The sequence below is a fragment of the Mesoplodon densirostris genome, chromosome 7 (assembly GCF_025265405.1).
Source record: "Mesoplodon densirostris isolate mMesDen1 chromosome 7, mMesDen1 primary haplotype, whole genome shotgun sequence".
Taxonomy (NCBI): domain Eukaryota; kingdom Metazoa; phylum Chordata; class Mammalia; order Artiodactyla; family Ziphiidae; genus Mesoplodon; species Mesoplodon densirostris.
Window position 1 is genome coordinate 7,444,237 of NC_082667.1, and position 66,157 is coordinate 7,510,393.

General features: G+C 52.3%; 5 protein-coding genes across 15 annotated transcripts in view; 3 read left to right on the plus strand and 2 right to left on the minus strand.

Moving 5' to 3' along the window:
- The first annotated feature begins 3,882 nt into the window (after positions 1–3,882).
- On the plus strand, positions 3,883–9,700 carry AP5B1 (adaptor related protein complex 5 subunit beta 1). Of its 4 annotated transcripts, XM_060105052.1 has the most exons (4): positions 3,946–4,146; positions 4,323–4,490; positions 4,595–7,096; positions 7,627–9,700. In XM_060105052.1, the coding sequence occupies exons 1-3, from the start codon at positions 4,006–4,008 to the stop codon at positions 7,076–7,078; spliced, it is 2,793 nt and encodes a 930-aa protein (XP_059961035.1). In that variant the 5' UTR covers positions 3,946–4,005; the 3' UTR covers positions 7,079–7,096; positions 7,627–9,700. The 4 variants fall into 4 exon arrangements, with proteins under 4 accessions (XP_059961036.1, XP_059961038.1, XP_059961035.1 ...); XM_060105053.1 differs by lacking the exon at positions 3,946–4,146 and adding an exon at positions 3,883–3,928 and having other exon boundaries at positions 4,595–9,700; XM_060105055.1 differs by having other exon boundaries at positions 3,934–3,980; positions 4,595–9,700.
- Positions 9,701–11,268: 1,568 nt separating this feature from the next.
- RNASEH2C (ribonuclease H2 subunit C) lies at positions 11,269–12,544 on the plus strand. Its single transcript, XM_060103279.1, has 4 exons — positions 11,269–11,504; positions 11,694–11,887; positions 11,968–12,087; positions 12,411–12,544. The coding sequence occupies exons 1-4, from the start codon at positions 11,333–11,335 to the stop codon at positions 12,435–12,437; spliced, it is 513 nt and encodes a 170-aa protein (XP_059959262.1). The 5' UTR covers positions 11,269–11,332; the 3' UTR covers positions 12,438–12,544.
- A 115-nt stretch (positions 12,545–12,659) lies between these two features.
- On the minus strand, positions 12,660–20,102 carry KAT5 (lysine acetyltransferase 5). 6 transcript variants are annotated; one of them, XM_060103277.1, is made up of 14 exons: positions 19,897–20,102; positions 19,731–19,797; positions 19,337–19,405; positions 19,114–19,250; positions 18,668–18,850; positions 18,504–18,578; positions 18,317–18,391; positions 17,722–17,805; positions 17,559–17,648; positions 15,707–15,847; positions 15,532–15,625; positions 13,476–13,635; positions 13,260–13,341; positions 12,660–13,168 (listed from the first exon to the last, which is right to left on the minus strand). In XM_060103277.1, the coding sequence occupies exons 1-14, from the start codon at positions 19,906–19,908 to the stop codon at positions 13,034–13,036; spliced, it is 1,404 nt and encodes a 467-aa protein (XP_059959260.1). In that variant the 5' UTR covers positions 19,909–20,102; the 3' UTR covers positions 12,660–13,033. The 6 variants fall into 6 exon arrangements, with proteins under 6 accessions (XP_059959260.1, XP_059959257.1, XP_059959256.1 ...); XM_060103274.1 differs by having other exon boundaries at positions 12,669–13,168; positions 17,722–17,970; positions 19,897–20,101; XM_060103275.1 differs by having other exon boundaries at positions 12,670–13,168; positions 17,722–17,970; positions 18,668–18,823; positions 19,897–20,100.
- Positions 20,103–43,853: 23,751 nt separating this feature from the next.
- RELA (RELA proto-oncogene, NF-kB subunit) lies at positions 43,854–53,815 on the plus strand. Of its 3 annotated transcripts, none has more exons than XM_060104487.1 (11): positions 43,854–43,960; positions 44,540–44,566; positions 44,669–44,820; positions 44,951–45,099; positions 45,982–46,073; positions 46,430–46,561; positions 47,423–47,527; positions 47,746–47,958; positions 50,821–50,901; positions 50,988–51,062; positions 53,335–53,815. In XM_060104487.1, exons 1-11 carry the CDS (start codon positions 43,954–43,956, stop codon positions 53,433–53,435), a joined length of 1,134 nt encoding a protein of 377 aa, XP_059960470.1. In that variant the 5' UTR covers positions 43,854–43,953; the 3' UTR covers positions 53,436–53,815. The 3 variants fall into 3 exon arrangements, with proteins under 3 accessions (XP_059960470.1, XP_059960467.1, XP_059960468.1); XM_060104484.1 differs by lacking the exon at positions 53,335–53,815 and adding an exon at positions 51,855–53,307 and having other exon boundaries at positions 43,855–43,960; XM_060104485.1 differs by lacking the exons at positions 43,854–43,960; positions 44,540–44,566; positions 44,669–44,820; positions 45,982–46,073; positions 53,335–53,815 and adding an exon at positions 51,855–53,307 and having other exon boundaries at positions 45,054–45,099.
- Positions 53,816–56,430: 2,615 nt separating this feature from the next.
- SIPA1 (signal-induced proliferation-associated 1) overlaps positions 56,431–66,157 on the minus strand; it is an 11,709-nt gene continuing 1,982 nt past the window's right edge. Inside the window, exons 2-16 of the mRNA XM_060104700.1 lie at positions 64,975–65,743; positions 64,206–64,333; positions 63,943–64,119; positions 61,640–61,814; positions 60,814–60,917; positions 60,422–60,579; positions 59,727–60,336; positions 59,157–59,431; positions 57,995–58,213; positions 57,765–57,876; positions 57,561–57,669; positions 57,368–57,469; positions 57,226–57,280; positions 56,937–57,015; positions 56,431–56,835 (exon numbers count right to left, since the gene is read on the minus strand). Of these exons, the coding sequence (XP_059960683.1) occupies positions 56,689–56,835; positions 56,937–57,015; positions 57,226–57,280; positions 57,368–57,469; positions 57,561–57,669; positions 57,765–57,876; positions 57,995–58,213; positions 59,157–59,431; positions 59,727–60,336; positions 60,422–60,579; positions 60,814–60,917; positions 61,640–61,814; positions 63,943–64,119; positions 64,206–64,333; positions 64,975–65,647 (3,123 nt within the window). The 5' untranslated portion in view covers positions 65,648–65,743 and the 3' untranslated portion in view covers positions 56,431–56,688. The remainder of the gene's footprint in view (positions 56,836–56,936; positions 57,016–57,225; positions 57,281–57,367; positions 57,470–57,560; positions 57,670–57,764; positions 57,877–57,994; positions 58,214–59,156; positions 59,432–59,726; positions 60,337–60,421; positions 60,580–60,813; positions 60,918–61,639; positions 61,815–63,942; positions 64,120–64,205; positions 64,334–64,974; positions 65,744–66,157) is intronic.

Here is a 66,157-nt window from a genome sequence, read left to right on the forward strand (position 1 = left end):
GTCCTGTTCCCAGCTCACGCCTCTCCTCTGTTGCTCCTTCTGCCCAGAAGGCTTTTCCCCACTTGATGACTGGCTCTCTCCTTACTCAGGTTGCAGCCAGATGTGCCCTCTTCCAAGAGTCCTCTCTGACTGCCCTAGCTAAATCGTTGTCCCCCCAGTCACTTCTGTCCCATTACCCTATTTTCTTATTCTTTTTTGCAGCATTTCTCTTTTTAAAAAATATTTATTTATTATTTATTTGGTTGCACTGGGTCTTAGTTGCAGCAGGCTGGCTCCTGAGTTGCTGCTCCAGGGCTCCTTAGTTGTGGCTCGCCTGCTCCTTAGTTGCGGCACACGGGCTCCTTAGTTGTGGCATGCAAACTCTTAGTTGTGGCATGCATGTGGGATCTAGTTCCCCAACCAGGGATCGAACCCGGGCCCCTTGCATTGGGAACGCAGAGTCTTATCCACTGCACCGCCAGGGAAGTCCCTGCAGAATCTCTTATTCCATGAAATTTTGATTTGTCTTGTTTGTTCCTTTCTCCCCCAGTGTTCTCCTCAGAGCTGTCAAGAGATTCTGTACATGTGGGACCTCTTTTAACATCATTAAAGTTCTGTACATGTGGGACCTCTTTTAACATCATTTTTAGTAGCTTTATTTAGATATAGTTCACATACCATAAAACTCACCCTTTTAAAGTGTACAGTTCAGGGCTTCCCTGGTGGCGCAGCGGTTGAGAGTCTGCCTGCCGATGCAGGGGACACGGGTTCGCGTCCCGGTCCGGGAAGATCCCACATGCCGTGGAGCGGCTGGGCCCGTGAGCCATGGCCACTGAGCCTGTGCGTCCGGAGCCTGTGCTCCGCAACGGGAGAGGCCACAACAGTGAGAGGCCCGCGTACCGCAAAAAAAAAAAAAAAAAAAAAAATTCTACCTTTGGGCTTCCCTGGTGGCGCAGTGGTTGGGAGTCCGCCTGCCGATGCAGGGGACGTGGGTTCGTGCCCCGGTCCGGGAAGATCCCACATGCCGCGGAGCGGCTGGGCCCGTGAGCCGTGGCCACTGAGCCTGCGTATCTAGAGCCTGTGCTCCGCAACGGGAGAGGCCACAACAGTGGGAGGCCTGCATACCGCAAAAAAAAAAAAAAAAAAAAGTGTACAGTTCAGTATTCTGTTTTGTTTTGGTTTTTGGGTTTTATGTTTTGGGCTGTGCTATGCAGCGTGCGGGACCTTAGTTCCCTGACCAGGGATTGAACCCGCGCCCTCAGCAGCGAAAACATGGAGACCTAACCACTGGACTGCCAGGGCATTCCCAATTCAGTGGTTTTTAGTATCTTCACAGAGCTGTGCAACCACCACCACTGTCTTCCATAACATTTTCATCACCCCAAAAGAAAGCCCGTACCCGTTAGCAGTCACTCTTCATTCCTCCCAACACCCGGCTCCTGGAACCCACTACTCTGCTCTCTATGGATTTGCATATTGATGTGTTCTTTTTAAAGCATCTCAGTATCCCCAGTGCGTAGTGCTGTGAGGATGGGTATCTCCCATTTTACAGATGAGAAAGCTGAGACTCAGGACTCCTCAGGAAACTGACTTTCCCTTTTTTCAGTGTGCCTAGTGTCTCCACAGAACTGGGCTGCCCTGGGGAGGATGGAAACTCAGCAGAAAGAGAAGAAATGAGTTGTGGGCATTGAGTGGGGAGTTCCCTGCTCAGCCACTTGCTGCAGCCCACACCTGGGCCCTCTCGGCTTGGAGGTCACTCTTGAGGGTGGGCTTGCTGACTGCAGATTCAGTGCTGGTGGTCTGAGTTCGATGTTATGCCTGGCCTGTGCCAGGGCCAGTACCAGCACCACTCTCCCACAAGGAAACAGACATCCGGGCAGGCAGGTGAGGGCTGACGGTAGTGTGAGTGGAGGGCCAAGTCAGGGACAGCAACGGGCTGTGGCCTGAAGTCCAGGCTCCACCTTTTAGGAGCTCTGTGACTGTGAGCAAGTGACTGCACCCCGCTGGGCCTCTCTTTCCTTCTCTGTGAATGGTACCCATCCTCAGGTACCTCAGGGTGCTGTAAGCCTCAGTGAATCCATGTGGATGCTCCCACCACGGCATCGAGAACTACACGTGGGTTCCCTCCCTCCAGACCCTGGGCCCCAAGGAGCAAAGGCTCAGAAAGGCTGGCGGCTGTCAGAGGCTGAACAGGGGCCGGAGCCAGCATTGTAGTTCCTGACCCTTTGGAGCCTGTCTCCTCAACTGTAAAAGGGGTTTAATAATCATTCCTCCCTCCCTGTAAGTGATAAGGGCTGGGGATGTGCAGTTATCAGCACCCTCTGGGCCTCAGACAGGGAAACCAGACAGGCTCCTGTTACCCCCAAGCTGCTTTCCCTCCCAGGGCTGCTGTCATCCTGGCCTCTTCATCCTAGATTTAATTAGCCAGGCAGCCCCACTCCACAGCCTCTCCGGCCGAAGTCATCACTCCCATTTTATAGGTGGGGAAACTGAGGCACCTAGAGGGAAGTAGTTTGGGATTGCCGCCTGTGAGTCAGCTGTTGAGCCAGGGCCCAGAGGAGCTGGGACTGGGTTTTCCAGCTGGACTTGTCCCTTGGGGTGGATCCCTGTCTCCATCCCCTTGGCACCCTGGGCACCCAGAGAGCCTCTTTTCCAGCTCTCTTTACCTCACCACTCCCTACCACCTCCCACCTGGAGGGCAGCAGGAGGGAGTGGGGAGGGGCCTGCCAAGCCCGGGGAAAGGTGAGAAACTAGTTGGCAGCGCTGGCATGGGGGCTCAGGCCTGTTTCATCTTCAGAGCCGGCTAATGAGAGCCAGAGGCGTTACTCAGATCGGCGGGCTGTGGGTGTGGGGTCTGGACGCCAGCGGTTCCGTGCCCTGGAAATCTGCAATCAGTGGCGCGTCTGTAGCCTGGACCCTAGACCCAGGAGGGGCTGCTAGCTGAGCCCCAGGCCCAGCCCTCTGAGTGCCCCCAAACAGCCCTGCTCCAGCCCTCTGGAAGTCAAGAGTGCTGGGCTCGGGTATTGCTTGACCCCAGATCTCCTGCGGCGGCAAGGCCTCAGTTTCCCAGTCCGTGCTAAGCGTGCTGTGAGCCCCGTGACCGGACAGGCCCTGCCAGTCCTCACGTCTGCATCCCGTTGTTTTCCGGCTTCATCGCAGGTTGGGACTTGGCCCCGCCAGCTTTACCCTGGTCTGGCTGCCGCGACCCTAGCCGACCGTCGGCGCGGCCTCCCCCAAAGGTCAGCAGCTTCCGCCTGCCCCGACCCCGGCGCCGGCTCAGCGCCCCCAAGCCGAGGAGGTGGGGAGCCGGGGCCGGCGTCGGGGAAGCGAAGCCAAGCCCTGCGGCGCCCGCCCGACCGGTTTAGCCGGGCCCACGGCGCGCAGTTCCTGCGGGCGCCCGGGGACCGCACCTTGTACACCCCACAGCGGCCACACGGGGAGCCCCAAGGACTCCAATCCGCGTCACCCCCAGAGGCCGCGGGCGGCTGGCGCAGGGTGCGCCTCGCCCGGGCGCCGGCGCGGGGCGCGCTGGTTGCCATCCTCAGCAGTCTGGCAGGCGCGGACGGGGCCCGGGCCGCTGTCCGCCGGAGCGCCCTGAGATTGCAGTCCGCGCGCAGAGGGGACCCTGGCATCCGGGAGCCCAGGCCCACCCAACTCCACCGCCTGTGCATGGGCCTGCGGCTGTTCCGGGGAAGGGGGGCCTGCGCACAGCGGGACAGTTAGCCCCAGCGAAACCAACGAGTCTTAACCTGCCAGCAGGAGGGCAGGGGGGCGGCGGCCCGGAAGGCGGGGGAGGCGGTGGCTCCGTTACGGCCTCGCCCCCGAGAGGGACCCGCCTCAGTTCGGCCGCCCACGCGCCGCGCGCCCCGCCCCGCCCCACCCCGCCCAGCGCAGCCAGCCCGGAAGTAGCCGGCCGGCCAGAGCGCCAGCGGCCGCTGGGTCAGGCAGGGTGAGAGCGGCCGACCCGTTACCGCGGGCGCCAGGGCGGTGCTGTGGCTTCGGTACCGGCTGCGGGCAGGCGGCCTAATGAGCTCTCGGCACGCACCTCTGCGCCAGCTGCCTGCCCGGCACCCCCACCCCTGCTCGCCAGCCCTCTTCCCCCCGGGGACCCAGGCGGCCCGCCCTAGCGTCACCCCCGAAACCTCTGGGTTTCATCTCGGGACCCGGGTGCGGGGTCCCCGCTGGCCTCTGCGCGTGGCCGAGGGCGGTTGGGATCTGCTAGGCGGCCCTGGGGTGACAGTGGCCCCTTCGGGGTTGGCGCAGGGGCTCGCGCGCCCTCTGGCGGCCCTGGGGCCCCGCGCGTCTCCAGGCCGCACGTCTGATCCTCCCTCGCTCTTCTGCAGGGACTTGCGTGCCTGACCATGGGGCCCACGAGCCGAGAAACCTGGGCCCAGCGCCTGGGCACCTTCCGGGCCAGCCCGTCCACCTTCATGGCAGGTCCTGAGGGTGAGGATCTGGGTCGTCACCTGCTGAGCGACCTGAGGAATGAGAAGCTGAGCGAGCCGACTAAGGTAGGCCCTGCGTGTGACCCGTGTCCTGGCCCAGGTGGTCCCTTCAGCCAGCCGTGCCCTTAACCTCAGCTTCGTGATTCCCACCCAGAACCCCCTATCCCCAGGTTTCCTTGCTGTCTCTGAGCTTGGAGTACCCAGCCCAGCTGTGGCCGGACGCTCCTGCGGCCGAAGCAGCCGCCACCTCCCTGTTGGATACCCTGGTCCTTCTACCCCCGCGGCCCTCGGCTCTGCGGCGGCCCCTTCTGCTGGCGGCCACCACAGCCTTGGCGGCAGGAGGTGCGCTGGGCCGCTCCTCGGGAGCCTCCCGCCGGCTCTTGCCCCTGCTGCTGGGCTTGGCCTCGGGCCGCGATTTGGGGAGAAGCTTTGGCCCTGCTTCGGAACAGCGCCCCCTGCAGGCCACAGCGTGGGAGTGCCTGCGGGAGCTGGAGAGCTGCAAGCCTGGGCTGCTGGGGGGCTGTCTGGGGCTGCTGCGGGGCCTGCTGGGGCAGGAGGGCGCTGTACAGCCACTCAGCCTGCTGCTGGCACTTGCCCTGCGAAACGCCTTGGTGATACAAGCCAGAGCCAGGGCTGGCCTGCAGGGCCTGCTCGTGGCTGGGGACTGTCCCACTGAGGGTTGTCCCTGGAACTGGATGCTAGCTGAGAAGGGTGATGCCCACCTTCAGCCCCAGGCACCCAGTTGGCCAGCAGCTGAGGAGGGGGAGTGTTGCCTTGCCACGCTGGAGCTCAGTCCTGAGGAGGCCCGGGAGCTGCGGGCTGCCGTGGCCCAGCTTCTGGACGCCTCCTACCTGCTCACTCCTGTGGCCCAGGCCCAGCTTCTGTGGCTGCTGGGCTGGGCCCTGCGGGGTCTTCGGGGACAGCCACCAGTGCTCTTCAAGCCACAGCTGGTACGGCTGCTGGGCACAGCACAGCTGACGCTGCTGCACGCTGTTCTGGCTCTGAAGGCGGCCTTTGGTGAGGCACTGTTCACAGCCCAGGATGAGGCCTTGCTGCTTCGCCGGCTCACCTTGGCTGCCCAGCACCCGGCCCTGCCCCTGCCCACCCATCTCTTCTACCTGCACTGCCTCTTGAACTTCCCTGAGAACTGGCCGCTGGGCCCCGCAGGCGAGGAGGCTGCCCCGCTATTGCTGGGGTCCCAGCTATGCCGTGGTCTCCTGCCCAGTCTCCTGCATGACCCGATGGACCTCCTGGCCCGCCTGCATCTGCTGTGCCTCCTCTGTGTGGAAGACGAAGAAAAGGAGGAAAAGGGCCAGGATCAGAGCCCCCGGCGGTACCTGGAGGAGCTACTGGCTGGCCTGCGGCAGAGGGCAGCCCTGGATGGTGGCCCCCGGGCCTTAGCCACTCTCTGCTTCCAGGCCTCCTACCTCGTTGCTCGCTGCCTGGCCGGGCAACCTCTGGTGCTGACACGGTTGACCCACGGACTGGCCCAGCTGTACCGAGCCCGGCCTGCACTGGCTCCCCATTTCGTGGATCTCTTGGATCGGGTGGGCCCTGAGCTGGGGCAACCCTTAAAGGTGGTCTTGCGGCAGGAGGTGGTGTCCGGGCCAGGCAGGGATGAGGCCCTTCGTTGGCACCTGCAGATGCTGGCAAGGGTGGCAGATGGGGATGCCCAGAGTGCCACCCTCGGCTTCCTGCAGGCTGCAGCTGCCCGCTGCATGGACTGGGGCCTCCAGCAGGCCCTCCTGCAGGTCTGCCGGGCCCTGCTGCGGGCAGGTGTTGGAGGAGGCCTGGCGGACTTGCTGCAGGCCCTGGCCAGGCAGCTGGAGGACCCTGATGGGCGGGACCACGCGCGCCTCTACTACATCCTCCTGGCCCATCTGGAAGAGCCCAAGCTGGGGGTGGCCCTGGGCCCCTCCCTTGCCGCACCTGCACTGGCCTCTTCACTGGTGGCCGAGAACCAGGGCTTTGCTGCAGCGCTGATGGTGCAGGAGGCCCCGGCCCCGATTCGGCTAAGCGTGGGTCCCCATAGAGCCAAGGGCCCGGTCCCAGTGCTGCAGCTCCAGGTGGAGGTGCTGGAACAGGTGTATTCTCTGGAACTGCGCTTCCATGTGGAAAGACAGCTCTATGCACCCTTGGGGGCTGTGCACGTGCCCTGCCTGTGCCCCGGCCGCCCTGCCCGCCCTCTGCTGCTGCCTCTGCAGCCCCGACGCCCAGCTCCCGCGAGACTGGCTGTGCGCGCCCTGTACACCACACCCAGCGGCCTCACCTGCCATGCACACCTGCCACCCCTGCTTGTGAACTTCGCTGACCTCTTTCTGCCTTTCCCCCAGCCCCCCGAGGGGGCCAAGCTGGGCTTCTTTGAGGAGCTCTGGGCCTCTTGCCTGCCAAAGGGCACCGAGAGTCGCTTGTGGTGCCCTCTCGGGTCACATGGGCTGGAGGCCTTGGTGTCCCGCCACCTAGAGCCCTTTGTGGTGGTGGCCCAACCCCCGACCAGCTACCTTATAGCCATCCGTCTGCCCCCAGACTCACGGTTGCTGCTGCGGCTGGAAGCAGCCCAGGCGGACGGAGTGCCCGTGGCCCTGCGGACTGATGACTGGGCTGTGCTGCCTCTGGTGGGGGATTACCTCCGGGGGCTGTCAGCGGCTGGCTGAGCCCCAGGGCCGGGCCAGGTAGGAGCAGGACTGCGGCCTTTGCGGGCTCTTGCCTGAGAAGGGCTGCTGAGAGCCAGGATACAGCCCCGTAGCTCCTTTCTGTAAAAACAAAACAAAACAACCCCCCCCTATTTTTGCTAACAATCCTCACTGGTTTGTTTTCTTTTGGGCCCTGGTTGGGGGAAGGCACACTGGGGTGGGGGTCAGAGGCTCCAGGAAAGCTTCCAAGCTAGGAAGCCCCAGACTGCAGGGCATGAAAGTTCCTTCCTGCCCGGATATACTAGGATTCTCTAGAATCCCTGCCCAAGAGGCAGGATAAAAAATATCCACATTTTTGCTTCCCAGAGAGGGAAAAGCCTTGCTCAAAGCCACCCAGCAATTTAGGAATGAGAGTGAAGCTGGACTTAGGCCTCCTGACCTGTGAGCCAGTGCTTTTCAACTCCAGAGGTTTGCAGGGTCTCTGCACAGGGAGCTCAGGCTAGACAGGACGAGGGACCAATGGGCAGAAACAGAGGAGGCTGCAGCGGCCTGGTGGCCCCTTCCTCTAGAGCCCGTGAGCCACAACTACTGAGCCCACGCGCAACAACTGCTGAAGCCCACACTCTGCAACGAGAAGCCACTGCGATGAGAAGCCCACGCACCGCAATGAAGAGTAGCCCCCACTCATCGCAACTAGAGAAAGCCCGCGCAGCAACAAAGACCTAACGCAGCCAATAAATAAATAAATAAAAGAACAACATTACTCATTAAAAAAAAAAGATGATAGAATATTGTATCCAACAATAGAAGAATACATGTTCTCAAGTGCACATGGAACATCCACTGTGACCACATTTTGGGCCATAAAACACACCTTAACAAATTTAAAAGAACAGAAATCTGCTTTTGGACCACAATGGAATTAAAGTAGAAATCAATGACAGAATGATAGCTGGAAAATTCCCAAATATTTGGAGATTAAGCAACATACTTCTGTATAACACATGGGTCAAAGAAGCCCCATGAGAAAATTTAAAATATCCTGAACTAAATGAAAATGAAAATACAACCTGTCAAAATCTGTGTGATTCAGTGAAAGCAATACTTGGGAGTGAGGTTTGTGGCATTAAATGAATATATTAGAAAAGAAGAAAGATACAAAAATCAATAATCTAACCTTTTACTTTAGGTTACTAGAGAAAGAAGAGTAATATGAGCCTACAGCAAGTAGAGGAAGATAAATAAAAATTAAAGCAGAAATCAGTGAAATTGAAAGGAGGAATTCAACAAAGAAAATCGATGAAACCAAAAGCTGGTTCTATGAAAAGATCAGTAAAATTGATAAGCCTCTAGCTAGGCTAACTAAGAAAAAAAGAGAACACAAATTATTAATACCAGAAATAAAAGAGGGGACATCACTACTGAGCCCATGGACATTAAAGGGATAATAAATATGAACAATTCTGTGCCCACAATCTGATGAATGAAATGGACCAATTCCTTGAACAACACAAAGTAACAAAACTTACACAAAGGAAAATAGATAATCTGAATAGAGCTATACCTCGAGAAAGTGAATCAATAATTAATAGTTACAATGGTTAATACTGTATATTGTTAACATATAATAAATATGTGAGGTGACACATCAAATCATCATGATGTACACTTTAAATATCTTACAATTTTGTCAGTTATACCTCAGTAAAGCTGAAAAAAAAATCTCTTAAAATGAACAACAAAAATTAGTGAAAATCTCCTAAAAAAAAAAAAAGCAACAGTCCAAGATGGTTCCCTGGTGAATTCCTCTTGTGAAAAAACATTTCAGAAACAATAACAATTCCTTACAATCTCTTCCAGAAAATAGAAGCAGAGGGAACACTTCCTAATTCATTCTGTGAGACCAGCATTATCCTAATACCAACACCAGATAAAGACATCACGAGAAAGGAAACTACAGATCAATATCACTCATGAACATAGGGGCAAAAATCCTCCACAAAAAAATATTAGGAAATTGAATTCAATATACATAAATGTATGCTAACACTAAAAGAATAAACAATGGAAAGATGAACTAAAATATTTAAAAGATCACATAGGGCAGGAGAGAACTGTTTGCAAGGAAGAGGAACAGATACTAGGTTTCTCTAAATCTTACTTTGTAGTTTGACTTTGGAAATGTAAATAATCACATAAAGTAAAAGTAAATCTTTTAGGGCTTCCCTGGTGGCGCAGTGGTTGAGAGTCTGCCTGCCAGTGCAGGGGACACGGGTTCGAGCCCTGGTCTGGGAAGATCCCACATGCCGTGGAGCAACTGGGCCCGTGAGCCACAATTACTGATCCTGCGCGTCTGGAGCCTGTGCTCCGCAACAAGAGAGGCCGCGATAGAGGCCCGCGCACCGCCATGAAGAATGGCCCCCTCTCGTCTCAACTAGAGAAAGCCCTCGCACAGAAACGAAGACCCAACACAGCCATAAATAAATACATACATACATACATACATACATACATACATACATAAAAAAAAAAAAAGAATCAACAGCTTTCCTGAAAACTATGGCCTACAGGCCAAATCCAGCCCACTGTGGTTTTTTTTGTTTGTTTGTTTTTTTCAGCCCACTGTGTTTTTGCAAATAAAGTTTTATTGGAACACATCCATGCTTATTTATTTACATATTGTCTGTGGCTGTTTTTATGCTACAATGACAAAGCTGAGTACTTGTGTCAGAAACCAAATGTGAGAGGTTCACCAACCTCTGCTATAGATAAATAATAATCAGAATGTAAAAAGAAAAAAAGAAAAAAAGGATCTTGTTTGTAATAGAAACAATATAAGCTATCTAGGAATAAACTTTAAAATATGTATAAAAGAAGAAAACCCCACAGCCGTACGGATAAGACATAAAAGGAGACAAAAATAAATTGTATTATGTATCTTATGCTTGGTAGAAAATGAAAGCAAAACTCTAATCTGTCAATACCCTCCAGCCAAAGACCACCAGGCACACATCTGTAGTTACTAGTTTTGCAGTGTGGGGTATCTCAGTAAGAAGGCATTACGAAGGATTTCTAGGATTTGGGCTTGTGTTGGGGATATGAGGGAGGGTTTAAAGAAGTAGGACTTTTCTCTGGATTGGATGTCAGCAAGTGGGAGTGTTTCTATGATGGGATATGTTAACAAATCTTAACTATACGGAGGCTAAAGCTGCAATTGGTAAAGTAGCAACAGAAACATATTATCCAAGATAGAGGGATTTTCATTATTTTTGTGTGTTGGACAATATTTGTGTCTTTGTCAGTGTTCACATAATTACAGAATGATCTTGTTTTTGTTTTGATCCTTCACATCACAGAGTGACCTTGTCTGATGTCTATGTTCTGTGAAATTGTTCATGTTCAACAGAACACCAAGGCCAGCTCCTGGATGTCCAAGGATGTTTTTCTCTTTCTCAAATCTATAAATTAAATGCAATCTTAATGTTAATTACCAGTTATGTATGGGTTCGTTTTATGAGAGTACTTGCCAAAATCTATTTAAGTTAGGTATCTGGACAAATAAACATTAAAGAAGAGTTAAGAAATCAAAAGGAAAGAGTACTGCAAAAACTAGACATAAAAAGAAAAGGCTGGGGCTTCCCTGGTGGCGCGGTGGTTGAGAGTCCGCCTGCCGATGCAGGGGACACAGGTTTGTGCCCCGGGCAGGGAAGATCCCACATGCCACGGAGCGGCTGGGCCTGTGAGCCATGGCCGCTGAGCCTGCGCGTCCGGAGCCTGTGCTCCGCAACGGGAGAGGCCACAACAGTGAGAGGCCCGCGTACCACAAAAAAAAAAAAAAAAAAAAAAGAAAAGAAAAGAAAAGGCGGATATATTTGACTACAAAAAATAAACGTCTTCTCTGTAATAAAAATGACCAATACAGAAGTTTTTAAGACAAACTCGGGTAAAATATTTTCAACACATTTGAGGAAGGGTTGTTATCCCTAGTTAAACACACACACACACCAAGACAAAACAAAACACTCTCTACCAGTCAATATATAAAAAGTGAACTCTTAGGGATCGTTTTAAAATAAAAATATACTATCGGAAAAAATTTTTCAAGAAAAAAATCTGGGGCTCGAACACAGAGAGGCGGTATTGCAGAGGAGCTTCAGAGAAGCCTACGCTTCCCAGGAGGCTCTGCGCTGACTGCCCCAGGCCTCCCGACAGGCTCCGCGCGCTTTACGCGCCAGCTTTGGCCTTAGCCCGCGAGCAACGGGGTCGCGACGGACAATGGAAAGCAGCGACGGGGAAGCCGTCGACAAGCGCCGCGTCCACCTGCGCCCTGTTACGCTGCGCGATCCCGCCCCCGCCTTGCTGCATCTTCTGCCCTGCGAGGTTCTGGTTAACCGGCCCGCCCCCGTGGGGCTCTTCTTCACCCCGGCCATCCGCCAGGGTCCCGACGGTAAGCACGCTCGGCTGGACTACGACTCCCGGCAGCCCCCGCGCCGGCGCCGCGCTCTCCTCCGCGAGGAGCTGCGCGAGGGCTTCCGGGGATCGTGGTCCACCGAAGGTGGAGGGAGGGCGGCTACCGGGCTTGCTCCGCTAGGCCTGGATCAGACCCTCACTGGGGCCCTTCTCCTGCCTCCTCCAGGACTGGAAGTGTCGTTCCGGGGCCGCAGTCTACGCGGCGAGGAGGTGGTGGTGCCGCCCGGCCTCGTGGGATATGTGATGACAGAAGAGAAGGGAGAGGTGTTGCTCGGGGAGCAGGACTTCTCGGAGGGTTTGGAGGATGACGAGCAAGAGCGGGAACTGGTGGAGCCCCCGGAGGCGCTGGAGCGCGACTTCGTGAGCACGGGGATATAGGGTTGCAAGGGAGCGCGGGTGGGAGCGGCGGCCCAGATGCTGAGCCGGGGCCCCTTCCCCAGGACCGCTTTATCGGAGCCACAGCCAGTTTCAGCAGCTTCACCCTGTGGGGCCTGGAGGCTATCCCCGGTCCCGATGCCAAAGTGCGTGGGGCCCTAACCTGGCCCAGCCTCGCTGCAGCGGTGAGTACATGGATGAGCCCCCTCCCTCCCAGACCCCATCCAACCCCCCCACCCCCCGCCCCTTCAAGGTGGTTTTCTAAGTTGTCCAGAATCTTGCCTCTGAGTGAATCTGGGGGCTTCGGGGCTGGGGAGAACAATGGGGCAGATGGAACCTGGGTCTGACTGGAGGATTAGACTGGGTAGGGGCAGCATGGCTTCCCCACCACTCTTCTCTGGCCTTCTAGAAGGGCTATGATTTTGAGCAGCTGGGTCTCTCCCGAGGATCTGGGCCACCCAGTCACTATACTGCAGAAATCCAATAGCAGAGGTGATTCCTGTTGCAGATTCACGCACAGGTACCCGAGGACTGAGAACCAGAGCTTGAAATTGAAAGCCACCGATCCCTTCACCCCAGTAAACCCTTCTTCAATTTGGAGCCTGATTCCGTCACCCCAATAAAGGAGCTCTTCACAGAACACCTGTAAGTTTGCCAGCACCTTGGAGTCAGCACTGCCCATTTTCCCACAAGGACCTTTCACAGCTCTGACCTATAGAAACAATTTATTGCCAGGGGGCAGTGGGGCAAGAGAGGGCAGAATTCTGCAGCCAGTTCCCACCCCACCCCACCCCCAGCTCCTACTTTACAAAAGAAATTTGTACAGCCACCAGTCCTCTATACAAGCCACCCGCACCCCCCATCTCACTGTACACAGCTGCCTGGCTCCCTCTGGTCCCTGGTTCACAGCAGGCCTGGGCCTGCAGCCAGCTGACCTTGGAGTTGACCTGAGCCCTGAGCTCGCCTTGGGGCTAAGCACCAGTAGGCCTTTACCAGGCCTGTCCTCTCCTTGTGGAGGTGTCCTCAGCCCTCTTTCCCTTGGCGTGCCTCTTGGAGACCCCAGCGGGGCAAGGATGGGCTGTCAGCGCCAGTTCTGCTGGCTTTGCTGGCATTGCCACGGGCACTGCCTGGTCACCATTTTCCCCTCTTGCTCCAGTCTTTGGGAGTGAAGTGCAGACACTTGGAGTCGATCCGAAGAAGCCGCTTGAGCATAGCCCGTTCGTGCCCATCCACGATGTCCTCCGACAGTGTGAGGATATACTGGCCCTGGACAGGAGATGGGGCCAGGCAGGTCAGCCCACGCGGGGCCTGCTCTCCGCACCCCTACACACACGTCTCCCCCTGCCTGCCTGCCTACCTTGTAGTAGTTGATGAGGTTGAGGTACTGTAGAGTGGAGATGACATCCTCCTTCTTGATGCTGGTAATTTCACTGATCTCACTGTGGGAGGGCAAAGATCAGGTCCCCTGGGGGCCTACATCTCCACCCCAGGCCCCCAGTAGCCCGAAGAGTGAGAAAGCCCAGGAACAGACAGGTCATGCCATGCACCCCCGGGCAGGCAGGGCCAGGCTCACTTGATGGTGATCTGCGGCCTCTCTCCGCTCTCTGACTTCAGCCCCATCAAGATCTCCAGAATGGTCTGGGACCAGTAGCTTCGGTAGGATAGGAGGCCAAGATCCGAGAGGGGCTTCTCAGGGGTCCCCGTTTTCCCTTCCACTTTGGAGAGTTCATAGCCTAAAGCAATGGAGCAGGAAGGGGTGGGTAAGCAATCACAGCGTTATGCAACCATCGTTTAGGAATGCAGGTTGCAGAGGTAGACTGCATGGCTCCCATCCTGGGCCTGCCATGTGGTAGTTCTGTGCCTCAGTTTCCTTGTAAGGGAATAGTGAGCGTACTGTTCACCTGTGTGCTGAGGGCACTGAGAGAAGTAGCTACAATCAACTAGAAGCCAGTGAGGGCTTACAGGTGGGATGTGGGGAGTGCAGAGAAAATGGTTTGTGTAAAGTGCATGCCTCCAACTTGCCTCAGTCATACCAGACTCTGCGCCTGGATACGTGAAAAGAGGGGAAGACCCCACCTCTGGTCCAGGCCTGAGGATGCTTGCATTCTCAGTCAAATCAGTCCGCCGGCTGTGACCTGAGAAGCATTAGCTGCTCTAAGACCAGGCTGGCCTGACTGGATGGCTGGGAGGAAGCAAGGAGAAGGGCGCCAAAGCACTTCCCAAGTCAGAGGGAGGCCATTCCTCAGCAGTAGCTACCTCTCCAGTGGCTCTCTCCCTCCCATTCTGACTGCTCTGCCCTCCTCTACCCTGCTGACCACTGGGCACTGGCAGGCAGTTCCTGGTGAGACCCTCAGGCCCTGTGAAACCCTGAGCGGTTTCACATCTCTTGGACAGTATTCATTTCCCCATCAGGGCCCTGAGATGTCTCCACTACTTCTAGAAGCCCTTTATCCCCAGTCATAACGAGCCTTGTGTTGGATCGTAGCCCTTTCTGCTTTCCCCCGATTCATCTTTATTAGCCAGTCTGACCCTCTTGCCCAACTTCCTGTGACTTCCACCAAGCAGCCCGGTGGGGAGGACAGAGAGGCTAGTGCTTTGGAGGAAGGAAGCATGGCAGAGGGAGGGGCTCACTTGAGTTCTTATTCACCTTTGCGGGGAGGCGCATGCAGAGTCCTGACGGATCAACTGGAGGCCACACCTGCCTCCTCAGCTGCAGGAACTCCCAGCCCCTCCCAGTGAACACCGACCCACCCCCTGGAGCTGCCCAGAACGGTGCTTCTAGTGTCCTGTCTGCTCCTGCCGGGCACAGCTGAGCACATTTCCTTGGTGGCCCCACACACATCCCATCTCCACTGAGGTCTGAGCTCCAAGGCCTAGACTGACTTTCAGCAACCTTCTGCTCTTCAGGCAGAAGGTTCCCTGAGGATGTGACCCCATCTTGGCATCTTTCTATACCAATAAAATTTCTCAGAACATGACGGTGATCAAGTTAAGCCTCCAAGTCTTCACCAGACAGCTAAGCTCCCTCCTTACCTCCCGGGTCAGAGCTTGGTTATCCCAAGGGTGCAGTGAGTGGTGAGTTGAATGGAATGAGGGTAAGAGGCTGGGAAGCAAGAGGGGGCCTTGGGGGCTAATGAAGACTTCATGTCTGATGAGGGGCAGAGGCCAGATCCCTGTGAGTCATGTTTGACGTGACATCTGCTGTCCCCAAGGCTCAGAGAACAAGCAGGGAAATGAACCACAGGCCCTTGCCCAGGAACGTGTATAGCCGCACAGGACCAGACAGCTGAGCAGGAGTGGCTCACTCGGCCTCTGCCCATGCCCTGGGCAGGAGCAGACAAGTCAGATTTGGGATAAGTTGAGTGGTACTTAGAACCTTGGCCAAGGAACTCTGAGGGGCTGAAAACCTAGCCCAGACGAACAGGGCAGTCACCCCAGAACAGAGAGAACCTTGGGAGAGTCTCATCTTTTATTTCTAGCCAGTTCCGCTGGTGACTGGACTGCACAGCCAGGGCTGAGAACACAGCAACCCGACATGTCTGTGTGCAGCATCTGTGCGTGAGACAGCGATGGGGCCTGGGCCTCCCAGGACCTGCCCCCAGCCCCCGGCCAGCAGCACAGGTACTCACTGAACTCGATCAGCAGCTTGCCGTAGCCCCGGCGCTGGTAGGGAGGCAGAGTCAGGATGCATGCCACGTTGTAGTCTTCTGTGGATTCCTTTTCCTGGAAAAGAGGGGCAGGTGAGTGTGAGGGAAGGGACCTAGCTCAGGGCAGGACTGAGGAACAGCCTGGATGAGCACTCACCTTGGAGAAGTAGCCCACGATGTGGAAGCCCTTGCAGTCATACTCCGTCATGACGTAGAAGAGGAAAGGGTCTGTGTCATAGTACAGTGTCTTGTGGTCGAGGAAACACTTAGCCAGAAGACACAGGTTCTGGGAGTAACTCTGCAAACGAAAAGGTCTGTCACCACCCTGGGTACCCAGCCTTGAGCATGGCCATTGGGCCAGGGTCAGCCTGAAGGTTCTTTGTCCCCCAGGCTGATAGGTGAGGAGCCTTCCTCCCTGGGGCCTGACCCAGTCCATCGGTCGCTGTGTCCGGTGCACGGGCCCTTCTTAGTGTCCAGGAGCCCACGTTTCAGCTGTGTGATGGTGTTCAAGCACCCGCCCCCCGGTAAGTTGGGCAGGTCTACTCCTGCTCTCCATACCCCATCTAACTCTGGCCTGGAAGCCTCCACTGCCCTCTGCCACAGTTACCAGTCAACAAACTGATGTGTCCCCACGAAGAAAGACTGACCAAGGATTATGAGAAAAGCTCTGCCTGTGTGACAGTCTTAGGAAACTGGTTGTCAAAAAAACAACACTCTGCAACCCACAGTCACACCTCTTGAGAACTGATCTGCTCTTCTACAAGGGGGTAAATAATTCTGGAATTTGACAAAATAACTGCCTCAAGGGCTGCTCCAGCAAAATTATTAATCTTGCTACTTTACTTCTATTCTCACAACTTTCCTGCATTTCAGATTTGGCTTTTCAAGCACCTGCTGGGCGGCCATTTGGATACCCAAGCCCACACTTGATACAGTTAACAGTGGTTAAAGCAGCGTCTTCCTCTCAAGTCCCCCCGGCACCCAAGCAAGAGCTGTCCCCTGCCAATCTAGGTGACTGCCTCTCCCTCCCCGCCCTCCAGGCCCCAAGAATGGAGGCATTTCCCTTTTAGAGGTCCCTCCAGGTTACGCCCTTCTTCCTCCCCACAGCCAGGCTAAGGCAGGTTTGCAGCCCCAAACCTGTAGTGTCCCCACTTCCCAGCTGACCTCAATCCCACCACCTGACCTCAATCCCACCACCTGAGCTCTGTCCCATGTAAGACAGCCTTGCCTCATCCTGTCTGCCCTCCAGCCAGAAAAAAGGATCTTCACCTTTTACACTGTCTCTGCACAGTTTTTTTTACAAATTGAAGGTTTGTGGCAACCCTGCATTGAGTCTATCAGTGCCATTTTTCCAAAAGCATGTGCTCACTTCATGTCTGTATCACATTTTCATAATTCTTGCAATAATATTACAAACTTTTTCGTTATTATATTTGTTACGGTAACCAGTGATTCTCAATGTTACTACTGTAATTGTTTTTTTAGACACAGTGCTACTGCACGCTTAACAGACTACGGCATAGCGTAAAGTAACTTTAATATGCTTAGGGAAACCAAAAAAATTGGTGTGACCGCTTTATTTCGATGTTCACCTGATTGCGGTTGTCTGAAACTGAACCCGCAGTATCTCTGGAGTCAGCACCCATTCCTGCCCTTCAGAACCCACTGCTTGTGTCACGGCTCAAAGGTTACCTCCTCTGTGAAGCTTTGCTGTCCACCTCTTCTGGATCCTGATAACCCACCCTTTGTGTTTCATGACACGTATCACACTGGGATCTATGCAGCCATTAGCACGTCTGTTTCCCCCTGTGAGCTCTCAGCAGAGATTTTGTCTAATTCACCTTGTACAATATCTCCCACCACCTGCCCTACAGCAGGAATGCAGTAAATGGGGTGAACACATCTGTTAGCCAGAATGGTCAGTGTTTTCCTGAGCTGGAAGAAGCTGCTCACTTGACTCCCTCAGACTCCCGGTGACAAGGACTCCCCGCTGCCCCTCAGCCACTGACCTTGTTCTTACGTCCATCGATCTCAAAGAAGGAGATGGTGCCCTTTCGGTAAATCTCGTTGCCTGGAGGATGTCGCAGGTCACACTTGGTCTGAGGAAGAGAGGAGAATTAGGGGCGGGGGTGGGGGATTGCTAGGAGGGTGGCCTCCTGAGACCCCTCATACCAAGTGACGCTGCAGACACTTGAGGCTTCGGCCGTACTTGAGGCAGAACTCGCAGAGGTAGAGGACGGGCAGCGTGGTGAGCTCCTGTGGGTATGGAGAGAAGTACCAGGGCTTGAGGCGGTGCCGGCCCAGCTCAATGCACTCGATGTTCTTCATCCGGGTGACGATGTCGTCGTGGCTCCGGTCAGACACCAGGCTCCCAGTCATGCGAGGAGCTGACGGTATTCCATCTGAGCTGTCCTGCGAGTCCTGCCCAAGGCCGGTGGAACACACCAGGTTACAGGAGACAATTCAAGCAGGGCACTTTACAGCTCACAGCCTTTCCACAGGTTTCCTTGTTCAAACCTAACAGCAAACCTATTGGGGGAGGTACTAAAATCCCCACTTTCCAGTTAAACCAAGACTTAGAAAGTTTTCATTTGGAATGTAGAAAAGATCACCCAATGCCTGATCTGAACCAGCTCCGCCTCGCTCCCAGTCCCACCAATGCCATCTCTGCTCAGCGCCCCTTGTTCATTTTTAAACTAGTCGCTAAAGTCTCCGCCCTGCCTATGTCCCCTCCTTTTCACCCAGCTTCCCTCTTCCTCAGACCTACCTCATCAGTGCCCAAGCAATTCGATTTTCGCTTCCGCCCTGGCTGAGCTGCCACTGCCCTACGGGCTGATCCATTCTGCAGGTGAGAAAGTAGGAATAGAAGACATAGCTGTGAAATGAGCCCGAAAGGGGCTACCAGAGGTTAGAAGAAGGGAAGGGAAGAAGAGATGGTTTGGGGGGGGACTCACCTGGGGAAAAACTGAGGCTGGGGCTGTCTCGCTGGGCACTGGGGTCGCTGGTGAAACCACCTCCACCTTCCGTTTCTGCAGAGAGAAACCAGGACAGGTGGGTCAGAAGGTAGAGAAGGTGGGACCTGAGAGGAAAGCAAGGTCCCTGGAATTGCTGAGGGTACCGTTGAGCGGTGGTTGGGCTGCAGGCAGGAGCTGGAGGAGAGCGGCTGGTCGGGCTCGCCGCCGGGAATGGCCTCCCGCTCCTTGGGCAGGTTGAAGCGGAGTGTGATCTGGACCGGGATTGGCAAGGTCTTCCCGCTGGCCTGGGCGGAGGCCGGCTGTAGAGATAGGTCCAGGGTCTTCCTCTGGGGCGGGGTTGGTGGTGGGATCAGGAAGGGGAGTAGGGCCCCCTCAGCATGGAGTGATCAAACCCCACCCTCTGCCCTTTCAAGGACACAGGAACAGCCACTGGACTCTGGAAACTACATCTGCAGTTTGGCCCCCATCCTTCACAAGCTGAAGCCAGGGTGGGAGGGCACAGCCTCCAGCCCATCCAGGAGCCACTGAGGCCAAGAGATTTGAAAAGTAGGAGGCAGGAGAGAGGAGGTGAAGCAGGGGACCTACTCACCACCTCTCTCTCTGGAGAGCCGGGGCGGGACCCAGGAAGTCCGTTCTTGGTGGGGGTCTTGGCCTCTTTCTTGGGGAACTGGATCTTCTTTAGGTCCAGCCGCTCGTGGGTCACCCATTCATCCAGGCGTTTGTTGACTGCAGCAGTGGGGATGGCTCAGGAAGGAGTGCCAGAGGCTGCCCCGCAACCCTGCGGCCCCACCTCATCCCGGCCCAGAACTCACAGTCAATGTAATGGACGTAGAAAAGCTTCCGGCCACTGATGTCCTTCACGCTCAGTATCTCAGCCAGGGCTGTGGGAACAGCAGAGGCAAGGGCCTTAGACAGACCAGGCCATGAGGCTCCACCCTCCTACGACCTGAACTCCACCACGAGGCCCGATTCCTAAGCCCCAGCACTTGAAACCGCTCGCTCAAGCCCCCGTTAGTCACCAAGTGCCATCCCCTCTCCAAGCCCTGCCCGGTCCCTCACAAACGGCTAAAAGCCACGCCCCTCCTGAGTATCTGCGCCCCGCCCGCTCCAGAATTCTAGAGGCCCCACCCCCTCCCCTGGGTTCGGTTGACTCTCCCCCGCCCCTCGCCCTCAGGTTCCTTAGCCCCGCCCCCCGACGTCACTCACGCCACTCATCTTCGTTGTCTTGGTTCCGCCGCAGCACGGGCAGGCGGCAGCCCTCGATTATCTCCCCCTGGGGAGACAGCGCGGCGCCAGGGTCGGCTACTGGGGGGCCTCGGGCTCTACCCACCTCCCCTGGCTCCCTCCGCCCCGCCCCGGGCACCGGACTCACCACCTCCGCCATCTTCCCTCCCTCCACTGCCACTTCCGGCCCCTCTGGGAGACGTCACTTCCGGGACTGAACACGTTGTAGGCCCAGGCCTCCCCGAAGCGGCTTTACGAGAGGACCCTTGAGAGACATCGCCGCCCAGCTTGCTGACGGAGCCGGCCCGTTTGGCTGCTGGGGGAATGGTGTGTTTTAAGCCTCAGGCCAGGTCCTGGGTGGAATCCCCACAACGTGCACAACGATTGGAGGAAAACTGAGTCCGTCACGTGACGCTCACTGGGTGCGACGCCGGTCACGTGGGACTGGTGTTAGTGCTTTGAGGGCGGCCGGGCTGGGGCGTCTCCTACTGGCGTAACGATGCGTCGCGGGGAGTGAACTGCGCGTGCTCGGCCGGGAGTTGGGGGGTGGGTCTGGAGAAGTGGCCAGGACTTGAAGGACTCAACGCGTCGCTAAGTTGTGGACTTCATTACTTAGGGCTGGGAGTCACGGAAGATTTATGGGTTTGTTGTTTTGTATAATAGGTTGCTAATTATAAGAGTAATTACAACATTTTTCATTTATACATTCAACAAGTGCTTAGTTATCGCCTACCATGTGCCAGGCACTATTCTAGGAGCCTGGAATACATCAGTGAATAAAATAATCTCCTCCTTCTGGAGCTTGCATTCTTGGAGGTTGGGAAGAAAAAAAGAGGGGTATAGATAACAAACAGTAAATATATTTTAAAAATAAATTATCTAGTCTATTAAAGAGTGATAAGTGTTTTGGTAAACCAAAAAAATAATAATAATAAACCTGCAAGGCGAAGGAAATGGGCAGGTAGGCAAACTGTGGCGTGCAGGCCAAATCCAACCCGCTGCTAGTTTTCCTACAGCCAGTGGGCTAAGAATGGTTTTTATATTTTTTAAAGCTTGGGGAAGTATCAAAAGAACATTTCATGACACATGAAAATTATGAAATTCAAATTTCAGGGTCTGTAAACAATGTTTTGTTGGAGCATAGCCACACTCATTCATTGACGTTTTGTCTATGACTCCATCCACATTAAAACTGAATAATTGGAACTTCCCTGGTGGCGCAGTGGTTAAGAAGCCTCCTGTCAACGCGGGGGACATGGGTTCCAGCCCTGGTCTGGGAGGGTCCCACGTGCCTCGGAACAACTAAGCCTGTGCGCCACAACTACTGAGCCTGCACTCTAGAGCCCACGCACCTAGAGCCCATGATCTGCAACAAGAGAAGCCACTGCAATGAGAAGCCTGTGCGTAGCCCCCACTTGCCGCAACTAGAGAAAGCCTGCGTGCAGCAACGAAGACCATAAATAACCATATGGTCCATAAATAACCATATGGAACCATAAACAAACAAACAAATAAATAAAATGGATAATTGGGACTCCTCTGGTGGTCCAGTGGTAAAGAATCTGCCTCACAATGCAGGGGATGCGGGTTCGATCCCTGGTCAGGGAACTAAGATCCCACATGCTGTGGGGAAACTAAGCCTTCATGCCACAACTACTGAGTTTGCGTGCCTCAACTAGAGCCTGCGAGCTGCAAACAACAGAGTCCATGTGCTCTGGAACCTGTGCACCACAACTAGAGAAAAGAAAAAAAGCCTGCACACCACAACTAGAGAGAAGACTGTGCACTGCAAGGAAAGATCCCGCATGCCGCAACTAAGACCCAATGCGGCCAAATAAATAAATATTAAAAAAAAAAGAAAAGAAGAAAGAAGGAACATGGACTTCTGTTTTCCAAATGTGTGTGCTATGGTTGTGCTTAAAATATCCAGATCCATCAAAATGATGGCTGAATTCAAGGTGGGGGTAAACAAGCATTTCGTCTAAACTGCACTAATGATGAGTCCGTGACCTTGAGGGCTGAAGATGTTTCTTCTGGATAAGAGCTCTCGGGCTGGTGTGTTTTTCAGCGCAGAGTTGTCATTGCAGGTGGGCTGTGACCAGGCCCATGGCCTTTGTGGAACATTCCCTGTCACAGTGTCATGGAAGCAATAACTAGTTCCCAGGAAAGACACCGAGCCAGGAAAGGGGCCGGAAGCTGAGTCCCACCAGGCTCAACAGCTCGCTCATTTGGGAAAACGGACTTGTGTTCTTTATATCTCAGGGGATCTAAAGGAAAACAAGTACCTAAGACAAAACTCAAATATTCAGAATGACACCTTTTCGGCCCAGTGAAGGCTTAAAAAAAAAAATTCAAGAACACAATTCATTTTCATCATGTCTGGTTTTCAGAGAGGGCTTTTTAAAAAGTGTATTTGCTGTATCCATTAAAATCATTTTCTACAAACGGTTACCATGAGCGGCACTTTCTGGGGTGGGACAGGTGAATGCTGTTGTGGGGATGGGGGAAACAAGGGAAGCAGGGGCCTGTCATAGAAGGGGGTCGTGGCTGTGGGAGAGAAGTTTCCATAGCGTAAACTTCATCCTACCAGCCGACGGGACTTTTATTCTAAGATAAGTGCATGAAGAATGGTTGCTGGTGTTGTTCTGGATTGACAAGGTGTTAATTTTTTGGTAGGTTGTAACTTTAAAAATAAAAAATTATTTGTGTTAAAAAAAAAAACCCCAAGGGCTTCCCTGGTGGCGCAGTGGTTGAGAGTCTCCTGCCAGTGCAGGGGACATGGGTTCGAGCCCTGGTCTGGGAGGAGCCCACATGCCACAGAGCAACTAGGCCCGTGAGCCACAACTACTGAGCCTGCACATCTGGAGCCTGTGCTCTGCAACAAGAAAGGCCGCAACAGTGAGAGGCCCGCGCACTGCGATGAAGAGTGGCCCCAGCTTGCCGCAACTACAGAAAGCCCTTGCACAGAAACGAAGACCCAACACAGCCAAAAATAAATAAATTAATTAAAAAAAAAAAAATCAAAGTGGGGGTAAAGACTGTTTGGCAGAGAGTCCAAGACTGCAGGCCCAGGTCTGGGAATCCTCAGCATGGATGGCAGCAAGGGCAGGAAAATGCCCGCTGGGCTAGGTGGTTGGCTGGTCCTCCCAGACTTCAGGGGGCACTCTCACAGAGGTGGGGGTGAGAGAAAGCCAGACTCTGTAGGGGTCGAGGAACTGGAAGCTGCACAAATACACAATTCTTTAGGGTAGTTTGAGTTTCCATGAAAAGTTAAAATGACTCTTAGAGGAAAACATAGGCAGAACACTATGACATAAATCACAGCAAGATCCTTTTTGACCCATCTCCTAGAGAAATGGAAATAAAAACAAAAATAAACAAATGGGACCTAATGAAACTTAAAAGCTTTTGCACAGCAAAGGAAACCATAAACGAGATGAAAAGACAACCCTCAGAATGGGAGAAAATATTTGCACATGAAGCAACTGACAAAGGATTAATCTCCAAAATATACAAGCAGCTCATGCAGCTCAATATCAAAAAAACAAACAACCCAATCCAAAAATGGGCAGAAGACCTAAATAGACATTTCTCCGAAGAAGATATACAGATTGCCAACAAACACATGAAAGAATGCTCAACATCATTAATCATTAGAGAAATGCAAATCGAAACTACAATGAGATATCATCTCACACCGGTCAGAATGGCCATCATCAAAAAATCTACAAGTAATAAATGCTGGAGAGGGTGTGGAGAAAAGGGAACCCTCTTGCACTGTTGGTGGGAATGTAAATTGATACAGCCACTATGGAGAACAGTATGGAGGTTCCTTAAAAAACTAAAAATAGAACTACCATACGACCCAGCAATCCCACTACTGGGCATATACCCTGAGAAAACCATAATTCAAAAAGAGTCACGTACCACAATGTTCCTTGCAGCTTTATTTACAATAGTCAGGACATGGAAGCAACCTAAGTGTCCATCGACAGATGAATGGATAAAAAAGGTGTGGCACATATATACAATGGAATATTACTCAGCCAAAAAAAGAAACAAAATTGAGTTATTTGTAGTGAGGTGGATGGACCTAGAGTCTGTCATGCAGAGTGAAGTAAGTCAGAAAGAGAAAAACAAATACCGTATCCTAACACATACATATGGAATCTAAAAAACAAAACAAAGAAATGGTCATGAAGAACCTAAGGGCAAGGCAGGAATAAAGATGCAGACCTACTAGAGAATGTACTTGAGGTTACGGGGAGGGAGAAGGGTAAGATGGGACAAAGTGAGAGAGTGGCATGGCCATGTATACGCTACCAAATGTAAAATAGATAGCTAGTGGGAATCAGCCGCATAGCACAGGGAGATCAGCTCGGTGCTTTGTGACCACCTAGAGGGGTGGGATAGGGAGGGTGGGAGGGAGACTCAAGAGGGAGGAGATATGGGGATATATGTATATGTATAACTGATTCACTTTGTTATAAAGCAGAAACTAACACAGCATTGTAAATCAGTTATACTCCAATAAAGATGTTAAAAAAAGAAAAAAAAAGTTAAAATGGAAAAAAATTTGGTTTTAGCTTTTTTTTTTTTTTTTTTTTTTTTTGGGCCACACCTCGCAGCTTCTGGGATCCTAGTTCTCAGACGAGGGATTGAACCCAGACTGCTGCAGTGGAAGCGCCATGTCCTAACCACTAGGCCGCCAGGGAATGCCACCTTTTTTTTTTTTTTTTTTAAAGGAGAGTGATTGGAGGGGAACCAGAGGGGGCTGCAAGGATGAGGAAGGACGTTTCTATAAGATGTGCATCAGTTGGACATTCTTGGTTGTAAATAACAGAAAACAAAGAATAAACTCCGAATAAACTGGAGTTCTTACCTCCCTGGAGCTGGAGCAGCTCCAAAGCTGGTCAACTCTGTGGCTCAAAGATGGCACCTTTATCCACCAGCTCAGTCGGTTGGCTTTGTTTTCAAGGGGATTCCCCTTAGGGTGGCCCAGTGCCCGCTGCAGCCACTGGGCCACACGCTTCTGCTTTCACACCTCCTGTTTCCAGGCATAAATGCCTTCTTGGCATTTCTCAGGAAATTTGTGTTTTGCTGAATCCTGAGCAGGGCTGATTTCATGGGTGTAAGACCAGTGCAGTTGCACAGGGCCCAGAGCTTAGAAGGATTCTGCACTTAGTTTAATGCTCCATTGTCGACATCTTAAAAATTCTTAATTTTTGAACACAGGGCCCCGCATATTCATTTTGCACCAGGTCCCACAAATTTCATGGCTGGACCTGATCTTGAAAAAAATCAAGAAAAAAAGGATATAATTCTCCCTCAACAGTTAAGGCTTAGCAATCCAAGTGGAGAGGTTACTGCTTCAAAAGAACTCACTGATGTCAGATTAAAAGCAAAAGCAGAAATAGAACTATGAAAGCCAGAAGTCATCGTAATGAAATTAGTCTTGCTTCTTGTAGCTGTTACCATTTTGTAAGTGTAGGTTTGTGACCCTGATAACAGTGAGTCAGTCTTTTTTTTTTAAGTTATGGTAAAATATACATAACATAAAATTTACCATTTTAACCATTTTTGAGTGTACAGTTTAGTGGCATTAAGTATATTCACTTTGTTCCGCAATCATCTCCACTATCCATCTCCAAATCTTTTCACCATCCCCAATATAAACTCTGTACCTATTAAAACACTAACTCCCCACCCTGGCCTCCCAGACCCTGGTAGCCACTATTCTACTTTCTCTCTTTAAGAATTTCACTGCTCTAGGTACCTCATACAAATGGGATCATACAAATCTGCTTTTTTGCATATGGCTTATTTCACTTAGAATAATGTTTTTAAGATTTGTCCATGTTGTAGAATGTATCAGAATTTCATTCCCTTTTAAGGTTGAATAATATTCCATTGCATGGATATACCACATCAATGAGTCATTCTGGCAACTAAAATATAAATTAATAAATTTATATACAAGTATTCTTTATACAAAGTTTGTGAATGGTGTTCAAGAAATAACACCTTTTGGAAGTAAAATAAGTTCTTAAATTGGTCATTTCACCAAGGGATTCTGTGTAGTACTGCTAATCTTGCTGGAAGATCCAAATGTTACATTATTCAAATACTACCCGATAATGTTCACAGGAGTATTCCAGTATTTTAAATATTCACTATAAGCTACAGTTCTTTGTGAATACTTTAAGACAGGGGTCCTCAACCCCTGGGCCATGGACCAGTACCCGTCCGTGGCCTGCTAGGAACCAGGTCACACAGCAGGAGATGAGCGACGGGCAAGTCAACAAAGCTTCACTGTATTTACAGCCGCTCCCCATCACTGGCATTACCGCCTGAGTTCCGCCTCCTGTCAGATCAGCTGCGGCATTAGATTCTCACAGGAGCGCGAACCCTACGGTGAACTGCGCATGCGAGGGATCTAGGATGCGCGCTCCTTATGAGACTCTAATGCCTGGTGATCTGAAGTGGAGCTGAGGCATTGATGCTAGCACTGGGGAGTGGCTGCAAATACAGATCATCATTAGCAGAGTGGTTTGACTGTACAGAGACCGTAATAAATCAATTGCTTGCAGACTCATATCAAAACCCTATCAGTGAGTGGCAAGTGACAAGCTGCATCTTACAGAGTAGCTTGGACATAAGCAACGCACTTCGGGTGTCATTGTCTCCCATCACCCCCAGATGGAACCATTTAGTTGCAGGAAAAAAAGCTCAGGGCTCCCACTGATTCTGCATTATGGTGAGTCGTATAATTATTTCATTATACATTACCATGTAATAATAATAGAAATAAAGTGCACAATAGATGTAATGCGCTTGAATCATCCTGAAACCACCCTCCCCCCGCACCTGCGGAAAAACTGTCTTCCACAAAACCCGTCCCTGGTGCCAAAAAGGTTGGGGACCCCTGCTTTAAGAGGAGAAAAAAAAAAGTTGTGAAAGTTATGTAATACTCCAACAGGAAACCAGAAACTGATCTGAAATCTGAATTAACAGTATTCATTTCAACAGCAAGACCAAAATCAGGACTAGCAGATAAAATATTTTCCTCATTAAGAAAGGAGGTGAGGGACTTCCCTGGCAGTCCAGTGGTTAGGGCTCCAAGCTTCCACTGCAGGGGGCAGGGGTTAGATCCCTGGTTGTCAGGGAACTAAGATCCGGCAAACTGCATGGCCAAAAAAAAAAAAAAAAAAAAGAAGATGAGGAGATGAGCTTTTACAAAGGAACATATACACCCAAGTTGTTGAAGATACTTGTGGACACCCTTTTGACCAAGGTAAATGCAAAATGAAACGAAGGTTTTTACATCTGGTCTGGTTGTTATGAAACAGTTATCAAGAGTATCAGGGCAGGGCCTCCCTGGTGGCGCAGTGGTTGAGAGTCCGCCTGCCGATGCAGGGGATACGGGTTCGTGCCCCGGTCTGGGAGGATCCCATGTGCCGCGGAGCGGCTGGGCCCGTGAGCCATGGCCGCTGGGCCTGCGCGTCCGGAGCCTGTGCTCCGCAACGGGAGAGGCCACAGCAGTGAGAGGCCCGCATATCGCAAAAAAAAAAAAAAAAAAAGAGTATCAGGGCAATGAATGCTTTGTATGTTTTACATTGTCATTTTAAGAATGATAACTTCTAAATATTAAATATTTCTTTCTTTTTTTTTTTTTTTGCGGTATGCGGGCCTCTCACTGTTGTGGCCTCTCCCGTTGCGGAGCACAGGCTCCAGACACGCAGGCTCAGTGGCCATGGCTCACAGGCCTAGCTTCTCCACGGCACGTGGGATCTTCCCGGACTGGGGCACGAACCCACATTCCCTGCATCGGCAGGCAGGACTCTCAACCACTGCGCCTCCAGGGAAGTCCTGGCTGGCGGTTTCTTAACAACTGCGCCAACAGGGAAGCCCTAAATGTGTGACTCTGTTTCTGTTTTGTAATTTAGTTAATGTGTAGCCATTTTTAGATTCCACCTATACACTTATCTTATGAAAAGTCTCTTTTTCTGACTTATGTCACTTAGAATGATCGTACCAAAGTCCACACGAGTTGCTGCAACTGGCCTTATTTCATTGATTTCATGGCTGAGTAATATTCCATTGTACATAAGTACCACAACTTCTTTATCCATTTTTTCCTTCCAAGGACATTTAGGTCGTATCCAAGTCGAGGCTCTTGTAAACAGAGCAGCACTAAACATTGGGAGGCCTGTGTCCTGTCCATTTTTGGTTTCCCCCAAGATATACGCCCATGAGTGGAAGTCCCGTATGCTCTGTAGCTCTGTTTTTTAGATTTTTTAGGAAACACGATACACTTCTCCAGAGTGTCCATTGGCAATTTACATTCCCACCATCAGCGTAACAGGGATGCCTTTTCTCCACGCCCTGTCCTGCATTTCTGGTTTTTACACTTTTTGCGGATGGCCCTTCAGACTGATGTGAAGTGATACCTCTTTGTAGTGTTGATTTGCATTGCCTGCCTGTTTGGTTGGCCAAATATATTTTCCTGAATATATTCAGTAAAAACGCATACGCCATTTTTGGCCAACTGCATCCTTGGGGAAGCTCAGCCGCTTATCATGTGCTTTAAGGGCGAATCCAACCTACTCTTGAAATCCCTTTCCTGCAATTCTGCCTTGCTTACAAGTCCTTTTCGATGATTTACCTCAAGACATTTTTCGACACAGGTATCATTTACAACCCTGTAGGTTTGTGAATTGCAGTGCCCCTGAGCTACATTTTTCAACTTGTTTTTTTGGGAACTGGCCACAAAACAGCAGGATTGCTTCAAGCCCTATTCTGGTTCCGGGGGCAAGCTGAGCCTTTGATCAATTCCTCTTCCTGATTGGAAATTAGAGTGGCATGTGCCTGTCCAAACACCTAGGGCTAGTCTCTCATTGGTTCCCCCCATTCCGCTTCATCATCCGGACAAATTCCAAACTGTGAGAAACAGGATGTTGAAGGTGCTAACTTCCCCAAGTGGGTAGATTGTCAGGAAAGAGGCTGGAAAGGGGAACCCAATGACCAGGAGACGAGGAGATGAGGTGCCTTTTCCAAACTCTTCCCGATCAGATGGTGTACCATCCTCTGGGTGTCCCATACATGTTTTAGCTCTAGGAAGGGTCCCCTGCACCTGGAGATTTGGGACCCATGGAATGGGGACCAGGCAGTATTCCTCTAAAGGGGCTGCATTTGCTGACCCATCCTCACCAAGCCTCTCAGCCCCACGAGTGTCCAGCCTTAGGCCCCATCCAGCTCTGCGTCTAGATGTGGTCAGTCCAGGTTGCATCACAGCCCCTGAAGGAATTCTGTAAGAATTTCTCTCTCTCTCACTGTCTTTTTTGTTGTTGTTGTAATTTATTTTTATAATGGTGTATAGCTGATTTTCAATGCTGTGTTACTTGCTGCTGTACATCCACTTGATTCACTTACAGAGATCCAGCAATAAATTCTTTTTCAGGTACTTACTAGTCTTTCTTTTTTAAAATTTTATTTATTTATTTTTGGTTTGGGTCTTTGTTGCTGCGTGAGGGCTTTCTCTAGTAGCGGCAAGCAGGGGCTAGTCTTCGTTGTGGTGCGCAGACTTCTCACTGCGGGGGCTTCTCTTGTTGCGGAGCACAGGCTCTAGGCCTGCAGGCTTCAGTAGTTGTGGTACGTGGGCTCAGTAGTTGTGGCTCACGAGCTCTAGAGCGCAGGCTCAGTATTTGTGGTGCACGGGCTTAGTTGCTACGCGGAATGTGGGATCTTCCCGGACCAGGGCTCGAACCCGTGTCCCTTGCATTGGCAGGCGGATTCTTAACCACTGCACCACCAGGGAAGTCCCAGGGCACCTAGATATTTGATGAAACATTATTTCTGGGTGTGTCTGTGAAGGTGTTTTTGGATGAGATTAGCATTTGAATCAATAGACCTAGTAAAGAAGTTGGCTCTCCCCACTGTGGGTGGGCATCATTCAATCTGTTGGGCCAGAATAGAACAAAAAGGCAGAGGAGGAGAATTTGCTCTCTGACTGACTGTGTGAGCTGGAACATCAGTCTTCGGCCTCAGACTGAAACTTTCACCATTTGCTCTTCTGGTTCTCAAACCTTCATATTTGGACTGGAACTATACCACCAGCTTTCCTGGGCCTCCAGCTTGCAGATGGCAGATGATGGGACATCCCAGCCACCCTAATCGTGTGAGCTAATTCCTTATAATAGAGAGAGAGAAAGGGAGGAAGAGACATACATATAATAAAATATATGTAAATATAAAAATGTAAATATATATCTATATCTCCTATTGGTTCTGGAGAACCTGATGAATACATGGTCATAACACATGTTTTTTATGCTGTCTAATTTTCCTTTGTCCTTTTTGCTTGACCTCTCCCTCCCTTCACCCATGTTTACCACCAATACCCCCCATAACCCAGATTAACACCCTGCTATGTAATCTCCCATATTTTACCAATACTCTTATAATCAAGAATAAACCTACATATAATTGTAAATATGTGCAAATGTACATACACAGGATGTGGGTTTTGTTTGGTTTTCTAGTTACTAGAAGTGCTGTACCAGATGCACTTTTCTTTTCTCTCTCAGCAATACCTCATGGGACTCTCATCAAGTCAACTGTTATAGGTTTAATTCACTCCTTTTTAATGGCTATAATATTCTACAAGTGGAATTCAGCTACCTGTGGGTCTTTGCTTTGGTCTCGGTTGTATGCCAACATGAATATTGCTACAGTAAGTCTCTTATAGGATCTAAGGGTTGGAGTCCCATGAGTGGGATTGCTGTGTTGAAAGATACAAGAATTTTCTATTTTGCTGAATATTAGTTGAGTGTTTTTTTTTTAAGTAACATATCTCATTTCCACAAAAAATGCATGGAAATTCCTGTTTCCCTGTATTTTCTCCAGCCAACAGATGCTAAAGTCCTTTAAAATTTTTGCCAGACCAGTGAGTAAAGTGGCATAGCAGTATAATTTTAATTTGCATTTCCCAACCTTTCAGTCAGTTTAAGCATCTTTTCCGTTGTTTGCCATTTGGAATTTTCCTTCTGTGAACTGCCTCTTTATATGCTTAGTTCATTTTTCTGTTGTGTTCTTTGTCCCACCTTGATTTGTAGAGCAATATTAACCTGTTATTGTCTTCTGCTTTGTAAATATTTTTTCCTAAATCCATTCTCTGTCTCTTCACTTTGTCTCTAGCATCTTTTGGCCTACATACATTAAAATTTTTTATTTAGTCAAATATGCCTATCCTTCCTGTTATAACTTCTGGGTTTCCAGTCTTGGTTAAGAGGGTCTTCTCATCTTTTAAATTTTCTTGCAAGATTGTTATTATGTTATTCGTTACTTTTAAGAATTTGATCCTTCTGGAATTTATTTTGGAGACTGGTGTAAGAAACAGGCCCAACTGTATTTTCTTCCGGATGGGTAGTGAGCTGTGTGCTGACACCTCTCATTAGGTAATAAGGGCCTCCTTTTCTGCTAAATCAACATTCCACATGTGTTATATATTAAATCCTAAAATGGACTGGGACCCAGCTTTATATTCTTTTTTTTTTTTTTTTTTTTTTGCAGTATGTGGGCCTCTCACTGTTGTGGCCTCTCCCATTGCGGAGCACAGGCTCCGGACGCTCAGGCTCAACGGCCATGGCTCACAGGCCCAGCCGCTCCGCGGCACGTGGGATCCTCCCGGACCGGGGCACGAACCCGCGTCCCCTGCATTAGCAGGCGGACTCTCAACCACTGCGCCACCAGGGAAGCCCCTACAGTGTGCTTTTAATGGTTCCTTTCTTGGAAGGCAAGGACCCCTCATTATTCTTTTTCATATATTTTGACTATTCCTAGACTTGTATTATTTGAGATAGGCATTACGATCATTTAAACCAATTAAAAGAGAAAACTTATTAGAATGCTAATTTAAATTGCATTAAATGTATATACTAATTTTGGGACAAGTGACCATTTTATGCTATTATGTCTAACCATCCAAAACCTGGGATAGCTTTCTATTTGTTCCATTTTTTAAAATGTCTTTCAATATGATGTTGAGAATATGATTGTTCATATTGATCTGTGCTTTTCTTGATAAATTTAGATTTATCTTTGATCATTTTGAGTTAATTTTTGTGTACGGTGTAAGGTAAAGGTCCAACTTCATTCTTTTGCATGTGAATATCCAGTTTTCCCAGTACCACTTGTTGAAAGACTGTCCTTTCCCTATCGAATGGTCTTGGCACTCCTGTCTAAAATCCATTAACCATAAATGTGAGGGTTTATTTCTGGGGTCTCGATTCTATTCCACTAGTCCATATATCTGTTGTTATGGCAATATCACAGTGTTTTTGGCAGCTCTGTTTGGTTTTTTTTAATTGAAATATATTTACCTGAAGCTAACACAGCACTGTAAATCAATTATACTCCAATAAAAATTTAAAAATAAAATAAAATAAAAATCTACCAAAAAAGAAATATATTTGACATGTAACACTGTGGAAATTTAAGGTGTACAACATGTTAATTTGATAATTTTATTTAGTGTAATGTGATTGCCATTGTAGCAATAGTTAGTACCTCTATCAGGTTACATAATTATCCTTTCTTTTTAGTGGCTGGAATCATTAAGTTCTCTTAGCAAGTCTGATGATTATAATATAATATTGTTAGGCTACTTTGGTTTTTTTTAACCTTATCTGGCAGTTTACCTTTTATTGCAAGTATCCAGTCCCTCACATTTAGTGTAACGAATGATATACTTTCAATTCTTTCAATATTGCTTTATAAGTAGAATTTATTTTACATTGCTATTTCTTTACTTTTCTTTATTTTTTAAGTTTAAAGGAATCATGTCTGTCTTAAAAATGTTTGAACATTCTATTGAATAAAACTAACGTTCCAGAAAAAATCCTTACTCTGCCACTTACTAGCTATATGATTGGGCAAGTAATTTAACTTCTCTCAATCTCAGTTTCCTGATCTATAAAATGTGAATAACAACACCTCTTTCAATTGGTGTTTGTGAGAAATAAATAATCATTGAACATAAAGGACCCAGCAGAGTAAGTATACAATAAATAGTCACTAAAATACATTGTATTGAATCAAAGACTGCAAGTTTATCTTACGATGTCATGGGGCTTTGGCACTGCTGAGGTCTCCTGAGGTTTGAGAACCTCTTCCTTGGTCTCTATTTTTGGGGGGAGCAGGAGACCAGGTGCTCTGTTGAGGGTGTGGATGGATGTAGAGGCTTTAAAATGGAGGTTCATGTTTGGAATAGTTGATAATGGGGACCAGAAAGGGAGCTGCCCAAGGGATGGGCTGAGATCAGGATGCAAATTTTCTTCCTTGTGACAGCCATGGGACTTCTGAGGTCCTCAGCAGACGGAGAGATCAAGGAGAGAGTAGGGATTTTTGCTGGGCAGAGTATGGAAGACCTGGCTGGAAGAGGGTGTGCAAGAGAATCTGGGAGGGTTCTGGAAAGAGTGGTTTAGAAGTCAAGAAAAAAGATGCTGGGAATTCCCTGGCGGTCACAAGTGCCTGTGGGCTCTAGCTAGGGAAGGCGGGACAGGTGCAGGAGACAGTGGGCAGGGGTGGGAAAGGGGAACTCGGAGTTTGGGGAGGGTAGGGAGGGCAGTGGGTCGAGCCTGGCAGTGGATTGCTGCCTGCTTCTTTGGCGAATGGCAGTGAAGCAGCAGGATTTTCTTTCCTCCTTTGCCAAGATTTGAACAGAGTGAAGCTCTGGGATTGCCCTGGACCTATGGCCACTCCAAGCCCAAGTCAGGGCATCTCATGCCGGATCATCACAGCCAGCCTCATGGCCCTGTCCTTTGTGTGGCTACCTCATCTAGGATCACATTTCCAAAGGGTCTTGAATCTGGAAATCTGCAATGATCCAGAAAGGCTAGAAGGGGTGGGTGGGTGGGTGTGTCACTGTCAAAATGGAACTTTTAATTTCTCCCTTTAAAATGTCAATTTCACCAGGGCTAGAACTTTGTCTTTCTCACTGCTCTGTCCCAGGCACATTGTGGGTCCACAGTATATACCTTGCTTGGGTCAAGATCTGAGGGGATTTCCTAGGGTGGGGAGCAGTCTAGTGTCTTCTGTAAGGCTCCATGGGCAGATGGCTGACCATCTCATGGAAACCAAAGGGAGACAGATTTTGACCCTACATCACAAAGGACCTTGAAAAAACAGAGCTGCTGTGAGCATACTGTTGCCTGAAGTGACCACGTTGAGGCCAGAGGTGGGCCTGAAGGGAAGATGACTTGCTTCAAGGCAGAACTGAAGGGCCCCTGTGGGTCTTTCCAGCCACTGCATCTAGGACTTGACTCCCGAGTCACGTTGTGATAGGTTCCTGCAACAAGATGTCAGCTCTTGAGTCAGACAGAATTGGATTTAAATACTGGCCCCTCCATTAAGCTGTGTGACCTTGGGCAGGTTACCCAATGTCTCTGAACCTATTACCAAATCTGTAATATGGACATCCTAGTGATACAACACTCACCTCAAAGGCTGGCTATAAGCATTAGATTCAAAGGATCAGCCATATACAGCATTTAGCTCAACATCTGGCACACAGCCAATGCTCAGCAAACATTAGCTATTGTTACTATGCTGGAGATGGCGGGGTGGGGTTGGGGGGAGCTGGTGCCCAGGGCCCAGTGAACTAGGACAGATCACATGTAAAGTAAATCAACTGGTGGGTGGCCAGAAAAGTGTCTGACAGTGTCTTCATTAAATATCCGAGTGCACTTTTCTAGTTTGATAGAATTTTGATTCATACACTAAAGTTATCACTGGAAGGACAATATTCAGAGATAAGGAAGGTGTCATTTTAGAGTTATAGAAACAGATATTAAGTCCATAACTTGTGCAGAGATTTCTCATACATGTCAGAGAACTGACAGATAACTTGGTTCTAAGTGCTTTACCTAAGCAGGGAGTTTCAGGCACTAGTTTTAGTCTCTGTTAGAACAACCGGATCCAGCAAAAGAAATATTTAGATTGTTTTGTAGACAATATTTAAATGGTTTTTATTAAAATCTGTGTTAATACAAAGTGAATCATCTGTAGAAACAGAAATTTTATCAACAATGACAATAAAGTTGTAGTTTTAAAATATTTAGCAAACATAATTAACATTAGGCCAACATTTAAAAATTCTCAGAACAAGAACAAGGTTAAAACACTGATTTTGAGACTCCCACTTGGAGCTAAACCCACAAGAGAGGCTGAATTAGTACTAAAATGAACTTAATGCTCCTATGGCTCCCACCCCCACTGAACTAACAGCAGAAGCAGAAACAAACCCTCCATGGAGGGAAGCTTTGCCAAGTAAGCCTACAGGATTGTTTGATCTCACAACCACCACCAAACACATGAAAGTAAACTACTGTGAGTGAATATCAGCAGAAACAAGAAACTACTTATGGTATATGGTGTGAGGTAAGGATTCAGTTTTGTTTCTCCCTGCCTATTGTTCCAGCACCATTTTTTGAAAAGATTCACCTTTCCACATTGAATTTTCTTGGTACCCTTATCAAAAATCAATTGACCATGTATATGTAGGTCCCTTTCTGGTCTCTCTAATTAGCTTCATTTACCTATATCTTTATATCATTATCTATATTTTTATACTAATAGCCCACTTTCTTGGTTACTGCAGCTTTTTTTTTTTACTTCAAAAAAACCTTCTTCTTTTTTTTTTTTTTTTTGGGCTGAACCACACAGTATGCAGGATCTTAGTTCACCTACCAGGGATCAAACCCACGCCCCCTGCAGTGGAAGCTCAGAGTCTCAACCACTGGACCATCAAGGAAGTCCTTCAAAAAAAGCCCTTCTATTTTTAAAAAAATTCATTTACTTATTTATTTTATTTTTGGCTGTGTTGGATCTTCATTGTTGCACCCGGGCTTTCTCTAGTTGCTGCGAGGTGGGGCTACTCTTCATTGCAGTGCGCGGACTTCTTATGGTGGTGGCTTCTCTTGTTTTGGAATGCGGGCTCTATGTCCGTGAGCTTCAGTAGTTGTGGCATGTGGGCTCAGTAGTTGTGACATGAAGGCTCTAGAATGCAGGCTCAGTAGTTGTGATGCAAGGGCTTAGTTGCTCTGCAGCATGTAGGATCTTCCCGGACCAGGGACTGAGCCCGTGTCCCCTGCCTTGGCAGGCAGATTCTTAACCACTGCGCTACCAGGGAAGTCCAAAAAAAAAAAAAAAAACCTTTCTTTAATCAAATTCCAATATATAGCTTTAAAATAAAATTTGAAATCAGTAATGTAATTCCTCCAACTTTGTTCTTTTTCAAAGATGTTTTGTCTATTATAGGTCCTTTGCATTTCCATATACATTATAGAATCAACTTGTAGAATCTTTTGTAGATTCTGCCAGTATTTTAATTGAGAATGCACTGAATCTATAGAGAAATTTGGGGAGAACTGATGTCTTAACAATATTGAATCATCCAATCCATGAACCTGGTTGTTAGCCCAGTGGGTTAACCCAGTCTTCAGCCTTGTCATCCTGTGGCTGCTGCAATTGCCCATACTTATCAATAGGCATTGTCAGTGAATTTCTTGATTTCCAGATATATTTCTGCTATCCTCCTTGTGAAACAGAATGCTACCTCCTCATTATAATCAGATTTTGTTACTTCTGCCAGTGTAGATTTTGTTACTTCCGCCACCAGGGAAGCCCCCATTATCTCTTAATATATTACCTCCCCTCCATGCTTTCCATATGTTCTTTCTGTGACTTATTAATAAAATGATTAGATAAACCACAAGGAAAAAATACTTGCAAGACAAATACCTGAAAAACTACTTATATCCAGAATATATAAAGAACCCCTGGGCTTCCCTGGTGGCACAGTGGTTAAGAATCTGCCTGCCAATGCAGGGGACATGGGTTCGAGCCCTGGTCCGGGAAGATCCCACATGCCATGGAGCAACTAAGCCTGTGAGCCACAACTACTGAGCCCACGTGCCGCAACTACTGAAGCCTGCGCACCTAGAGTCTATGCTCTGCAACAAGAGAAGCCACTGCAATGAGAAGCCCATGCACCACAATGGAGTAGCCCCCGCTCACCGCAACTAGAGAAAGCCTGCGCGCAACAATGAAGACCCAACGCAGCCAAAAGTAAATAAAATAAATTAAAAAAATTTTTGATCAGCGTGATAAAAACTCTCAGAAAAGTAGGAACAGAAAGGAACTTCTTCAACCTGATTAAAGGCATCTAGAGGAAAAACCTGCAGCAAACATGATACTAATAGTGAAAGAGAATGCTTTCCTCCCAAGATCTGGAAAAAAGGCGAGGTTGTCCATTGCTACCACTTTAAATCAGACTCGTACTGGAAGTTCCAGCCAGTGCAATAAAATTTAAAAAAAAAGAAGAGAAATTAAAAGATATCCAGCTATCTGAATTGGAAAGCAAACAGCAAAGCTGCCTTTATTATAAACAACATGATCATCTATGTAGAAAATCCTAAGAAATTTACCCTCCATTCAAAAAAAAAAAAAGCTACAAGAACTAAAATGGGAGTTTGGCAAGGTTGCAGGATGCAATATTCAACAATAAATTATATTTCTATATACTAGCAACAATCGTAAATTTAAAAACATTTAAAATACCATAAAATATTAAATACTTAGGGATAACTTTGACAAAAGATGTGCAAGACCTATACATTGAAAACTACAAAACAAAATGCATAAAGAAATTAAAGAAAACCTAAATAAGGGTAGAGATATACCTGAGATCATGGACGGAGAGACTTGATATTAAGATGTCAATGCTCCCCCAATTGTAGAAACTAACAAGCTGTATCTTAACACTTATAAGAAAATGGAAAGGATTGAAAAAAAAAAGAAGAGGAAAGTTGAAGGATTACAGTACCCTGATTTCAAGATATATTTTAATGCTACAGTATTTGAGACTTTGTGGTATTGGTGTAAAGATAAACATATAGATACATGCAACAGACTAAAGAGTACAGAAGTATACCCATGTATATATGGTCAGTTGGTTTTCAACCAAGGTGTCAAAGTAATTCAATGGAGAAAGGATAATTTTTTCAACAAGTGGTGTTGAGACAATTCAATAACTGTATGAAAAACAAGGAAAAAAAGAAAAAGAAAAAGAAAGAAGCATGCCCGTACTTCATACCATCTACAAAAGTTAACTCGAAATGGATTATAAAAAAAAAAAAAAAGGGACTTCCCTGGTGGTCTATTGGTTAAGACTCTGCACTTCCAAAACAGTGGGCATGGGTTCCATCCCTGTTCGTGGAACTAAGATACCACATGCTGTGCAGGGCAGCCAAAAAATAAAAAATAAAAAGAAATGGATAGACCTAAATGTAAGAGCTAAAACTGTAAAGTTTCTAGGAAAAAAAAATTGGAGAAAATCATAGTGGCCTTGGGTTTGACAAAGATTTCTTTCTTTTTAAAAAAAATTATTGAAGTGTATTTGCATACAATATTATATTAATTTCAGGTGTACAACATAGTGATTTGATATTTTTATAGAATACACATTATACAAGGTTATTATAAAATATTGACTATTTTCTGTGCTGTACATTACATCCTTGTGTCTTATTTATTTTATAACTGCCAGTTTGTAGTTCTTAATCCCCTTCACCTATTTTGACCCTCTTCCCACCCCTCTCCCCTCTAGTAGCCACTGGGTTTGTTCTCTGTATCTGTAAATCTGTTTCTGTTTTGTCATATTTATTCATTTGTTCTATTTTTTAGATTCTACATATAAGTGAAAACATACAGTATTTGTCTTTGTCTGACTTGTTTCACTAAGCATAATACCCTCCAGGTCCATCAGTGTTGTTGCAAATAGTAAGATTTCATTCCTTTTTATGGCTGAGTAATATTCCATTATATGTCAAATCTTCTTTATCCAATCATCTCTAGATGGGCTCAGATTTCTTAAACATGACACAAAAGGTAAGAAGTACAAAAGAAAAAAATGGACTTCAGCAAAATGAAAATGTTTTATTCTGCAACTAATACTATTTTGAAAATGAAAAGGCAAGACACAGACTGGGAGAAAATATTTGCAAAGCATACATTCAACAAAGGACTTGTATTTAGAATATAGAAAACCACGTATAATTCAAAAACTTGTATTTAGAATATAGAAAACCACGTATAACCCAATTTTTTAAAAAAGGCAAACATTTGAATAATGCTTCACTAGATAAGATATATGGATAGCAAATAAGCATATGAAAAGATTCTCAAAAAACCTCTGGTAAGACCTCTACAGAGAAATAGAAAGTACAAATAAATAGCATAATGAATGAAAAGGGACACATAACTATAGTTACAGCACATACGAAAAAGATAAGAAAACTGTCATCAACCTCATGCCAATAGGTTTGAAAATTTAGGTAAAGTAAATTCCAAGAAAAACACAACTTTTCAAAAGTAACTCCAGAAAAGTGGAATAGTCCTATAAATACGAAATATTCCTATATATTAAAGAAACTGAAATAGTAGTTTAAAATTTTCCCACAAAGAAGTTATTTTTTAAAGAAATCCTTATATGGAGATATACGTAATTCTGTATTTATGAGTCAATATAATGATTGTTTTAAAATACTCTCCCACCCCCCAAAAAAGGGGAGAGAGATGAAACAAAAATAGCAAAGCTGATAACTTATGTAAGCTGAAGGATGGCTATATGGGGGTTAATTACACCATTCTCTCTAATACTGAGTGTGTCTGAAGATGTTCATAATGAAAGGTTAAAATAAATAAATAAAATAAAATCTTTTGCAGAGGAAACAACAACCACAGTCAATTTTACTGGTGAGTTTTACCAGTCTTGCAAGTAATATATCATTCCAAATTTACATAGACTCTTCTGGGGAATAGAAAAGGGGGGATTTTTCCTCAAGTCATTCTATGAGGCTGGTACAACTTTGATACCAAAATTAGGCAAGGCAGGGTTGGGGGGGGAAGAAAAGGAAAACTACAGCCATTTTATTTACAAATACAGTTGTAAAATTTCCTCCTAAAATATCAGTGAATCAAATTCTACAATGTAACACACTGTGACCAAGTTAGGTTTATCCCAGGAATACAGGATGGTTTACTATTAGAAAATCTATGTCATACTCGGCATTAACAGGTAAAGAAGAATCTTCTCCATAAATACAGGAAAAGCATTTGATAAAAAAATCAACACCCAGGGAATTCCCTGGCAGGCCAGTGGTTGGGACTCAGCTCTTTCAGTGCTGGGGCCAGGTTCAATCCCTGGTAGTGGAAATAAGATCCTGCAAGCCTCACGGTGCAGAAAAAAAAAAAAAATTAACACCCATTTATCATAAATGCAGTAAACTGAACTAGAAAGGAGAGTCCTTAACTTGGTAATAGGTATGTACCAAAACAAACAAACAAAAAACAACAACAAACAGAACCAAAACTGAATGTAACCTAAGGACAAGCACTGCAAAAATATACTCTGTATTTAATCACATTATTGGTGGTAGAGTTGGTATCATTATTCTGAGTGTTTTGTGTATAGTATGAGACGGACCAAATGAGTAATTGTCTGGTATCACTGAGAGATGAGATTTTTTTTTATTGTAGTAAAATATACGTAATATAAAATTTACCATTTTAACCATGATTAAGTGTACAGTTCAGTGGCACTAAGTATATTCACTAACAATGTTGTGTTAGTTTCTGCTGTTCATTCTTTTTTAAGGCTGAATGATATGCCACTGTGTGTATATACCACATTTTGTTTCTCTGTTCCATCTGTCCAAGGACATCTGGGTTGCTTCTACCTTTTGGCTATTGTGAATAATGCTGCTATGAACATTGGTGTACAGATATCTGATTGAGTTCCTCTTTTCAATTGTTTTGTATATATACCTCGAAGTGGAATTGCTGGATCATATGGTAATTCTGTTTAATTTCTTGAGGATTACTCTTTTCCACGGCAGCTGCATCATTTTTCATTCCCATTAGTGATGTACAAAGAAATCACTTTCTCCATATCATCACCAACACTTGTCGTTTTGTTTTTCTGATAATAGCCATCCTAATGAGTATGAAGTAGGATTTCAGTGTGACTTTTCTTTGCATTTCCCTGATAGCTATTATGTTGAACATCTTTTCATGTGCTTATTCGCCATTTTACACCTACTTTGAATAAATGTCCGTTCAAGTCCATTGTTCATTTTTTATAAATTTATTTATTTATTTATTTTGGCTGCATTGGGTGTTCGTTGCTGCACTGGGGCTTTCTCTAGTTGCGGCAGGCAGGGGCTACTCTTCGTTGTGGTGGGCGGGCTTCTCATTGCAGTGGCTTCTCCTGCTGCGGACCAGGGGCTCTAGGCGTGCGGGCTTCAGTAGTTGTGGCTCGCTGGCTCTAGAGTGCAGACAGACTCAGTAGTACACAGGCTTAGTTGCTCCTCGGCATGTGGGATCTTCCCGGACCAGGGCTCAAGCCCGTGTCCCCTGCATTGGCAGGCGGATTCTTAACCACTGCATCACCAGGGAAGTCCCATTGCTCATTTTTTAAATTGGGTTGTTTGGTTTTTCTGGTTGTTGAGTTTTAGGAATTATTTATATATTCTGGCCAAAGATGGAACAATTTGAAGTTCAATAAAAATTGTAATAGATTAAAGCACATCAAATATGTTTAAATCCATGCATTCATTAAGATATTTTTTAAATGCTTACTAGTCAATTTTAGAGGATGTTAAAGAACCAAGGCATTATTCTGAAAATTGATAAAGAGAAATTCTATACTCTAAAAAAATCATTTTTAGGTATATACCCAAGAAAATTCTGGATACATGTGTAACAGGAGACATTCACAGGAATGTTCTTAACAACACTGTTTATAATAGCAACAAACTGGAAACCCAAATGGCCATTCTCAGAATGAATAAATAAAAAACTGTGGTACATTTACAGAATAGTATACAGCAGTAAAAAACTGAATGAACTATGAAACAGACAAATATTAGTAAGGTGTTGAGTGAAATATGCAAATAACAAAGGACAACAAATAACATGATACTCTCTTCATGGAAGTTCAAAACTAAGCAAAACCAAACATGACATTGTGTAGGCATGTATATGTGAGTACAAGTTTTTCTTAAATTTTTTTTTCTTTAGAAAAATCAAAGGAATAACAAATACAGAATTCTGGATGATGGCACCCTAGACACAGGGATAAGGAGGGGATGAACAGGTGAGGAGCACGTGGGTAGATGTTAAGTCCTGATGGTGTTCTATCCAACCTCTTGAGTTTTGCAGTGGGTACACTGGAATTCAACATATTAATTTAAAAGTTAAAAGTTATACATGTATAAATTTTTAAAAGAGGATCATGCCAGGATCAATGACCATTGTGTGTCATTAATCAAAGGTTATAGGGCTTCCCTGGTGGCACAGTGGTTAAGAATCCACCTGCCAATGCAGGGGACAAGGGTTAGAGCCCTCGTCCGGGAAGATCCCACATGCCTTGGAGCAACTAAGCCTGTGTGCCACGACTACTGAGCCTGCGCTCTAGAGCCCAAGAGCCACAACTACTGAGCCCAAGTGCTGCAACTACTGAAGCCTCGCACCTAGAGCCTGTGCTCTGCAACAAGAGAAGCCACTGCAATGAGAAGCCTGAGCATCGCAACAAAGAGTAGCCCCTGCTAGCCGCAACTAGAGAAAGCCCGCACAGCAACGGAAGACCCAGCGCAGCAAGTAAGCAATCAATCAATCAATCAATCAATCAATCAATAAGGATTATAATTAATCCATTCTGTCGTCCTGACGTCTGCCTCCTCATAAAAAGTAAGGTGACTTTTCTAATCCGGGCAGCCACATGAGAAACTGAAATCAGTGGGAGGGGTGGTAACTGTTTTCACTTTTCTCTTCCTGTTTTTTTAGAGCCTGGGAAAGAAAGTCAGAATTTCCAATCTTTTCCAATTCCCACATGACTCCCTTATTTAGAACGAACTTAGAGAAAATAAAAAGGCTTCCTCCATCTGGGGAAGACTCTGCCGCCTGCCATGGAGCATCGTCATTCTGGGATGAGGAAGCCGCCTTGGGGGGTGGGGGGGCTCGGTGTTCCAGGCCCACCCTCACCCCGCTCGAACGTGCCTTGGGCTTGGCCTTGGGGGCGGCTGAGCTCTGCCCGGACCGTTGCATTCCTGGCGAGGAGTTACAGGACGTTTAATTAGTGGAAATGCTTTGGGAGACGGCTGGACCCCAGGAGGAAGCCCTGGGGAGACAGGCGGGGGATGTGACCCTGCGGGTTCAAGCGGCCCCTGGGGGTCCCAGACCTTGTAAAACAGAGGCGGCAGGTTGCAGAGACGAGGCTCCAGAGATTTACCTCTGGGTGCCCTCTGCCCTCCCATTGCCCCCGAGGGCCGGCAGTGTGGATGATCTTAAACAGATGAGCCTGGGCCCGGCTCGCCTGTGGGAGCGGACGCGGCGCGGAGCCTCGGGCCACCCTAGAGTGCAGCAGGCTCCGCGAAGCCCACGATCCAAGCACTGCCAGGTGGAGAGGTCCGGGCACTTCCCTTTCCCCTCTTTGCAGCCAGATTGGGGAGGACGGGAAATTAAAAAGTGCTTCTGCGGCAACAACCACCGAGAAGCACCAAGCAGCACTTTTATCGACTAGGAAACCGTGAAGAGTTCAGCCACCTGGCCTTTGAGGGCAAAGCAGGCCCGAGCCCTTCCCTGCGCAAGGCGGGCGGTCGAAGCCCGGCAGCCCTGGCTTTGCTCCAGACCCGGCTCGGGGTGACATCACCAAACTCCTCGGATCGGAGGAAGGGGGCCCCGAAATCCCCTAAAAACATTGTGAGTAATCGCCGGCCCCGCCCTCCAGGCGGGGCCCAAACTCGGGGACGAGCCGAGCCGCCCCGCCAGCCCCGGGAGCGGCCCGCAAGCGAGCAGCATCTCGGTGCCCCGCGCAGCGCGCTCTGGCTCCGGGTCCACAACAGCGCCGGCACGCACGGCCTCCCGGTCCTCCGCGCGGCGCTCACTCGCCCCTGACCCCCGCGAGGGGCGGCGGCGGAGGCGGAGGCGGCGGCGACGACGACCCAGCGCGCAGGCGCGGTCGGATTCCCGGCAGTGACGCGGCGGCGGGCGCGCGCAGCGCATTTCCGCCTCTGGCGAATGGCTCTGCTGTAGCGCGCGCCGCGGGCCCAGCTGCGACCCCGGCCCCGCCCCCGGGACCCCGGCCATGGACGGTGAGGGCGACCTCTGACCCCGCGGGGTGGCGGCGCTGGGGCCGCCGGGACCGCGGCGGGAGCCCCTGCGTCGCCTTCCGACCCTTCCTACGCCGATGGGCGCTGCGCAGGGAGCGGCCGGCCGGATGGTGGCGCGGGGCGGGGCGGGCGTTCGGGGGTCTGACTCAGTTTCCCCTCTGGGTGTGGGGTGTGGGGGGAGCGTTGACTCGGTTTCCCCCCGGGGTCCGGGGGGGCAGTTCCGACTTAGTTTCCTCATTGGGGGGAATGTATCTGACTCAGTTTCCTCTCGGGATGGGGAGTGAGGGTGCCCTCCCTTGGTTTAACTTATGAAAATAGAAAAGACCGACTCAGTTTCCCCTGGTGGAGGGAGGCCCCCATCCCCGGCTTCCCTCAGGAAGCAGGTGGTTCTGGCTCCTTTACCCCTGCCCCTTAGTTTCCCTGCAGGTTCCAGGTGGCAGGCCCCGACTCCGTGTCCCTGGGAAGGGGCCTGGCCCCATCTCCTCGCTGTGGGGAAGCAGGCTTTCCCTGGTGAGGACAGGATGTGGGCTTGTGCTGACCCTTGTTTCCCTCTCCTTTCAGACCTCTTCCCTCTCATCTTCCCCGCGGGTAAGTGGGCCATCCTTTCTCAGTGGGTTGGGACGAGCTCCCCAGGGTCAGGGGCAATGGGGTCAGCCATCTGATGGGGGCTGGCCCGCATGTCCCCCACAGAGCCGGCCCAGGCCTCCGGCCCCTACGTGGAGATCATCGAGCAGCCCAAGCAGCGGGGCATGCGCTTTCGCTACAAGTGTGAGGGCCGCTCAGCAGGCAGTATCCCAGGCGAGAGGAGCACAGATACCACCAAGACCCACCCCACCATCAAGGTCAGCACAGCTCCCAGGTCGGGGACGCAGAGTCAGTATGGGAGGGACTTGCGTTCAGGCCCACACAGTCTGTCTGGGAGGTGGGTCTGGAATTTCTGAGCCTCTAGGGTTCTCTCTGTACTTTGGACAGATCAATGGCTACACGGGGCCAGGGACAGTCCGCATCTCCCTGGTGACCAAGGACCCCCCTCACCGGCCTCACCCCCATGAGCTTGTGGGGAAAGACTGCCGGGATGGCTTCTATGAGGCTGAGCTCTGCCCGGACCGCTGCATCCACAGGTGAGCTCGTCATGGGTGGCAGGGGTGGTGGTGAGACAGAAGGCGGAGAGGCGGGGCAGTTGTGTAGCTGTTACAGTGTTACTCCCTTCTGGAGCGGGGGCACAATTCCTCACTCCCTGCTCTGTCCCCAGCGCTGCAAGCAGATTCCTTTGTCTTGAAATTGTCTGTCTCCTCTCTCAAGCGGAGAGGAGCTCCTTGTGAGCTCCATGGAAAAGGAATGGGTCCCTGCTCACCTCTGAACCCCTAACCCCTGTGGCTGGAAGGGCGAGTCCCTCGGTGTCACACCTCTCGTAGCGGGAAAGAAAACCACTGAACCACTGGTCTCCGCTGAAGCTTGCATACTAGTTGACAGAGGCAGGCCATAAATAAATGTACAAATAACTAAACAAGATACTGTAAGGGAGTCACCATTTCAGTGATGAAAATAAAGGAGTAATAGTTTGGAAGAAGAGCCCGAGGTGGGGGAGGCAAAGGAGCCGGTCTCATTCCTTGGGCTTGGGAGGTCAGAAGGGCCTCTCGCAGGTAAGACCTAAATGTGGGAAAGCAGAGAAGCACCGAAGGAACACGCCCAGCAGAATGAACAGGTGCAGAAGCCTTTGAAGTGGGAATGAGTTTCATGTGTTTGGAGAAGGGAAAGAAGCCCCTGTGGCAGAGGGTAGGTAGCCGGCAGGGACTGCAGCTGGGGCCAGGTGCCAGGGCACAGGGCCTTGTCAGCCAGAGTAGGGAGTGGCTTTCACGGTGGCATGGTTGGGGACCATTCAAGGGGCTTAAGCACGAAGTGCTCACCTGGCGAGTGGGTGGGGGAGAACGGGCAGAGTGGGCAAGGCAGGAGGGCCCACGCTCTTCTGGAGACAGTGGGACTGATGCCCGGGGGGGCCTCAGCTTCCAGAACCTGGGGATCCAGTGTGTAAAGAAGCGGGACCTGGAGCAGGCCATCAGTCAGCGCATCCAGACCAACAACAACCCCTTCCAAGGTGAGGGCGGCGGCGGCAAAGGCCTGGGCCTGCCTGGAGCACCTCCAGCCTCTGTCGCCCCCTGAGGCCACCTTCCCCTCATCTGTCCCTCGCTGGCCAAGACCCACAGTACAGATGGAATCTTGCTGTTTACCACTGGGGAAAGAGACCCGGAGAAGGGACATAGGGAACGTAGCATCCAGGGTCACAGGCGGAGTCAGTGATGGGTCTAGAACCTTCTCTTCCTCCTCTTCTAGGGCTCCTACCATTTCACATGCCCTCAAACAGCCCTCCCAACCCAGAGCTCACCCCTGCACACACACACGTCCCGCTCCATCCCCCGCCCAGGCTCGCCTGACCATCTGTTTTTCTGGCAGTTCCTGTAGAAGAGCAGCGTGGAGACTACGACCTGAATGCTGTCCGGCTCTGCTTCCAGGTGACAGTGCGGGACCCTGCAGGCAGGCCCCTACGCCTGTCGCCTGTCCTCTCTCATCCCATCTTTGACAACCGTGAGTGGCCAGGGAACTGCAGGCAGGGAGGAGGGGTGGACCTATGAGGAGGAAGTGGGGGCGGGCACGGGGGCCTGCAAAAGTTGCTCTGGCTTCGTCCGGTCATCCAGCGTATTCGTCGTCTCCTCTGTGCCCAGCACTGTGCTGGCCAGAGAGACGAGGCAAAGAAGACCCAGAGCTGCCCTCGAGGTGCAGCTTCCAGGCTGGCAGGGAGTCAGATGGGAGACAGGCATTTCCAATACGTGATGAGAGGGTGGTATGCCCAGAACTGTACTGATGACTCCAGGAAATGAACTCCCAAAAATGAGATAACGTTAGAGAGTAATAATTCAATGATGAAAGCTCACAGGAAGTTCACAGACGAATTGGGCCGACACTGATCAACTGCAGTCTTTAATTAAGTAGCCAACAGGGTGAGTGAAAATAAAAGGCCTTTGGAGCCCCGAGGCCCGGAAACCAGGATGAACCGGGGGGTCAGGAGGGAAGGGTTCATTGCCAGGGTGGGTATGAATGGGCCTTGAAGATTACTTGGGTCAGGTGGAGAAAGAGGAGTTGTGATCCCGTTGGTTCCCATTGGACTGTGAGCTCTGTGAGGGCAGAGATGTTTAGGTTTTGTGCGTGGTTATATTCTTCAGGCGTAGAACAGAGCTGGGGACAGAGTAGGTGCTAGTAGGTAAATAGTTGCTGAACTGGTTGGGGTGAGGAGCCCGTGGGAATGGTCGGACCTTGGCTGCAGAGGCACAGTCAGCAAGCCCTGGACAGCCTTGGCTCTGGGCTGGGCAGGAGCCTTGCATTTCCTGCAGGTCAGCCCAGCAGACCTCTGGTGGTTCAGGGCTTCCTTCCTTATTCCCACACCCTCAGGCGCCCCCAACACTGCCGAGCTCAAGATCTGCCGAGTGAATCGGAACTCTGGGAGCTGCCTTGGCGGGGATGAGATCTTCCTGCTGTGTGACAAGGTGCAGAAAGGTACATACCCCGGAGGAGGGCCGTGCTCTTTGGATCAGGAGGTGAAGGGCAAGGCTGAGCAGACATGGTGAATGTCAGGGAACTGGTGTAGACACTCCCCCAGCACCTTGGGGGCAGTGGGGCGATGTATGTCCAGAGATAAGTAGCAGCAGTTGTAGGGGGCGGCGGGCAGGGTGAGCTGAGCACGGTGACCCACGAAGCCACTCCATCTCTGGCAGAGGATATCGAGGTGTATTTCACGGGACCAGGCTGGGAGGCCCGAGGCTCCTTTTCACAAGCTGATGTGCACCGGCAAGTGGCCATTGTGTTCCGGACGCCCCCCTACGCGGACCCCAGCCTGCAGGCCCCTGTGCGCGTCTCCATGCAGCTGCGGCGGCCTTCCGATCGGGAGCTCAGCGAGCCCATGGAATTCCAGTACTTGCCAGACACAGGTACCCAGCTGGGGAGGGCTCCAGCCAATGGGAGTGAGGCCAGGCCTGGATGTGGCAGCTGTAGGTGAGGGTCAGAAGCTGGAGTCGGGCGGGGATTTACACAGTAATCAGATTATCTTTCTTGCCTCATTTAATAGTAACGATACCCGAGACTTACCTAGCTCTTACTACAGGCATGGCCCTATTCCAGGCATATCAGCAAATTACCTGATTTTATTCTCTAATGAACCTTTTGAGGTGGGAGTGAGCATCTGACCTGCCTGAGGTCACATACTCAGTGAGTCAGCAGACCCAGACCTCATTTGAACCCAGGCCATCTGGCTCCAGGGTCCTTTTGCCACACCGGATCTCTCTTAGCACTACCGCACAGCCATGGTTTGGTCAAGGCTTTCGGGCATCTGATCAAATAGGAACAGCCAGAGTGATCCTTTATTCAAAGTCCGTCATCCAGGCTTCCCTGGTGGTGCAGCGGTTGAGAGTCCGCCTGCCGATGCAGGGCACACGGGTTCGTGCCCCGGTCCGGGAAGATCCCACATGCCGCAGAGCGGCTGGGCCCCTGAGCCATGGCCACTGAGCCTGCGTGTCCGGAGCCTGTGCTCCACAACAGGAGAGGCCACAACAGTGAGAGGCCCGCATACCGCAGAAAACAAAAAACAAAGTCCATCATCCAGCCTGAGAGTGTTTCCTGCCCTGGGAACTGTCTAATAGAGTCTAGAAAGCAACCCCCAAAATGGCCATCAGTTCATTCCACAAATAATCACTGAGTGTCCACTTGGTGCCAGGGCCTGTGCCAGGTAATCTGAATACAAAGATGAATAAGACATGTTCCCTGCTCTTTGGAAGCTCAGTCACATGAGGAGGACACATATGCAAAACAGAGCCTTAAGTCACAGAGTAACGTGCGAAACGGAGGTGTGTGCAAAATACCGTGGGAGCTGGAGCCGGCTGCATGGAGGAGTTGGCATTTAAGTTGGAGAAAGACCCAGAAGTGCATTTTCTAGGCAGGTGGAGCAGCACCTGGAAGGGCACAGGTGTTGGAGAGTGCACGGCACAGCACGTTTGGGGACAGCTTTGTGGTGGGAGCTGATGTCAGCGGTGAGCAGGCCCCCGGCAGGAGGGCTGGTTTTCTTTGTTTTGGTTTGGTTTTGGCTGTGCCACGTGGCATGTGGGATCTTAGTTCCCGACCAGGGATCGAACCCTCGCCCCCTGCAGTGGAGGTGCAGAGTCTTAACCACTGGATCACCAGGGAAGCCCCAGAAGGGCCTTGAAGGTTGGACTCTAGGCATTCATCCACGGTCGCATCCTAAGGCAGTGGGGAGCCACCAAAGGTTTCTGAGCAGAGAAGTGACAAGAGCAGATCTGGAAGCTCGCTTTGGCAGCAGCGTGCAGAGGATCTGAGGTGGGGAGACTCGGGGTGGGGAGGCCATTTTGGAAGATGTTTTGGTCATCCTGGGAGAGAAGGTGCCATATGAACCTTGCAGAGGGAATGCAAAGCGAGACGATCTCACCTACTGCTGGCCTCCTCAGGGACCCTCAGCCCCACGGGCCCTTTGTGTACAACACACACCAAGCCCAGTCCCCCTCAGGACCTGTGTTCTAGCTGTTGCCTCTGCTTGGAATGCTCGGCCCCCAGATCTTCACGTGATGGGCTCACACCAGTGCTTCCCTGGACACCTCTAAACTAGAGTCCTTGATCTTCTGGTGGTGTTACATCACCCTGTGCCTCTCCCTCAGAGCTCCTATCACTTGTATGTGGTTGCGTCTTAGCCCCTCTGTCATTAGGATGTCATCTTTGGGAGCAGGAACCTTGTCTGTTTACTCAGGGCCATATCCCAGTGGCTCAAACGGAGCCTGGCACGCAGTAGGTGCTTGGTAAATATGTGTCTAGGGGCTGAACGGTAGGGAGTGAGAAAGAGGAAGATGCTGAGGATGTGTCCGAGGTTTGGGGACAGGACAGAGCAGTAGGGAGGGAACACAGAAGGAGAAAGAACCAGAACCAGGTGTTTGAGGTGAGATGGTGAGGTTGGCTTTGGACTGTTGGGGTCGAGTCCTTTGGGGTTATCCAAGTGCAGCAGAAGTTAGAAAATTCTGAGAGCTCCAGACTGAACTCTGAAACCATCAGAGAGAAGATTAAGAGTCTGTTGAAGCCTTAAGCTGGTCTGTCGTGCCTGGGCTGCCCCAGAGAGCAGAGGGCACGGTGCCAGGCCTGATCAAGGCTGGAGGGGAACAGGGATGTCAGCTGTGCCCCTGACTTGGGAGTACCCGTGTGGCCTTCAGAGGGCAGATTGAGCTAACAGAGGTGTTCTCACAAAACCATGGCATTCTTATAATTGTTTTGTCTTGGCAGCATTGGATCTTCGCTGCTGCACGCGGGCTTTCTCTAGTTGCGGCAAGCAGGGGCTACTCTTCACTGCGGTGCACGGGCTTCTCACTGCGATGGCTTCTCTTGTTGCAGAGCACAGGCTCTAGGCACGCCGGCTTCAGTAGTTGTGGCACACGGGTTCAGTAGTTGTGGCTCACGGGTTCAGTAGTTGTGGCTCACGGGCTCTAGAGCGCAAGCTCAGTAGTTGTGGCACACGCACTTAGTTGCTCCGCGGCATGTGGGATCTTCCTGGACCAGGGATCAAACCCGTGTTCCCTGCATTGGCAGGCGGATTCTTAACCACTGCGCCACCAGGGAAGTCCCCATTCTTATAATTGTTGAGTGTCACAGAGTCACACAGCTCTTCTCATTGGCTGAGAAGGTTTGGAGAAAGGGTCTTCAGGAAGTTTGTCCCGTCACCTACCTCCCAAGGGTCCTCTGAGAGCTTTGGGGGTCCAGCTGGGGAGAGTAAGACCCGCTTTCCTCCATTACTTTCCCAGATGATCGTCACCGGATTGAGGAGAAACGCAAAAGGACATATGAGACCTTTAAGAGCATCATGAAAAAGAGCCCTTTCAATGGTAAGAGGGGCAGTGGGAGAATTAGAGAGAAGGCAGGGGAAGGGGGACCTTGTGCGCCAAGAACTGACCCAGCCTTTGTCTCACAGGACCCACCGACCACCGGCCTCCGACCCGGCGCATCGCTGTGCCTTCCCGCAGCTCAGCTTCCGTTCCCAAGCCAGGTAAGGGTTTCCTTAAGGTTGCCCCACCAGAACTATAGGCTCAAATCTGTTCAGCGCGTGGTTTAGACCCATTCTGGGAGGGAGACGAGCAGTCAGTCTCAGCAGCAGACATCTGAAGGCTGCTCTGTTGGGCTCCCGTTTCTCAGGGCCTGAGGCCTAGTTGCCTGTGTCACAGCCATCAGGGAAGTGGTGAAAATGCAGATTCCTGGGCCCCTAACAGACCTGTGGAATCAGAGGTTCTGGAGGTGTGGCCCAGGAACCAGCAACCTCTTGGGGATGAGAACCCCTATGCCAGTTAAACCCCACGTTGGAGACCTTCAGATACAGAAGTTTCAAAAATGCACAGTCTCTGCCCTCAGCTCTCCATTGAAGTGGGGCAACAAAAAAAATCACCTCTAAAGCAGCAAAACAGCAAACTGAATGTGCTGCTGTGTGACTCAAAGAAGAATGACGACCCCCTGCTTACTGGGTGTTGCTTGGGCCCAGGCCCGCTTAGGGCTTGGTCTTTCAGCTGTAAGATGAGGTTTCGCCAGCTCTGAAAGCGTCCCTTCTTCTGAAAGGCTGTGAGAGTTTTGTGGGCTAGGGTAGACAGGGAAGGCTCCAAGGAGTTGAGGCTGGAACTGGACCTTACAGGCGAGGTCAGATTGGATTAAGAGAAGGGTGCTAGGGTGCTGGCCGTGACGCCACAGGGAAGGACTGATCCTAAGCAGTCTTGACAGCAGCTGGGGTCCAGGGGCTGGGGTGGGCCTCTGAGGCTTTCTCTGACCCCTGCCTCTCTGTTTCTCCTTCCAGCTCCCCAGCCCTATCCCTTTACACCATCTCTCAGCACCATCAACTTTGAGGAGTTCTCCCCCATGGTCTTTCCTTCTGGGCAGATCCCAAGCCAGACCTCGGCCTTGGCACCGGCCCCTGCCCTAGTCCTGGCCCAGGCCCCAGCCCCTGCCCCAGCCATGGCATCAGCCCTGGCCCAGGCCCCAGCCCCTGGCCCAGTCCTAGCCCCAGGCCTTGCTCAGGCTGTGACCCCACCTGCCCCCAAGACCATCCCGGCTGGGGAAGGGACACTGACAGAGGCCCTGCTGCAGCTGCAGTTTGATGCTGATGAAGACCTGGGGGCCCTGCTTGGCAATAACACAGATCCAGCCGTGTTCACAGACCTGGCATCCGTCGACAACTCTGAGTTTCAGCAGCTGCTGAACCAGGGTGTACCCATGGCCCCCCATACAGCTGAGCCCATGCTGATGGAGTACCCTGAGGCTATAACTCGTCTGGTGACAGGGTCCCAGAGGCCCCCTGACCCAGCTCCCACTCCCCTGGGAGCCTCTGGCCTCAGCAACGGCCTCCTCTCAGGGGATGAAGACTTCTCCTCCATTGCGGACATGGACTTCTCAGCCCTTCTGAGTCAGATCAGCTCCTAAAGGGCGGGGACCTGCCCTGCCCTGCCCAGAGCACTGGGTTGCAAGGGATGGAAGCCCTCCCAAAGCAAGCACTTACGGATTCTGGGGGGGGGGGTGTTCTCCAGCTGCCCCCTACTTCTTTGGGTGATGTTTTTTTATTCTTGGGGGATGCATTTTATTCTTCTATTGGCAGTATCTATCTCTCTCTTTTTGGAGGTGCTTAAGCAGAAGCATTAACTTCTCTGGAAAGGGGAGAGCTGGGAAAACTCAAACTCTTCCTTCCCTTATCCTGATATTCAGCTCCAGTCTCTATAGGGAATTCTGGGGTCCCTCAACCCCACCCTCCAGCTTCTAGTACTCTCCTAGAGAGAGGGATAAGCTGGAGCTGTGGCCTTTGAGGCCACAAAGCCTTATTAGCAAGTGTCTTCCTCAAATCATGGGTTCATTTACACCTTGAGCCAAAATAATGCCCCTGTTCGCAGCCCCTGTGTGGTGCTGGAGTTCTATGTGCCTAACCACCGGCATGTGAGGAGCTGGCCTTCCTGCCCTGCAGAGGGCTCTGCCAGCTCTTTCCTTGCTGGGCTGTGGTTGAAGGGAACTGGTGGGATAGCTCTGGTCTTCTCCAGGATCCAGGGAGGTTCTCTCTGAGACTGCTCTGTTCCCCCTTTTCTCAAGTGCCTTGGCAGTAGGGCGAGTTGTTAGGAGGGTCAGGGGGAGAGCAGGCTGGCTGCTCTCCAGTCAAAAGGGTCCGTTTTTAGTGAACAATCAAAGCGTTTAGACTATTGCTTTTTCTACTCTGAACTAATAAATTCATTGCCAAGCTGGCCAGAGATTTGCCGCCTTTCAGCAAACAGCACGCTCTTTGCTGGTCATTTCAGGCTGGACGTTGGTGATACAGAGTTGGATGAATACATTGCCATCCGGGAGCCTGCAGTCCGAAGATGCCTGTGGAAACTCCTGGATACCAGCTGGTGGATGAAAGCAGTCCGCTAAGGGGGTGGGAATGGGTGGAGGTCCCAGCCTAGTGAGAGCCCGGTAGGGACCAGTAGCTGTGGGGATGGAGCATTTTCAGGAAGGGTTTCAGAGGCCACACTAGCTTCAGGTCTTACATCAACAGAGGAGGATGGGTTTCGCAGAGGGACTAGCCAGCGTTTGTAGGTGAGCGGGGTAAGAGAGACGATGTTGAAAGGTTCGATGGGGCCAGTCTGTGAAAGATCAAGAACGCGGGGCTAAGAGGTTTGGATTTCATCCCTTAAATGGATGCGGCAGTGTTTGCATCTGTTGGGGAAGGGGAGGTGCCAGGTAAAGGTCTATGCTTTGACACCCTGCCCTGGGAGCACCGAGGAAATCTTAAATCCGAAGCCGCCGTTCCACCACCGCGCGCGCCCAGGAGTCCTGAATAAAAACAAATCGACTCCCAGAGGGACTAGAACTGGACGTACTTCCGGCTTGGCCCGACGCACGCGCAGTAAGGCAGGGTCGCCAGGGGCTGTGGGCCGCTAGGGCCCGCCGTCGCTAGTGCGCATGCGCACGGATAGCAGTCTACAACAGGGGCGGCAGGTAATGCGCTTCAGGAAAACCCATTCTGAGGCCGGTGGGGTCGCAGGGTTTTGCGGGAGGGTGAAGGCAAGAGCAACCGAGTTTCAGTGGGACGTGCTGCAAATCTAGCGAGTCTCCTGGGAATACAGTAGGCCCAGGGTGCAGACTCCGATGGACGGTGTCTATGAGGGAAGATGCCAGCTGGCGGCGGAATGTTGGCGAACCGGAAAGCATCGAGCGAATCGTGCTTCGCTCCAGGCTCTTGGTCGGGGGGCAGGGTCTGAAGCAGGTGGGCCACTCTGGGGCCAGGCCAAGCTGTACTTACGCGCGAGGGGCGGAACCCGAGCGTGGTGGCCAGGTCAGGACCCCGGCGAACCTGCCGGGGGTGCTTGGGGAGATGGGGCTTGATGGAGCAACGGCGCTGTAAATGGGGCGAGGGCGAACGCCAGGAGGGACCTGGAGGGGTGAGAAAGCTAACCAGAGGAAACTGATGGCAGAGCTGCCCGCAGTGTGGCCAACCTGAGGCCCAGAGAGGAATGAGCGAGCCCAGGTCCTCCAACCCAGGCTGTGCCTCGCTCTTCTTGGCTTTCCCAGTGTCCTGAAGTGACATCCCGTGACCCCCAGAAGCCCTCTCACGGTCCTTCCCACACTCCCTGCGTGACTTCATCATGCTCATGGCTCACCAGTCCCAAATCCTTGTCTCCAGCCCACACTTCTCTCTCCAGCGCGCCAGCACACTGGACATCTCACACTGACATCCCTCAGGCCTCTCAAACTCTCCGTGTTCCAAAGAACCCCGGCCAGCCCCAGCCCGCCCTTCCCCCTCCCCATCTCAGCCATGGCCTTACCATCCTCCAGGGGCTCCAGCCAGAAACCTGGCCACCACCGTCGACTCTGCATCTTCTCCCCTAGCAACTCGAATCCACCTCCTCACTGGGTCCTGGCAAACGTGCCCAGTTCTCCCCATCTCCACTGCTGTCGCCTAGTTTCAGCCACCAGCTCTTCCACTGGGGCTGCCACTACAGCCTCCTCCCTGGCCTGGCCTTCCCTGTGGCCGAAGGGCTCTGACACCCAAATCGCATCACCCTCCCTTTGAACATCTATCACACCAGAGCCTTCCACCCTGCACTGTGAGGGCTCCTCACTACAGTCCACCAGGTGAAAGCTGGGACACAGTGCTGGGAACTGCTAGTCCAGGAGCTCTAGTGCACCCACTCACAGCCCTTTCTGATTCAGCTCCAGCCTCCTTGACCCTGCGTCCCTACATAGGCTGACTCCAGTCCAACAGGCCCCCCAGACTGGTCCTACCCAGGATCCCTTTGCCTTCTCTACCTGGTGAACAGGACATTGAGCCTTTATTTTATTTTTACATTTTGGCCACACCTTGTGGCACGTGGGACCTTAGTTCCCCGACCAGGGATCGAATGTCCCGACATTGAGCCTTTAAAACTCAGCCCCAGGACTTCACTGGTGGTCCAGTGGTTAAAACTCCATGCTCCCAATGCAGGGGGCCTGGGTTCGATCCCTGGTCAGGGAACTAGATCCTGCATGCCGCAACCAAAGATCCCACACACCACAATGAAGATCCTGCGTGCCTCAACGAAGACCCAGGGCAGACAAATAAATAAAACACAAAAAAACAAAAGAACCCTCAGCCCTCACATTACCTCCTCCATGAAGCTTGAGCCCCTGAAGCTCTGTTTCTCAGAGCCAAGCTCATCCTGCCAAAGCCCGGGTTCATGGGCCCCAGGGCCTGAGTCTCAGCAGGGCTGAACTAGGCATGTGATGCTGGGCAAGTCAGTGCCCTGTCTGGGCCTCAGATCCAGAAAACAGTTTAGACACGATTCAAGTTTGGACCTACTGATGCCACTCACAGGAAAGGGCCCAGCCTGCTGAGGAACAAGGGGTCATGGGCTGGTGAGGAGAGAAGTGGGCCAAGGGCCGATTTCCTCTGGGACATGGAAACATCTCCCAGGCAACCAAGGCAGAGAAGCTACTACCTCTGGAATTGGGGCCTGCCAGATCTGGCCAGGTGACTGAGGGAGTGCCAGGCTTGGGGGCTCAGTGTCTACAGAGAGGAGAGCGGGGCCTGTACTGGGGACAGGGCCTTTAAAGAGGGCATGGGCAGGCGCCCCTTGGCCCCTAAGCGCCTTTCCTCTCCTGCGCGGAGGGGCTCTGCCTCTGATCTCAGCCCCGCAGGTCTGGTTCTAGGGCAGGGGCCTGGCTCCAACGATTAAGCAGAATAGGTACAGGGTGTGGCCACCTGCTTCCCAACAGACCAAATCAATGTTGGTGGGACAGAAGCCAAGGGTTGCCTCGCCTCAGAGAACCCCTCAGTTTGTGCCAACCCAACCCTGAGCCACCGTCCCGGGAGCTTGGCCGGGGGCCTGTGGGGGCAAAGCCCCTTCCCCCATCACGTCATGAACACCTGTGTCGACACAAATAACGGTGGCTTCTTTATTCCCTGAAGTCCCCTTTTCTCCACAGAATATTTACAAACGGGGATGGGGTCGAGGGGCAACTTCGCCACCAAAATGCCACCAAATAATGGGCCGGGGAGCGGGGGCAGTGCTAAGATGCGCCTCGCGCAGGGAGAGTCCCTGAGCAGGGCCTGGTATGGCCCAGGTGCCCCGAGCGAGCGGCCGGGCAGTTCCAGCAGGGCCGCAGCCAGGCTGAGGCTGGACCCGATGACTTCAGGCCAGGTCGCCGGCGGGGGAGCCCAGCCGCTGGGAGGCCAGGAGCAGGCGGGTGGCCGCGCTCTCCGACTCGGCCTGCAGGCGCCGGTTGTTGTGCCGCAGGCTCCGCACCTCCTCCTCCAGGGCCGCCCTGTCTGCCTTCTCCTGCGGGGAGGTGGGGCGAGGCGGGAGTCAGCGTGGCCAGCCCCTGGCCCCTCTCCTGGGGCAGCCCTGGGACTCCCCACGACCCGCAGCCACCGTGTCACCTTCTGCAGGTCATCCTGCAGCTTCCTGAGCATGGACTCCAGGTGAGAGACCTTCGCAGACAGGCTCCCGGGTTCTGGCCTGAGGACATGGGATTCAGGACTCAGTGAGGCCAGGGCAGGGGGCGGCACCATGGGCTGGTTCCCAGACCCACCCGCCTGAGAGGGGCCCAACCCCTGTCTTCTGACTTGGGTGTACATGACAGCAGAGCCCTGGGACAGAGCTTCACTCCAAGGGGTGGGCACGAACACTGGGCACGGGGTAAAGGGGTAGATCGGGTGGGAGGCTTACTCAGCGTCAGGTTTTGGAGCTCCCTTGGCATCTCTGCTCTCTGGGATGGGCGGCCCTGTGAGGACAGAGGGACCGTCTGGGCAGGGAGGTAAAGGGAGAAAGCCCCACCCTGGCTCCGCCCGCAGCGCCCTGGTGGCCTCACCCTCCCGGGAGAGCGACTCCAGGATGGTGTTGCAGGTAGAGGCGATCTCTGAGATGGACTGCCACTCGTCTTCCAGGGTCTCGCTGCCCGCCTCTGACATGACTGTGGGCACCGGAGCTGGGCTCAGCTAGGGAAGCACAGGCCAGGCCTCCTCCCGCCCCGTTCCTAGGCCCCCACCTTGCTCCAGACTCACTTTTGCTGATGGAGTTCCTCAGAGACAAGGTTCGTGGCAAGAAGGAGGCCCTCAGTTCCGGGGCTGGGTCACCCCTGTCCTCACTGCCACTGAGTCTGCCTGGCCCGTCCTGGGGGGCAGAAGTGGGTATAGATGCAGTGACGCCCACCATCACCACGGTGCCCACCCCTGCTCGCTGGGCTCCAGAGCGTTGCTGCCGCTCACCTGGGTGGGGGGTGTCTCCCTGCCAGCACTGGGGGCTGCCGGCTTGGCCGTGGTGGCAAGGAGGAGGTCCGGGGTGGTGTCGGGCAGGACTGGGGCCTCGTCGGACAGAGAGCTGGGGAGAGCAGGGACGGCTCAGCACTGGAAGCTGCCCCCACCCGTGGACCCTGCTTGCAGAGGCCTTCCCGTCCAGCATCATGGGCTAGAGGAGAGGGAAGGCCGAGAGGGCGCACCTGCAGGGTGATGGAGGGTTCTGGCTGTGCAGGAACTCGGTCCTCTCCTCGGCCAGGTCCCCAGGCCCTGGAGGACCACCGCCATCGTTCAGGCACACTTGCAGCAGCTGCTTCGTGGTGGGCAGTAGGGCCACTGCTGGGGCCTCATCCTGCACCGGCTCGGGAGCCCCCCGCCGGCTGGGCTCCTGCAGAGACAGCATGTACAGCTCCGAAAAGCTCCTGCGGGGAGGAAGGAGTAGGTCAGGCAGGAACACCAGCATCACCAGCCCCACTCCCAGCAGCTGTGCCCGAGGCTCGCTTCCAGGAGGAGGAGAGCTCGCCAAACTCTCTGACAACACTGAAAAACGTTTGCCTGGCTACTGGCCATCTGTCCAGACCTCGGTTCAAATCGCAGTGCTGCCCTTGTGAATCCTAAGCAAATCACGCTGAATGTCAGTTTCTCCATCTGTGAAATGGGGATAATAGTACTGATCTCCTAGTTTGCTGCGAGGATTTAATAACGTGGGGAAACCACTTAGCATAAAGATCCAAAAAGTACTGCCTGGGGGCAAATCCAGCCTCTGCCTTTGTTTTTTCTTTTTTAGCAGATGTGCCTGTTTTTGTACTACTGAAAGCTAAGATTGGCTTTTACAGTCTTAAACAGTTGAAAGAAATAAAAAGAATATTTTATGACATGTGAAAGCCACATAAAATTCACATTTCAGGGTCCATAAATAGTTTTTCGTGGCACGAGGCCATACTCATCATTTAAATGTCATCTCTGGATGCTTTTGTGCTACCATGACAGAGCCCAGTGGCTGCAGCAGAGACCAGATAGCCCAGAAAACCTGAAATATTTACTATCTGGCTCTTTACAGAAAAAGTCTGCATATCCCTGGTTTAATGCAGTAAGTAACCAATAGTGTATAGAGGGGGGGCTATGAGAAATACAGCGGGGCTGCTCTTGGATCTTTTGGGCGGTGAAGACGCGAGCTTAATAGTCTTCATTCTACCCATAAGGATAGTGCAGTTCAGAGAGAGATTAAGAGACGCGAGATTCTTTCAGGAAGGAAAGGCCTCCACGCGAGATTCTTGTTGCTAATGGCCACACGGGAGGCGCGGGCTAGGCGGTGGGTGGCCAGCTGCCCGGTCCTCCCACCTCCCTGCGTCCCGACGTCCTGACCTGCGGGGCCGGCCGCTCTCGTCGGGGGTCAGGACGGTGACGCAGACCTTGGGCGCCGAGCGCAGCAGCTGGGCAGCGGCCTCGGGGCCGAGACTGGGCAGCGTCTGGCCGCACACGCGCAGCAGGCGCGCCCCGGGCCGCAGCCCCGTCGTCTCCGCGAATGTGAAGCGCTCCACGTGCGTGACGAAGCCCTCGGCGTCCACCTCGAAGCCCAGGCGGCCTTGGCCGTCGCGGGGCAGCGCCAGCTCGCGGGTCTCGCAGCCGCGGCTCACCAGCTGGGGCGGGGCGGGACGTGAGCGGGGCTGCCGGAGGAGGGGCCGCCCCAGCGCCAGCCCCGGGGACCGTCCCAGGTCACATGGGCCCTTCCACACCCCCGAGGAGGGCATTAGCCACCCACCCCGCAAAAGAGGGCCTGGGGACCCCCAGTTCCAGCCCTGCCAGGCTCCCGGTGTGCCCCGACTTCCCCTTTCGCAGGAGAGGCGGCGGGAACGAGGGGTTCCAAAGCAGGCTCCTTCCCCGCCGCGCGCGCGAGCAGGGACCTTGCACCCCAACCTTACTCCCGCGCCTCACCTGCAGGCGCGTCACGACCTCGCCAACGGCTTGGCCGGGGGGACCGTCGAACCGCAGCATGATCGCCTCCCCGCGGCCGTGGTACAGGTCGAGCTGCTGCTCGGAGAAGGTCCAGGCCAGCACGTCGCGACAGGCGCAGTTGAAGAGTACGCGGCCGTCGCGCGGCGCCACCAGCACCAGCGCCTCGGCCGAGATGCCCAGCAGGCATGGCACCTCTGCGCCGTCAGGGCCGCCCGCCTCGGCTCCGGTCGCGCCCCGCGCCCCGGGCGCCGCGCGTACGCCCCACACCAGCGCCCCTGCCGCCTGCAGCTCAGCGCCCGGGCCCCGGGGGGATGCCCGCCGCCTCCCGCCCAGGGAAGGCAGGCCGAAGCGGGACGCCGAGTCCAGCGACGTGGTGGTCACCTCGTTGGTGGCCAGGTCCTGCAGATACTGCTGGCGCGTGCGCGTGGCCATGGCGTGGAACTGGCGTGCATGGCCCGCCGCCTGCTCGCCATTGAGCGCCTTGGCCAACAGGAGGGCCCGGAAGTCGGCGTTGGCCGCAAAGGGACCTCCGCCAGGGGGCAGAGCTGGCCCGAAGGCCGGGGTGTCCTGGGTGCGGCTCACAGCCACCCTATGGGGAAGGAGGCGGTAGTCAGGGGCAAAGGGAGGGCCCAGGAAGACCTACCCTTGGCGGAACTGGAACCCCGGGCGCCCACCTGTAGGAGGTGTGCGGAGTGCAGGGCGCGTGGGCCCGCACGACTAGGAATACGTGCTGGAAGTGCGAGCGTATGGTGGTGGGGCAGAAGGGCTTGCTGCCGGGTTCCTGGAACACGATGGTCACAATGTTGTTGCCAATGTGGCGCTTCCGCAGGAGCTGAGGGTCAGGAGGTGGGGGTGTGAGTGACCTAAGCGCCTGGGCACCGGTGATTCCCCCACCTGCCCCTGGTGAAGGCCTGGGGTGTTTGTGTTTGGGGAGGGACACTAGCCTGGAGCGTAGTTTGGGGTCAGCAGAGTTCAGACCAAGGTTCAAACACTGCCACCCACAAAGCACCCCTCCATGGTTCCCGGAAGCCCACAGCCAGCCCCCATGCCCAGGGCCCCCTCACACCTGCTGCTGGTTATTGGGGGTGTAAGGCAGCATCGTGGACACGTGGAACATGATCTCATGGTCCTGGTACGTGGTGTAGAGGGAGTGCGTGCCCGTGGAATCCGCTGTGGCCAGGAAATTGGGGACACCAAGGGAGAGCAAGGGAAATCTGGACGGCTTGAACCTGCCATCCTGCTTGCAGTCTGGAGCCTCAGTACCCCCAGCCAGCAGGTGGACAACCCCTTTCCGCCACCAGCCAAGGTCCAGGCCATGAGCTCCAAGGGCCTCAGCCTTGGCTGCTCCCCTTCCCCTCCCCCCACAGGATCCAGCCTCCAGCCTGGGATTGGGATGGGGGGATGCTGAGATAGAATGAAGACAGAAATGAGAAATGGCCTGCTAACAGGGAGTTGGGGGCGGATGTCCCAGGAGAAGACAGATGGCCCAGGCACCAGCATGTGTGGAGCAGCTGAGAGAGTGGAAGGCAGGCAGGAGGTGCTGGATAAAAACACCTTCCAGGGGCCTTGGGACCTTTCCAACCAGGGAGGCAGGGTCTGGGCTGGTGGAATATGTGTGTTTGATGGAGAGGGTGGTGCCCACAAACCCCCTTGGCCCAGCTCAGGCAGTAGGGCACCAGGGCCTTGGGGCATAGTCCCAGCCCCTCCTCCCAGCCATGGCTTAGCCTTTGCAGCCCTGGACCCACGTCCTCAGCCTACCCAAGGAACTCTCCAACGCCCGCCCCAGACCCAGGACAAGATGGGATAGAAAAGTGAGCAGGCAGCTGGTTTTCACCAAGGCAGCCTGCCCCTCGGCATGGGCCTGCCCCCACCCCGGGCCCCCTGGGCCTCACTTTTGGTGTCCAGCTGGGCCCTGTAGCTCTCAAAGCCTTTGAGCCGCACCACGTCACCCAGCAGGGTGAGGAACTGCATGAAGGATGGTCCTGCATCCTGGTTGTTATACATCTCCTCCTCCGAGCCCTGGCCTGCCCGGCAGTACAGGATGCCCACCTTGCGCTGGAAGCTCAGCTGCGGGGGAGGGCACAGGCAAAAGGCACAGGCCTCAGTCGCCCAGCAGCACCCCTGGGCCTTGGGGAATGCACCGGGACACTGGCCTGGGGGCAGAACTGCCTCCGTGTGTGGCCTGAGCGCTGCCCTCTCTAAGCCACTTCTGTGTCCTCGCTTATCAAGTGAGTTCTGTCTCTCCTGCTCCCAGCGCTCAGGAGGGCAGAGGAGATCAAGGTGAGAAGGGACTGGGAGGGGGCTGGTTGTCAAATGACCATAGAGGACGTGATTCACGGAAAGGGCCCGGCACGGAGTGCGCTCCATCCCAATTAACGTCCACATTGTCATCCTCCTCATCTCAAGGCCAGCCTGTCCTCCCCTCCCTCAAATGCCCGGCACCCTGGGCCCAGCCTCTGGAGGCCTGGCGCCCTGCACCACCTCTGCTTACTCTCTGCTCCCAGCTCCTGTGGCTCCTTTGCATTTGGGGTTAACTGCGCACACAGCTCAGGGCGCCCTGCCACCACGCAAACAAGCCCGGGGCCCCTCCAGCTCTGGCCTCCCGTCTTCACGCTAAGCGCGTCTACACCCACAGCCCCCACTTTCATTTCATCCCTCCTCACACTACAGCCCCACGTCCACCCCAGCTCCTAAACCCCAAGCCCCTCTTACGGCCACGGGCACGGCCTCATCCTGACACCCGCTCACCTTAGTTGGCACTTGGGACAACCGGAACTTCACTCTGCCTGAGATCCCAGGGACCTCACCCTCTCATGTCTGGGCCTCTTCTCCACCCACGCTCTTCACCTTCAGTGGCCACAGCAGCCATCTCCATGGAATGACACCCCCAACTCTGCCTCCAGCCCAGACCCCTCTCCCGAGCTCCAGCTGCCCAGATGTCCTTCCAGCCCCTGGCACCTCACCTCCTCACTATGATTCCCCCCTCCCACTCGTCCTCCAGGGTCCCTGCCCCCAAAAACAACCACTCCCAGCGGCCGAGAAGCAGGGCAATCTCACAACACCCCCACCGCTCCAGCCGGCCACGAAGGCTATCCACTCTGTCCCTGGACTGTCACCTCCTGTTCACCTCTGCCATCGTCACCACCATGTCTGGCTGGGATGACTGCGATAGCCTTCAGCCTGGCCTCCAGTCTAGCCCCCACACTGCAGCCAGGGGGCTGCTCAAGCTCTCAGATCTTCCACAGCTCCACGGTGCCCTCAGGACCAAAGGCCAGCCTTTCCCACCCCTTCCCCCCAAGCCCTACTCCAGTCACGCTGAACTGCCCACAGGACCCTGACGTGACAGTTTTTAGTCTCTAAGCTTCACCCAAGTTGTTCCTTCTGTCCAGAAAATGCCTGCTCTTCCTGGTTTGGGCTCCTGCATTTCCTCCGTGATGCTGGACCAAGGAAGGGCTGTCAGCCCTACCCTGGTGCCCCACAGAGCCCTCAACATTGCCCTGTCCCTGTTATCCTGCTCCATCATTATCCATGATTCTCTGCGGTCTCTGTCCCACACCTGTCTGTGAGCTACTCAAGGACAGCATCTGGTCTAGACAGGTCTCCAGCATCCAGTCTGAGGCCTGGTACCAAGGTATGAGGAAATGTTTGTTGAATGACTAACAGACTGAATGACAGAGGAGAATCAGGGCCAATAGGCAGCTTTCAGCACAGGGTAGGGAAGGACCTTCAGCGGGCTTGAGTGGTCCCACAGTGGAAGGGGGAGCCCCAGGAAGGAGTGAGCACCCCAGACTGGCAGGGGACCAAACAGGGCGTTGCAGGGCAAACTGACAGGGAAGGAGAGGGACTTGCAGGAAGAGGGGGTGGCAGTCAGATCAGCGCTCCTCAGCTGAACTGCACATAGGAATTACTTTGGGATCTTCTTAAAGTGAGGGCTCTGAGATTCAGTAGGTCTGGGGTGGAGCCCGAGAATCTGCATTTCTAACAAGCTCCCAGATGATACGGACGTTGCTGGTCTACAGACCTTACTTTGAGAGGCAAGGCTCCAGATGACCTCTGATGCCCTCCTTTTGAAAAGGCAGCTCTCCTGGGGTCCCCGTCCAGCCCAGGATCAGGGTCAAGGCTAGGTGGCTAGGAGCTGGGCAGGCTGGGTTCAGACCAGGTCTAGCTGTAGGGCAGGGGTGTCCCGCCCACTTACCACTTGCTCGTCCAGCGTAAGCAGCGTGCGGGGCACCTTCGGTGAAGCTGAGCCCAGGCGCAGGCAGGTCGGGCTAAGCCGCGATGCCACGTGCTCTAGAAGCTTCCTCGGGGACAGGCCTCTCGGGGGCCCTGGCGGCAGCGCGTCCTCCGAGATGGTGCCGCGGAGGGTCCGGAGCTAAGGAGGGGATGTAGGGGCACTCAGGATACATGCAGGCCATTCAGAAAGCAATCCATGGTCTGATTCCCATGACCTCGGCCCACCTGCGTGGTCCGCACGATGATGCGGTAGCTGTGCAGAGTGCCCCCTCCGCTGCTCTCCTTCTCCTCCCGCCGCAGGCTCACTGCCACCGGGCCCAGCACCTCGTCCAGTCCGAAGAAGTTCTGGTGTTCTGGGGGAAGTGGGCGGTGGATGACCGGCTCCGCCCCCTGAGCAGTCCCACCCTCGCTCGACCACGTCCACCACAAAGTCCCCGCTCCCACCACAACACTAGCTCAGATCCTAGATTAAGTCCAGTCCCCTCGTCAGCCCTGCCCACGTTCTACCAACCCAGATCCTGACTCCTGTCGGCACCTATACACTTGGCCCTAGGCCTCACCCCTTCTGCAGCCTCACCGATGATATATCTTGCCCCAGACCCAGGTGGGCCATGCCTGCCTGCTCCAAAGCCTAGATCCTGCATGGCCTCGCCCACCATGCCCATATTCTTCCCCAGGATGTCTGGGGCCCTCCCTTGTGGGCACTGATGAGAAAAAGGTTCCCGGGTGCAGGGGTTCAGTTTTCACCTCACAGAAATGTCCATAGGAAATCTCTCCCCAGCCGGGAGGGGCAAAAGGATGAACCAGATGGGGGCAGCGGAGAGTGCCTGGCTGGGTGGAGGCTGGGCTTGGTCTTAGGTGGGTGGTTAAAGCTGGGCAGCCTCGGCCCAGAGACAGAGCCTGACCCTTCACGTGGCCAGGGACTTGACAGGGAAAGGACAGATCACCACAGATGACAGGGGCCTTGGCCCCTCCCCAGCGGCCCTCCCCTCACCTTTGCCGTAGAAGTACTTGCGGTAGTAGCCAGCGCCCAGGTCTGCATGCTCCAGGCTGTAGGCCGAGGTTCGGTTCTGTGGCTCCTCCAGGACGGACACGGCCGCGTTGGGCAGTGAGGGGGGCATAGGTGGAGACACCAGTCCACCCAGTCCCAGCTCGCCCTCACCCCCGAGCTCACTCACGAAGCCAGGCGCCTCAAGCAGCAGGTCGGAGCCGGCAGTCTGGTCCTGAGCCGAGGCGGGGGTCCCAGAGCCCGCCTCTGCGTGGCCCCCCGTCCCCCGGGGCCTTGGAGCCCAGTCAAAGAGCAGGCTTTGCACGTCATAGTGGGCGAACCAGCGGGGCTCGGGCACGGGCGGGAACTCGGGCTCTGGCTCCTCGACCGGCAGCCCCAGCAGCGCCAGCGGGTCGGAGAAGAAGCGGGCGGGGGGCGCAGCGGGGCGGCCGGTCTCCTCGTGGCTGTGGGCGCGGGCGCGAGGGCTGGCCGGTGTCGGGGGCCGGGCCTCGCCCGCATCGCTGCCGCTGCGCAGGAGCGGGCCACGGGCTGGCCTGGGCTCGAAGGTGTGTGGCGTCAGCGGGGGCCGCGCCGGCTGGCGCAGCTTGCGGGCGAAGAGGTCATCGGTGGGCGCAGGGGCCAGGCCCCGCCGAGGACTCCCAACGCCGCCGGCCCACATGGGCGTGCCTCGGACCTGGGGACTTGGCTCTCCGGGTGCCGGGCCGCATTGGCAGGCACGGGTGGTTGGTGCCCAGCCGGCAGGCCGGTTCCTGCCCTGAGGGAGGAGGGGTCTGCTCAGAGGAGCCTGGGGAGAAAACAGGAACCCGGGCCCCCAGCCTGGTCCACCATGCGGGTTGACTTCCGGCCCCCTCCACGACCATCAAAGCCGCTTCCGCTTTCCTGGCCACTTCCTCGTCTGCCTAGGGCTGAGGTTTCCAGCCCCCTCCTCCAGCTTAGTGCTGGGCAGGGCTGTCAGGGCCTTGGCCCTGAGGGTTTTGGAGCCTGGGCGGCCCTGGGGCTGCCAGGGCTCCCCAGTCCCCACTCACACACCTTGGCTTTGGTCTGGGCCCAGAGTGAGGGTCCCCACCAAGACCTGGCCCAACCGGACAGATGATTTGTCTCCGCTCGGACGGGAAACCCATGGGGCCACTGGTGTCTGGGTCCTGTCCACTTGACAAAGGGAGGACGT

What these genes read in the sequence shown, in the direction of transcription:
- AP5B1 (XM_060105051.1), top strand. Translation starts at nt 4,006, where the DNA reads ATGAGCTCTCGGCACGCACCTCTGCGCCAGCTGCCTGCCCGGCACCCC. An exon ending in GGTTTCATCTCGGGACCCGG is followed by an intron (nt 4,147 to 4,322) that starts GTGCGGGGTCCC and finishes GCTCTTCTGCAG; the next exon opens with GGACTTGCGTGCCTGACCAT. An exon ending in AGCTGAGCGAGCCGACTAAG is followed by an intron (nt 4,491 to 4,594) that starts GTAGGCCCTGCG and finishes CCCTATCCCCAG; the next exon opens with GTTTCCTTGCTGTCTCTGAG.
- RNASEH2C (XM_060103279.1), top strand. Translation starts at nt 11,333, where the DNA reads ATGGAAAGCAGCGACGGGGAAGCCGTCGACAAGCGCCGCGTCCACCTG. An exon ending in CATCCGCCAGGGTCCCGACG is followed by an intron (nt 11,505 to 11,693) that starts GTAAGCACGCTC and finishes TGCCTCCTCCAG; the next exon opens with GACTGGAAGTGTCGTTCCGG. An exon ending in AGGCGCTGGAGCGCGACTTC is followed by an intron (nt 11,888 to 11,967) that starts GTGAGCACGGGG and finishes CCCCTTCCCCAG; the next exon opens with GACCGCTTTATCGGAGCCAC.
- KAT5 (XM_060103273.1), bottom strand. Translation starts at nt 19,908, where the DNA reads ATGGCGGAGGTGGTGAGTCCGGTGCCCGGGGCGGGGCGGAGGGAGCCA. An exon ending in ATTGCTTGGGCACTGATGAG is followed by an intron (nt 17,971 to 18,316) that starts GTAGGTCTGAGG and finishes GGCCTTGGGCAG; the next exon opens with GACTCGCAGGACAGCTCAGA. An exon ending in TCGTGGGCTACTTCTCCAAG is followed by an intron (nt 15,626 to 15,706) that starts GTGAGTGCTCAT and finishes CCTCTTTTCCAG; the next exon opens with GAAAAGGAATCCACAGAAGA.
- RELA (XM_060104484.1), top strand. An exon ending in GAAAAAGAGCCCTTTCAATG is followed by an intron (nt 50,902 to 50,987) that starts GTAAGAGGGGCA and finishes TTTGTCTCACAG; the next exon opens with GACCCACCGACCACCGGCCT. An exon ending in AGCTTCCGTTCCCAAGCCAG is followed by an intron (nt 51,063 to 51,854) that starts GTAAGGGTTTCC and finishes TTCTCCTTCCAG; the next exon opens with CTCCCCAGCCCTATCCCTTT.